This window comes from Haemaphysalis longicornis, unplaced genomic scaffold (genome assembly GCF_048455015.1).
Source record: "Haemaphysalis longicornis isolate Haplotype H1 unplaced genomic scaffold, Haemaphysalis longicornis Haplotype H1 scaffold_3, whole genome shotgun sequence".
NCBI lineage: Eukaryota > Metazoa > Arthropoda > Arachnida > Ixodida > Ixodidae > Haemaphysalis > Haemaphysalis longicornis.
In genome coordinates, this window is record NW_027526335.1 from 159,354,584 (window position 1) to 159,426,672 (window position 72,089).

The following is a 72,089-nucleotide window of genomic DNA, read 5'->3' on the forward strand; positions in this document are numbered from 1 at the left end:
GTACAAACGGGCGTTTTTCTTTCCGCCTTCATCAGAAAAGCGACCGCCGCGGCCGGGAATCGAACCCGCGACTTCGTGCTCAGCAGCGCACGCAACGCCTTAGCCACTGAGCCAGCGCGGCGCGTCACCACAGCTACAATAGGTCAGCGATACTTCGTACACGTGAGTTTAGCAGAGGCTTCTTTTCCAGCAGAACCTAAGATGTTCGAGGTCAGGAGAAGTGTACAGCCTTCACTGTTGCTGATGTGAACAAAACAAGTAACGAAATGCGACATTCATACAAATGTTGGCGACGGGAAAAGCGGTTTGCTAAGAAGAAATTCGTAATCACGCTCCTTTATCGCCGTAATACTGTATGGATCAACAGCGCAATAAAAATACCGCACGACAGAAGGGCAGACAAAGCCTGTCAAACAATGACCATTTAATATCGCTGTCAAATATTATTTCTTGTGAAGAGAAAGTACGTCTCAGTTGTTCGTTAGCCCTGTGTTGCATCATTAGTCAGCCCTGTTTTGTAGCGTAGTTTCTGGCGCCGTTTCGCGTCCAGAAGTGCTGCTCACATTACAAATTTTGGAAAATTTAGCGAATCCTAGCTCTGATGTGGGAAGGAAGCAGCAATCTGTGGCTGAATTGTGGTATTTGCAACAGATTGTAACAAAAGAAAATAAATTTGTTCGTTTGTTAAGCACTTTTTCGTAAACACAGAAGTCAGTCGTATACACGCATGCGTCGAGAAATTTCTTGGTTGATTGTGCGGTGTCATAGAAAAAAATTCCCCCGCATTTCCCTGAGGGGGAGAATGTGAAAATGCGAATGCACGGTTGTCGGCCCGCTTGCGGCGCTTGCGCTCGGCCCCCGCAGCCCACCGCCTCGCCGCCTTCTCTTCCATCTCTTCCATCGGGTTTGTAGTATCACGTGTACACCACGCAGTTATCAAGCCGCTATAACCACTTGTGCCGGGACGCTGTGTTCTTCTGGGACGTTTTGCAGCGGACACTAAAAAAGGACATCGACATCACCCCGTACACCATTCGCTTCCTGCCATTTGAAGATGTTAATCGGGTGCCATATGACGTTTTCGTTCTCCTAGGATTGTTTAGCTTGTGGAAGTGCCGTATGACTGATCGGCATGCGGAACCCCCTAGGCCGACCAAGTGCATTTTTCGGGAACAGGCGGCGTTGGTGCGGAGCGTTTATGCTGCGCAGAGTGATCCACCAGAGTGGCTGCCTCTTTTGGATGCGTGCGTTTGCTTGCCTGAGTTTTGATCTTTGTTCGACTGTCTGTTAGTGCTTAAATTGTGTGTTAAGTGTCTCGTCTTTTGAAGTTTTCTAACATTTCCATGCATTAAAGAAAAAAAAAAAGTCCGTGGCTTAGTCGGTAAAGCGTCGCGCTGCAGCCGCAAAGTCCTCGGATCGAAACCTGGCGCCGGATGCTGTTTTTTTTTATATATAGAGAGGAGGACTGCGGACGCCGCTGCCGCCGCCGGCGGTGGATGGTTTGGGGTCGCTTATAAAGTGCACTCGCACTTGATAAAATGATTGGGGAAGAATTTATTTTTGCATTGGACGCAGGGGCACCAGATATGTGTCAAGCACGGACAAGGTTTACGGTGCGCGTATTAAGTATAGTCTTTAGCGAAAAAAGTAATGCAGGCGAAGGACATCGTTATACGACATTTGTACACAACTTTCCCCGAGTTTATGTAATACGGACTTTTGCACAGTATGCGATAATGGGACACTTCAAAGCTACAAAATCACGCTTCTGTGGCACGTGAGTGTACTAGTAAATATCCCTTTACTATTAGCAGGTAAGCGCAGAAATAAGCAGCTACAGGTATGAAAAAACGGTAAGAAAACTACTGTATAAGAAGAGTGTTGAGGAGTAGGGGTAAAAAATAAAAGAAAGTTTGAAGTGAAGGTTAAGAAAAGGCTCCTACAGACACCGATGAGGGTTCTCCGATGCCTCGTCACAACGCGTGCGGAGTTTGGCAGTTTGGCAGTGTGTCATACTGCGGCGTCCTCCCTGAAGTGGATTCCGCATCAGCGGGCAGTGGTCGGGGACGATGCACTGCGGCTAGCGCCTCGTCGAGATCAACCGCTGGCATGAGCTGTGGTTTCCTCCACAAAACGGGACACACACCAGCGCGCATGTAGCCAAGATCACCGCTAGCATCCACCGATATGCTTGGCGATAAGAGGTCCCACTTGCTCTGAAGTTGCTGATGACAATTATGGCTTTAGACTCTGCGGCTGCTCCGTCTTCGCCCTGATGATGATGTTTGAAAGTTAAAGGCTCAAGGCCAGCTAGAGAAAAGAGCGCCAAGAAAGTGTTTTGTTGAATCCGTGACAGTGAAAATTGGTTAGAGGGAACACGAATAAAATCAATTAAAGACTGTGAGCACGGCTGGCGCAAAGGGCCAGGATGAAGACCAAGAGGAGTGGTTAAAAGAAAAATAAGGATGCTGGTGTATAGCACCAGGGGTAAAACTATGAGTGGTATGAGATGAGCTGTAAGAATGGAACCTCTGCCAGAAACGTAAATGTGTGCTGAACAGAAAATAGGGCATTCTCTCCTAAAAAGTATGACGCATATAATGGAATATGTTGTCACTAGAGTTCTCTGAAGTGTTTGCGTCGTGTAATACCGAGTGCCTTGCATTGAATGAGGATGTGCATCACGGATAGGCCCTCCCCACACCTGCTTCACAGAGGTCTTGGAGATCCCGTTAGCAGGTTCGAGTGCGTCAAATGCAAGGAGGTTGTACAAAAATTCTGGAGTGGAGACGGCTCTCGAAAACTGACGCCGATGGCCGCCATCTTGCCTTGCTCGCTCCGGCGTAGCAGTAGCACCGCATCGGTCGCGTTCTGCTGGCTCCCAGCTGCACGTCTGGCGGTGTTGCGCGCTCGCACGTGTGCATTTATGACTTAGTTTGTCGTGAATATTCTTTGGACGCTACAAAGGTGCCGAAATCAGCAATGGTGTGCTCGTGCGTCGCATTCGGCTGCGACAATCGCGGGAAGAAGACGCCGGGGATCACCTTGGGCTCTGTTCGTTTTGTGTCTCGCGAGTGCTATATGTATACAACGTTATAAGAGAACACTGGCCCACTATTTGTGCAGTATGTTGCCGACCCACCTACTTGTTTACGCAGATATGCAAATGTTTTCCCTCGTAGTTGCTGTGGTCAGAAGTCGTCTGACTACTCGAAATCACTTATTTGTTCAATACTATTGGGCAAACATGTGACGTACTATTAAACAAACTTTAACATTTGTTCATACTATTAAACAATGCCATTATTGTGGAAACAGAAATTGCGGCACACATGATGTGTCCCGCAATTTCTACTTCCGCAGTAATTTATATGCATAGTGTTTGCTCTGATATATCGGGTGATCAAAATTAAGTCGACAGGATTTTTTTTTAATTAGGCGCCTAGATTTACGGGGCGACCACCTCTACAATGAGGTTATGCGCCCTGGGGGACACAGAATTAGGTGTAAATATTTATGATGGTGGCTTACTTACATTTATTAATTAACGTTTTAGTGGCTTCATCAAACAGGCATGTTTGTATTGAAAAGTTAAACGCAATCATGTTTCTACGCAGTTTCATCAGGCAGAATTCTTCTAGCGCATGCGAACTGGGAAGTTTAATCGCCGTTCACATGATTACGCATGCAGCAAGAGAGGGAAGACCGGCTCAAGGCTCCTCCCTTTTGTTCTGTGTTTCATTAGCTGTTCCGCCTACTGCAGATTGCCATAACGCCAGCCAAGACGGAAACGGTGCCTGTTATCACTTTTGCCTACGCCTCCACCCCATTGTCAAACTAAATAAAAACCGTTCACAGCAGGCACGTTAAAAAAGTGGGGAATAGAGGGGGGGGGGGGGGGGGGGGCTTTATACTGGTCCTCACTGGGGCTCTTCGATTTACACTTTCGGACTCACCGCGGATAGCCCGCGGGTAGTCCGAGGATTCCCCGAAGCCGTAGGGATACATGGGAAAATCGAATGCAGGACTGCTTCTCGGGGAGTCCGCGGTGAGTTCGAGACTGTAAATCGAAGAGCCCCACTGTCTTGAATGCGTAATCATGCGAACGGCAATTAAACTTCGCAGTTCGATATCTCGGAGTGCGGATGAGCTGGAATATTTCTGTCAAATGACACTTCGTAGAAACACCATTGCGCCTAACCTTCAAAACAGTGTTTGCTTATTGCAGCCACTAAAAAATATTCAGTTTTAGTTAATTAAACCACTGCCATCAATAGTTCCCACCTCCATCTGTTTCCCCCCGGGCGCATAACTTCACTGTAGAGGTGGTTTTTACGTACATTTAAGAGGGTAATTATATTAAAACCTGTCGAATTAAGTTTAATTACCCTGCATAGTAACTGAGAGAAATCAAGGCAGTGCCATCTAATATTTGGTTTGCGCTCAGCCCGCCTTACGCGAGTACTCGTACGGTTTTGATTGGAGGTTAATGGTAAAGGCGAGGTTAGCCGAACCATTTCGCTTAGCTTTGTACAATTCATTGACGCAATGCTCTCCCGCGGTCTTCGTCTCCGTTTTTTTTTTACCAACATCAAGCGCTACTCGCGTGCAAACGTACGTGGTTAGCGAGGCTGAGAACACCGATAGGAACTTCCTGGGCGCAGTTTTCTTTTCAATAGCGGGTTGATCGCTTGCCAATGTGTGTAATTAACGAAGTTTTAGTAACCTCCTGAAAAAAGGAAAAAGAAGAAACAGCGCGAGGGAGACACGGACAAGAGATGAATATGTCAAATGCAGGAAGTACGTCACGCTTTTGTATCCATACGTAACATATGCGCATTTGCCGTTGTCGCAGGTTTCCTTTTTAAAAATGAAGCGCTTCGTTTTGCGTGAGAGCGTGTCGTAGGTGAGATAAGCCGAGAGAAGGCGAGCCGAGAAGCCGAGAAACGGCGACTGACTGTTTATTTCATTTCCAGGGACATTTTTTAAAATCGTCTCATGCTTTCTGTGAAGTGCGCCTATGATATGGACTGTGTACCCTGAATAAGCTAACAGCTTGAACCAGCTTAAGGGTACTCCTCGTACATTTTGTAAAATACAAGGAAAAGCTAGAAATGGCAGAGATGAACTGAAACAGAAAATTGTAAAGTGTGGGCCGCATAGTAAGGAAGCATGCTCCTTAATTTAGCTTTGTGCATGTGCAACCAATGGGGATTAATTTTGACCACCGTATTAATTTTGACCACCCGGGGATCTTTAACGTGCGCCAAAATCTGGAACACACGGGTGTTTTCGCTTTTTGTCTCCATCAGAAAAGTGGCCGCCGCGGCCGGGAATCGAACCCGCGTCGTTAAGCTCAGCTGCACAATGCCAGAGCCACTGAGCCACCGCGGTGGGTTTTATTGAAACGAAAGCACGAGTAATCTTTTTCGCACAGAACTAGACTCTTCACCATGGCTCTTCAGCACCCAAGTACACGAAAACGCCAATTTGCTGCTCGAATCACGTCATTACTTAATGCGACAGGCGAAATTAAGGCTGCCGTCAAATACCTCATCGAACAATCCAGCTTATTTATCGGTATTTGCCATGTAAACCCAAAGAAACACGCAAGCTCATCAGCGTCCCTGCCAACCCCAGGCCCTTTCTGCCCAAGGCAATATGGCCGCCGACCGGTTTCGCCGGCTTCACCTCCCCGCGTTCCGGGCTATGGGAGGCCTCCACTCCAGAAGTTTTATACAACCTCCTTGGTCAAATGTGTATGGCCGATCCGTAATATACCTAAGGTAACTTCAATGTGCCTGTTGGGCGAGTCAGTAGTGTATTGTCCCAAATGTGGTTTTATTACGTGTAGTTTGTTGTCTATCTGTTCGCTCCAGTCTGCTTTCCAAGTTTTACGGAGTTGCTGTCTAATGTGTGGCTTGAGGTTTGTGTAAGGTAGTGTTGTTATGTTTATTGTGTTTCTGAGTGCAGCACTGGCGGCCATTTCATCCGCCAGTTCATTTCCGCCGATGCCAGAGTGGCCTGGCACCCAACACACAGTCACCCCAAGGTTTTAAGAACACGCCAGCATCATTAATTTCACGACAAGATTTACGACATGGTTTTTGGGTGATTTTCCGGATGACAATGTACGGACAGCGCTCAGCGAATTTGTATAGATGGTGGATTTAGGAATATGATGATCAACTATGTGACTTACAACCAGAAAAATGCCATATGCTTCTGCCATAAAAATACGTGTATTTACATTCATGGTGTTATTTGCTTTAAAATTGGGTCCATGCGCAGCACACGACACCGCAGCGAACGTTTTCGATGCATGACTGAAACACTCTTCAGCCTTGTATTTATCCTGCAGATACATGAAATGCCGCAAAATCCCGCTTCTTGGTGTCCTTTTCTTATTGTATTTTATGAAAGACAAATCACATGACACAGGACGGAGGTGCCATGGTGCTGCAAGGTCAGTGTAAGATGATTTAAATGTGCCTAAAAAGGCGACCTCATAGATAGTCACCTCGTCCCTCACTCTCTGCGAGAAGGGAACAGGAATGGATGGGTGATTTAAAAAGAGCGGTGATGTGGATGTATTATTAAAAACTGGTTTAAAACGATCGTTGTCCATTGATGAAATTTTAAAGGCATATAAGAAGTTAACATAGGTTCCCTGTTGAGGTAAGCACCATTTGTCACACTCTGCGTAAAGACTCTGTACAGGGCTCGTACGGAATGCGCCATAAGAGAGGCGAAGCCCCAAGTGAAGCACTGGGTGCAGCATTTTAAGTGCTGTTTTCGTGGCTGACCAATACACAACACTTCTGTAGTCCAATCGAGACCCCACTGGGGTTGTGAAAATACGTAAGAGGAGTTGCTTGTCCGTTCCTTAGGACTGGTGTGACAAGATTTTAAGAATGTTGAGAGCCTTTAGACATTTATGTTTCAGTTGTTTATTGGGAGGGGTGAACGTAAGTTTTTCATCAAACACCACACCTAAAAACTTGTGTTCCTTCCTCGCAGGAATCGAAAGACCATTAAGGGTACTGTCGGGGTTCGGATGCATCCCACGCTTGCTGGAGAATACAACACAAGTGCTTTTTTCTGGGTTAAGTTTAAAACCGTTCTCGTCTGCCCAGCTGGAAAGTTTTTTGACACCGAGCTAGACTTGACGCTCACAGATGGACATATTGCGTGATTTAAAAGACACCTGGACATCGTCTACATACATTGAATAAGAAATTGTAGGTTGCAATGCCTTACCAAGGGAGTTCATCTTAACTATGAACAGAGCGCAGCTTAGAAATCCACCTTGTGGAACGCCGTTTTCTTGCACATAAACCCTTGAGAGTGCGCTACCAACTTTCACACGAAATGTTCTTTCAGACAAATAACTAGCAAGAGTGTTAATCATGTTGCCTGAGGCACCAAATGACTTCAGGTCAGTGAGGATCTCCTAACGCCAAGCGGTGTCATAGGTCTTCTCAAGGTCAAAAAACACCGTTGCGCAAAACTGTTTGTGAATGAAAGCGTCCTTGATGTATGATTCAAGAGCGACAAGTTGGTCATTCGTGGATCGCCCAGCCCTAAAGCCTGCCTGCCAGCCCTCGAGAATACCATTGTACTCAAGAAAGTACACAAGTCTCCTGTTTATCATCTTCTCGAGGAGCTTGCACAGGCAGCATGTAAGGGCGATGGGCCGATGGCTAGCGGCAAAGGAAGTTTCCTTCCCTCCCTTCAGGAAAGCCACTACTATGGCCTCCCTCCAAGAGCGAAGAATGTGCCTCTAAAGCCATATGTTATTGTATGGATGTAGAAGTGTTTCAAGGTGTCTTTGTGTAGGTGTTGTATCATGGCGTAGGTGGTTTTGTCTGCACCTGGAGCTGAAGACTTACATGTGGTCAGGGCTGCCTTCAGCACATGAATTGAAAAAGGAGAATTGTAGGAAGTGTGCAACTTGTTGCTATCACGCACTGGCTTCTTTTCCACAGATGTTTTGTGTTTTATAAAAGTGTTTGTGTTGTATGCTGAACTGGACACCTGTACAAAGTGTTGTGCGAGTGTATTAGCCTGGTCTTCGAGTGTGTCCCTTGTTATACTAACCAGAGGCAGGCTGTGCGTTTGTTGTCCTTTGAGTTTTCGTATATGTGTCCAGACTTTGTGTGTGTCTCTGTATGAAAAATGGATGCCAAGAAGGTGTGCCAACTCGCTCGTTTTGCCTCACCTAGCACACGTTTACCCAACGCCTTGGCTCGTTTGAATAAAATGAGGTTACCCGACGTGGGATACCGACGGAGGATACCCCACGCCTTGTTCTGGGGCTCTCGCGCCCACCTACAGTCCTCATTCCACCACGGCCTCCTCTGGTTGCGCGGGGCACCAGAGGCGTGGGGAATGGATTTTTCGGCAGCGTCGAGGATGTGCGCCGTGAGGAGTTGAGTAGCTTCTTCAACGTGTAGGTGTCTTATGGTTGCGTACTGTAGTTTGGATGTCTCTGTAAACATATTACAGTTAGCTCCTGCTTCATTGAACATGATCTTGGAAGTTGGACTGCATGGGCCTTTACCTATATATGTTAGTGGGGTGGGGAAGTGGTCACTACCTAATAAGTCAGTGCCCACAGCACACTCGAGAAGGGGAAAGAGAACTGCGAAGCCAATAGCCAAGTCAAGATATGAGTGTGTGTTGTGTCCTATAATAACATATGTGGGCTTATTTTTGTTGAAGTGGCATGCTCCTGAAGATGCAAGGAATTTCTCTATCAGGCGACCTCGGGAATCCATGCGAGAAGAGCCCCAAAGAGAGTTGTGCGCATTAAAGGGACACCGAAGTGATTTGTAAACATTGCGGGATTACTAGCGCAAATTGTAGTCCGGAGTCCATAGGCCATGTTTCGACCACTCTGAGCACGTTTACGCGAATTTATTTACTAGAAAAAGCAATTCGAAAATTCTGTCCTCCTCTATGCACCCTGGCTCATTTTCTGTGGAATTTTCGTGTGCTGTCAGGAGGAGATGACTTGGCAATTGGCTGTGCTACTCCATGGCTCGCCGACCTTTCCGACAGTTAGTTGGCCCAGCATTTAGTCCGCCGGCCGCCGACGGGTAGTCGCGATTCGCTCGCTCAGTTGAAACTAAGCCACAACACGTTTGTGAATGTGAGAATGTGCCTTTCTTAACTTTGTTAGTTTGTACACGGTATCAAGCTCCGAGTCCGGGTCGCTCCACACAAGCGCTGCACACGTGCACATGCGACGCTTTGCTGACTGGTACGCTAGTAGGAAAATCTAGGGCCACTTGAAGGCGGGAGAAGAGTCATCGAAGTCCATATAGGTACTCAGGAAATAAAATCAACTGAAACTTTTTCCATACAGCGCAAGCTAGGGAGCAGGATGCACTTCTTTGCGCTGGGTGAACAAGCACAGCGGTCAGCAGCACGGCCATACATCTGCGAACGCTTTTTCGTCTAAGAAATGCAATTCCTAGACGTGAGATATTGTGGAAGTTTGGGGGGCGCTTACTGCACGGGCGCTATACTACAAATAGTCACCTAAGGTACTTAAAATGCTAAAACTCAATAAAAGTGCAAAGTAGTAATACATTATATACCTTATATATCCGGTCTCGGCAGCGCTGGCTCGGGGCCGAGTGGTCTAAAGCGCTAGCATTATTTTTTGGCAAGTTGCAAGTTCGAATCCCTCATGGTACATACTTTTTTTTGTAAGTTGATTTTTTCGTTGGCGGTCGATGTTTTGTAAACTGAATTCACCATTTTTGGCCCGTAATGTTCACGGCTCCACGAGTGAGTTCGCAGAACGCGCGCAGACTGACAGTGACACGCTAGCGAGTTGTGGTTGGCGTGCTGTTGCCACAAGCACCGACTAATTGCGGGCAGTGGGAACAGGCCACAATCAGCAGACCCTTGGCGTGGTGCGAACACGCTTTTTACGATACAGGTATGAGTGAGGCAAGCTCCGAATATGCCGGAAAAGCGCATGTCATTTGAATGTCTGTGGTGACGCGGGGTGTGTTCATCCACTTTGCAGGCCTCAGCTAGTGATCGCTACGATTCCACGCCGTCCTGGGAGGCTTATCTTAGCGTTTTAGATCCGACAACATGGCAGAAGCGCGGTATGGTGATTTTTGAGATATCGAGAATGCCCATCCAACAATAGCGTCGGATGTCAAGCATGTTGCGTTACAGAACCGAAACCGAAACTTGTTTGAATGCTTGTCTTCGACATCGTTCAATCGCGGTGCATCTCCACCCGACGTCACAGCCTTTAGTTGGTGTGGACGCCGCAAACCGCGCATGGTAGTTTTTCTTGTTTCGGGCGTTATAAAATAAATACTGACGCGTAAAAGCGCAAAAGTAGGGTAAATGTAAATGGAGCATACCGTTATCAACCGATTAAAAATCATTGTACGTATTGCAACAGCCGCAAGGATGGCGTTCAGAGTGACAGGGTGACATGCTAGGGATTTCCGGGCGATTATGGCCACACCGTCAGAAGAAAATTTGTGTGAAATTTTGTATGATTTTAATTCACATGTGTTTCCTGTAAACACATTAAACTTGGCTGATTAGCATGCAGGATCACGTATGCTTCGTCAAGATTATTAAGAAGGCCTCTGCAGTTCCATTGAACAATATTTTCTCTTCTCTTTATGATGTTTTAGAGCTAGTGGAGTGTGACTATTTACGTAAGGTCTTTCGGGGCTTGCACTCTTGGGAGTTTTTTTTTACCTTCTCTGGAGGTTTAGATGGAGGTACCCGCTCCTTCCGCTCCGCACAGACAGGACACGCCCCACATCCATCTCATCATCAGATTTGGAAGGGGTACCCGGCGTACCAGACCCTCCGGACTTGGCATACTTTGCGGTGCCCGTCGTGTTGGCCGCGACCGGCGAGGGCGTCAGGAGCGCCCCGGGTGGCACAGGCGGTGCGGCGGGGGTTGGAACTGCCTCGGTTTCCTCCGTCTCTATCGCCACCGGGCCCTCGCCTGTGCTTCAGGCCTGTGGAGAGGAGGAAACAGTGGGTGCAGCAGCATCCCCAATGGACGTGGATGCCACCACAGCCGCTGCTGGCTGAGCGGGCAATGCAGAGGCGGGTTGGGCTGCCCGGGGCAACCCTGGGGGGGGGGGGGGCGGGACCAAGTCCGATTCGCTGTACTGGGTCCACGCCGAAACCAGACGCTGCGCCGCCCCCCGGCGAGCAACGTCGGCGTACCTGCCCAGAGGGAACGAGACGAACCTCTTTCGCGCGTCTGGGAAGGTGATGTTCTAGGTTACCGTCACATTTATGATCGCCTTCTCCGGCTTAAACTTCTCGCATTTTCGAGAGTAGGCAACATGGGGTCCCTGGCAGTTTGCACAGGTGAGGGTTGATGATGGACAATTATCAGATGGATTTTCATGCTGGGCGCACTTTGCGCAGGTCAGACGGCCATGGCAGGAGTTGGTTCCGCGCCCGAACCGCTAGCACTTAAAGCTGCGGCGCGGGTTTGGAATGCAAGGCCGGGCATTACAATGTACAAAACCTGCATTGACGTATTCTGGGAGTGTGGACCGGTCAAAAGTAACGATAATGTGCTTGGTCGAGACTACTTTGTCATCCCTGCTCATAATTATGCGCCTAACGGCTGTCAAGCCCTGATTTCTCTGGCCCTCCAGCAGGCCAACATCTGTCTCATTCATGACGTCCACTTCGGAAATGACACCTTGAGTACTGTTCAGGCTCTTGTGGGGTGTCACCCTGATTTCAAGATTGGTATGCGAGTTTGTTCAATGAGGATATTGGCGTGCTGTTGGTTGTGTACTTCAACCAGGATTTCTCAAGTTCTTTGTTTTTTTATTTTATATTTGTTACCTATGATGGCCTCAAGAAATTTTGATATCAGGAAGACGGACGGTGGAGCAAGAGGGTTTTCTTGTTCAGTGGATTCCAAGAACAAAAAAACGGGGGTAGGTATCGGGTTTTGCAAAACTGAGGGCTGGGGGTAGTGGAAATGAACCTTCGGTGTGGCCCCTTTTCAGGGGCCGATCATGTTGGGGGGGGGTGGGGGTTTACGATTTACCATATGGCATGTAAAAGAAGCAGCGGACGGCGGTACTTTCTTTGTCAGCCTTACCCTGATAGCTGAAGAGGTCACGGAGCTCCCTGCCTGGGAGACAGACAGGCAGCCCATCGGCCGGATCTTGACCTGGGCTCCGATGGCCACCGTTTGAGGTTTCTACCTTTCACCTTAAAACACATCGTCTCGGTTGATCAGAACTTATGTGTGAGGGCTCGGATTCCGCGGTGTCACCAATACCGTCACCACGATTGCTCAAGGTGCCCCGTGCGGGGCTGTCTTCTCCCTAGCACACGTGCACCCTCCTACACGAATTTCATGTTTAGAGGCACTAGAGAATGTTGTAGGTGTAGTGTCGACAAAGTCTCAATTTTGTACCATAAAAGGGGAATTGTCGAAACTATCAACACGTGTTTGATCCAACTTGCCGTGAAAGAGCGTAATCCTGCACACAGTGAAAATACGCTGTAAATGTGTGAATGCGGAGCACGTTATCCAAGACTTGTTCGCAAAATCCAAAATGAGCAACTTCGTGAGTGCGCTTGGAAAAAGATTACTAATGCAAGAAGTCCATAGCGTTCAACCCCTTTATAAAGTGCGCCAATTGATTGCCGGCCTTTGTGCGAGAACTCTCCGGCAGAAAAAGTGTAAACTTCAAGAGAAAGAGGAAGCAAAAAATTTATCGACACCGAGAAGTCATTTAAGGGGAGAAGACAATGCTGTGGGTGACATGGGAAGCACTTGTAGGTGCATGGGGTATTCTGCAGGTGCTGGGTGCAAATTACGCAGCAAGCATGGAAGTCCGATAAGTTTGCTTTGACGTTGTTCTAATTTTTATAGCACCGCCTAATAAAAGTGTGTTACCTTTATCCCTATGTAATAATAAGCTTTACGATGCGCAATGCTAGATCAAAAGAAAAATGTTGGGTTGGAGTAACTCTTGGACAACTTGGTCGATAAAAATTACGCAGCGAAACACGGTCCCCCCAAAACAGCTGCCGGGTCTGACCGTTTTAGTTGGATCGCTTTTGCGTCATGCATTGTGTTCCCTTAGAAGCGTTAACGCATGTTCGAAGCTGGGTTATTATGCATTGTGGAAGGAAATTTGCGAGCGCAAAAGCACACGTGTCGTTTGCGTACACTTCGCGCGACCTAAGTCAAATTCCAAAAAAAGAAGCGATTCTTTTATAAGAGGCGTTCAGTTTGTGTTTTTGCTATCTATTTTCTGGTCCTTTTTAGAACAAAGTTGACCGGAGAGCTTTCGCCAGGGAGTTTCGAACGCTAAAAAACATTGTTTACAGTCGGGCTACAGCTAGTTGAACGAAAGTCCACAAGGTAGGTATGGGCAGGAAGACAAAGAATATAATATTTCGTATTCGCTTTTTTCTAGATTTTAGTGGTGAAGTCTAATTGGTTGATTGTAGGGTTTATTGTGCCGACGCAACGCAGGTGATGAGGCGCGCCGTAGTTGAGGGCTCCTGGTTAATTTTGACAACCTGGGGTCTTTAACGAGTGCTGAAGTCTCGAGCAAACCAATTCGGTAATTTGCAAGCTGAGATATTTTCTGTAAATGCAAAAGTAATGCGCTTGCAGGAGTCCATGTGACTATCACCTTTCAGGACCACGGTAATCAAAGCGGTCTCTTAACAGGAGGGCCAACAAGGAAAAACTACTCGCGGAATATTGCACGCACTCATTCCAGATGTCTTCGAATTTGAAGTCGCTCCTATAAACTGTGACTTTAGTTCGTTCTCTCATATTAATATGGAGTGCCGAATTCGCGTTTGCCTTTTTACAATATTTTCCAGACAATACTTCTGTAATGTTCTGAACATCCTGTAATTTGTGAATATATACCATAACAAGTGAACGCGCCTTTGATATAAAATTAGATATTTCCTGTTCGCGTTTGTTTATTTATTTATTTATTATTGAAATTATCTTTTGGTTCCCACATACTGCACTCCCCGATGATGTTAGGACAAAAGAGTGGAGGTAAATCCTGAGCACGGAACCCGTATAGAAACGGCACAGGATGACGGAAATAGGAAAAGATGTAAACTATGCTGTTTATTCCTTTTCATTCCTACTCCATTTCCAAAGTAAAAAAAAGAGAAAACTGCTACAAAGTATACAAAATTAATGAAAAAATCATCTAAAAAGTCAATGGGCCAGGGAATAAAGAAACGTCCTTATGAACCATAAGTATCCACAGAAAATTGTTGATGCCTGTTAAGATGCGGAAGTAGCCTACAGGGAAAGACCGATAACAAGAACGGTAGTATCATTAAGTTGGGTCCGGTCTACCACACGCATTGCAAGCATCTGCCTATACAGCAAAAAAGGCTATATAGACCGAAAGATTATATTTGTAAAAGGTTCATACAAAGTTATAATGCTCTGGAGGCAACGACGGGTGCCATTGATGATGCACTGCATCGGTTTTAGTGGCTCAACGCACCAGCGGTCTGGGAGTGGCGCTATATTTAAAAACCGCAGATTGGAGGACGACCAAAGTAAGCAATAATTATACGATCCATAAATCTGGTTACTTTCATGTCAATCCCCTCATTTGGAGTGACTTTCGCTTGCTTCTCATAGTTACTGACTGGACAGGCATACTCTACAACAAGCCGACCAGGGTTGTGGAGTTGTAGTTTATTAGTGTCTTTGGGGGTGCTTTTCAGTGTACAGTCGAGGTGATCTGAAGTTTTGATGGTTTGTTACGGACGTAACCGATGTGTAATGACAAAGCCAAGTTTGAAGTAAATATGACTCCCAGGTACCCATGTTCTCCGATACTTCGCAGAGTCATCTGACAAAAGGTGTAAATAAAATTTAGGAGGTAGGTTACCCTAACCAATAGTTGTATAAGGGTACTGTAAAGGTTACTTTGTGCACCCCAGCCATCAAACTTCTTTCAACAATGAGGAAAGACTCATGCAGGTGCTAGGGATCCAATTAAAGTGATCGTGTCGTAAAATTAAAAATCCTAAGCATACAAGCAAATAATAAAATCGATATTGCACTGCAGGCAATTGTTCGTCGGGCCAATAGTTCATAGATAAAGAAGCCTCTGCATAGAAACGCTTTAAAATTGCCTCCACAATGTGAAGACAAAAATTACACCCCAAAAAAGGCAAACTAACTGTTAAACTCTTATAGGCCATACAAATAAATACTTCTTATCGACGGCAACCACACCTTCGGACATCCATGAAAGCGGAAAAATCATCCGCACCCTCAATGTATCCCACATCCCACCTCCCATCTATCTCCATAACCACCATCAGGAAAACCATACACAGAATAAATGGGCTAGCCACACCAATACACAAGTCCAGCAGCAGATCAAGTACCCATAGCATATCGGACTCACCACCTACCAGAACCTTCCATTAATATTTAGTGCTCGGAAAACCGTTTTGCGGAACATAACACGACCCCGCAAGTTTGCATACGGCATTGCGTCAAGTTCACCTCGCCCACAGCTTCAGAGCCTAAGGCTATCGCTTGCAGCCGGTGCGCTGCTATTTTATTAGCATCTAACTGGCCGTATTGTAGTCGCATGGACAGCTAGGAAGCACTGCGAAGCTTGGCCACCGAGGATATTACAGCATATGTTCACACGGCCATGCAATGCGCTTGCAAGCTGATCCCCACGGACAAGTTGTCCTCAAGTGCATCCGAGACCACCAAGGCATAGTGGTTAATGAACGCTTTCATGCCCAGGCCCACGACTCTCTTACCGTAACAGCTCTCGGCCCTGCTCTGAAGAATACAGCCCAAATGAGGATAAAACGGTAGATCGCAAAAAAAACGCGACGAATATCTCGGCCATGTCCGGGCAAAAAGAATGCTACTTCTGTCTCCTGCAAATATATGTCACGCAGGCGCGATAGATACATCAGACCGGTGCACAGATTGACCCTCCCCTGTATTTGCTTTTTACTTAAATACAAATTATCCAGGCCCTCCGCTAGATCAGGTATGGGGCGAAATACTTGATAATGAGTGTACAGGGTGGATTAAAAGAAATAAGAACAACGGAACACACAGCCTCCGACGCATGCTGCAGCAACTGGCTGCAAAGTCAGTAAACTGCGCGCATGCCCACTTCTTCGAGAGCGTTTGAGGGTGTGGCCAACATTTATGGGAAATGCTTGATCAAGAAGCGACACCGGTTGTTTATTTTGAGGCGCCTTTTCACGCTGAGTTGCCACTGAGCAGGATGATCGTTGAAGGGCATCATGCTAGCTGCAGTTAGCTTGCTGCGCATTTCGCTGCCCCAATGTTATAGGTAACAGACTGCTCAGTGGCGACAGAAAATAAACAGACGCCTCAAAATAAATCGCCGGAGTCTATTCTATATTGAGCAAGATCCGCTAACGCTAGGTGACACTCCCATACTTTCTGAAAGAACTACGCGTGCGCGCAGTTTACTGACAGCGCAGCCTGGCGGTGCGCCATGCGTCGGAGGCTGCGTGCTCTGTTTTTCGTATTTCTTTTAACCCTTTGGTGACCAATGTTGCTCAGAAGCAACAACTCAGTGTTTGCTCTCGCACTTTGTGTTTTTTTTTTCGACATTTAACAACATCTGTTTACAGAAAAAGGTTCCCGGGAATAAAAAACTAAAAAAAGAGAGCGCAGCACGTACTTCTGCATGGTAAAAAAAAATCACGCCATATCCACGGAATGAATGATGATAAGTGGGGCGAAGCTCGAGAGGGGGAGATCATCGGTAACCGTAACTCTCCCGTGAATGTTCTCCCATTACATCATTAAGAAAGACGTAAGACTGTGTGCGTACATTGTACACATCAACTTTTATTTTCGGAGTCAACGCTCCCAGGCCAAGACCTGGTGAAAGACCCCGCGCCATCGAGGACTACCCCGCACCTCCACCACAATTTGTCACGTAGGATGGGACACAACGGTAAAGAAAGAACTTTTATTTAGGGCGAACTTGTGCCCGAACAAGACGAGAGGAAACGAGCAAAGGTCCTTGCGTCTCGTTCGATCTCCGAGAACGACTGCCTGCGTTCGTGGCGTGATCTCTTGCGTGATCTCCCCCTCGCAGTGCACGTGCGCTCGCGCCTCCGTTGGCAAACACAGACAAGCTCGCGCTCCCGGTGCCGAGTTTGCGCTGCCGGTTGCAGCCGGTTCTTGCACGTGCAACGCGGCCCACTTTGCGACATCTCCGAAAGCATGCGGCGGTCACGTACCACGAGACACAAGGGATGGACAGACCCATGGCTTTAGGAGCTTCGCCCCTAAAAGTCTTCTTGATGCGTGTAAAGTCACATCGAGCTTGGCGGCTCCATGGGCTAGTGCCTGGTAAGCGAAATTGTGCAATTACGTTGTTAATACAAATGATAGCAATACAAACCTTCCATTATTATTTTCACTTGAACCATAAATTATGCCGATCAAGGTAGCTCTCATGTCCAGCTGGTATATAAGCAGCCAGTGCCCAGTGGGTCCCAGTGTACGTACTAAGGAACCAAATTTGTTTCTAAATTCATATTTGAAATGCTGGAATCTCTTTTAGATCATAAAAATGTCTTTACAATTCCAAGCACCCAACGTCTTCCCTTTGATAATCTATTTTGTAGTCAAACTTGACGCTCCCACGAGAATCTCCTCCCAAGCTCTTCGGCCCCCGTTGGGTGCCAGCATCAATGCACTCTATGCCACCGTCAAGCCCACCACGTCGTAGAACCGTGACACATCCCTTGCTTTCAAGTCCCAAGCTCTTCGGCCCCCGTTGGGTGCCAGCATCAATGCACTCTATGCCACCGTCAAGCCCACCACGTCGTAGAACCGTGACACATCCCTTGCTTTCAAGGGACCTAAGAGGAAATTATGTATCGTTATTATCGACTGCTTATCTGGCGCTCCTGAAGTTTGATACGATGCCAAAGACGCGACACGCTTGGGCAAAATTTTGTGAGCCGCTAATCTTATATGTGAGGCGGTGGCGAGAGACTCGGGACAGCAATAATAGCCTGCCTGACGGAAGACGTGACTTCTGGTTGAAGAAATTCCAGATGAAGTCGTGGCGCCCGACTTGTGGAAATTTTCTCAAATGCGGGAAACCTCGCTAATGACAGTCGGCAGCGAGCTGAACAATGCTGACGTTACGAACGTGAATGTACTGTCGTTGCGAGGATAAACAGGCGTTGAATGGGTTTGAATTTGGTATAAAGCTACAGCGGGAAAACACTGCCTCTGTTTGACGTTCTGTAACTTCTACACTCACACAGATTCGGCCAGGTTTGGCCGATTAGTTCTCATGCGGCATGGAATATCCTTTGGAAATAAATCGTCGTACGTTACATTGATCGATGCCTAAACAGTTAGAGATGGGTCCCTCTACAGACTTCCCTTCACCATCCCGTGGCTTCTGCGTGATTGCTAGTTTTCGCTGTTCGACAAATGAGCTTAAAGTCCCAATCAGGCATTCGGCAGCCAGAAATTTCTCGCTAAGTGTGTTAGGATCTTGTGGCTACCTGAACTAGTAGCAGCCTTTTTGGGCAACCTCATTTGGGTGTTCAAATGCAGTTGTTACCGCTTCTGACTTTGATTCACCAAGGCAACGGCAGAACTAATAATTGCTAATGAAACAATTCAATATAAAAACGGCAAGATAACTCGCCTCCAACTGCTCACACCGCTCACCTTCACTGCCTCTTTTCAGGAATTTATCTGGTCTCTAGCTACAGCGCAAACAACTCGATACAGAAAGAGAACAGTGCACAAGCACAGCGCTGACTAATAACGGAACTTTTATTGTTTTTGTTAGGGGTTTATGTACAATCCTAGACAACAACCAAAAGGAAAAGAAGGAAACACTATTTTAGCACGTGCACACATGAAAGGGTATGAACGGCGCGTGACAATGACTTCCAGTTTCTTTACACGTCAAGGTAATCTACTTTCGGATCAAGAAATACAATTCGTACCGCGGATAGTCCCTTTCGAAATACACTGGCAAAATAAAAATTCAGTAGATAGTCAGCTCTGTGTTTGCGCCCTCCCATTTTTTCGTCTCGTCTTGTTTGCAATGTTACTAAGGGTAGGCTACCAACTCGCCCAATCGTCCGTTTTAGTTTCTTTGATCAGCCAATCTTTACCTCTAAACACATCGGCAAAGCCAACTATGCCCTTACGCATTCATAAGGTGGCACGACTGTCCACGAACTACCAGCAAAGTTGATATCCTCCGCCTCATCTGTTTGGGCCTCAAATTCATATGTTACCAAACATTTACATCTCCTACAAATTACCCATCAACCCCATATTCTTATAATAATGCCGACATGCTCTCAACACACTGTACTGATTCTCCAAATTTTGAAAAGCAGAGTTCTGCTAGCAGAAACCTACACATGAGAGTCAGCTTCCGAAGCCATCCTAGCCCACCCGTCAGGCCCACCGGAAAAAAAGCCTGGGTTCGGTGAACTATAGCCCCACAGACTGTGCTTTCGGCGGGAACAACGCACTACATGGTGCATCCGTAGCCTGTGTTTCATGTGTAAACCTAGCAGGCAGCTAGTTCTCGCTCAACCTTGAAGGCACTCTCCAGTGCACTGTGAAGATGTGGGGTGCTGACATGTCAAGTAAAAACATTCTTACCAAATTTGAAATGACATTAGGTGCCCGAATAAGCCACACGATACGCAGTACAACGCGATCACCGGCTACTCTTTCCGAGGCCCAGCTGGTAATGCTCGCACGCCGGAAAGTGGTGGCGCCCCGAGGGGGCCGCAAAATTTTGAAGAATGTTACCGTCATTGAGCGAAAAGGGGCTTTCGGGTTTGGAAAAGCACAAGCCAAGATATCGTCGCTGGGACTACAAAATCTGTGGTGCCGAAGTCTGCATGCCGGTATGCTTCTGGCCGGATTATAAGCCTGGAACTCCTGAGTCAACACAGCGAGAATGGTACCGGGGATTCCGTTTCCTTCGGGCCACCTCACATTCATATCTGGGTGCGTAAACATGGCTGAAGTGGGTGCGGCCATGAAATGCCAAGGGCCAGGTGGGTGGTGCTGTTCGTTGTGATCTGAAGCGTAGCAGAGCTGACGCTAGGGGCCACTCGCTCTTCATGATGAGTGTGGCGTACACTTTTGATCCTGATAGTGGAGATGATGGCTGCACTGTCAAGATGATGAACAGATGATGGGTCATCAAAAGAAATATGGACACAAAATACAGCATCGCAGTGTAAAATTGTGGCTTCACTAATGACATAACACAATGGAATAGCGTAGTTTTGTTTTTGATGAACCTGAAGTAGTTGGGGCTGTACAAAAGCATTTTTAAAAGGACGAAAGCATGACAGCAGCCAATGTTTATGGCAAGCTCGTTTAGTATATATCAAATTCAAAAACAATGATACGAACTTGATCATTCCTCTAGAAAAGTTGATTTGCATGCTATCCGTATGGGTGCAATCAAATTGTTTGTAAATTCGATGGCTATTTTTCCATTCTGGGAAAGGCTATGATACTAAAGATAATGCACAGTCTGTAGCGAATACTGAATAAGCGATGCATACCATTATACTCCTATCGGTGGGAATTTCCTGCTACTAAGGCGCAGCGCATTGCAGTCATTTTAATTAAAATGTCGATGCAGTGCAATGTGGCAGCTTCAAGAAACGGTGTTCGTGTTGTAAAAATGACAGTGTTCAGAAGAAACCATCTTCAAAAAGCAGACGAATCGCGCTAGCGGCCGGAGTTCGCAGAAAGGCAGTGAAGAATTAACAATCGGTGATGTTTCTCCCAGTAACCGATATCCGAACAAAGAGCTGTAGCCTCTAGTTAATATGTTCGCAGTTTTGTACACGCCACTGACGCGTCCCCCAACAAAAGCATTTCGCAGCTGACCCGGCAGCAAAAAAAATGTTCGTGAATATAAGCTCCACAATAACAAAACCCACCCCGTTTTGAATACCCTTTGTGAGGTGGTTTTTTTGAGCACTCACCTTTGCGCAAATTATTGCGCACGGTTTAGTACACTCTTTCAATGTATATATCCATACGTTGTGGTGCTTTGAGTGCAGAAGAAGCCCTTGAAGTTCGTAACCGGTATGCCTGAGGCATGCTGCTTGCGGCACACCACTCACCTTTTTATTTTGCTTTGTGTACCATGGCTTGTTTACACTCAGGGTAAGGATTGCCTTTTCAGTTTGTTCCTAGCAACTATTTCAAGCTGAAATTTCTACCTGTTCTCAAACGAGAATTGCGGCATGTTCATTAGAAAAAAAAAAGATTGTTCTGATATTAAACAGAACTGAAAGCGAGTGGGAAACAATTGATTACAGACAAAAGAAACCATCGCCTCCATTACATTCGGCGTTTTGGGGGCAAGGCCTTGAATAATAATAAAGGGACGACTCCAGCTATTACGTAACCCATTTCGCGTAACGAGAGGTTTTATTGCGAGCATTTGATTTTACGACATTTCTTGCGCAGAGTAAGTCTTGAAAGTTAAAAAAACCTTAATTATCCTGTTTCAAGTCTACAAGAGTGCCTCACGTATTTTTCATTTTTCATTCGCGCTAGAGAGCAGAGCCTGGTTTCTGGTCATCGATGTAAGGTTTGTGGGAATATACAAACTGTTTGTATTTGTATTAGTACAAGTCGTATCCTATCGAGGCTCTTCACCGAGGCTGCGAAAAATCGATGTGCACCGCTTCCTCTTTCACGCCCGTAAAGCTGCCTGTAACAGCCAAGTTGTGTTTATCCAAAGTGTTAGGACATTATGGTTAGCTGTTTCTTGCCATGGGCTTAGACCTAGGGAGTAGATGGGCTGCGTGGGGGTTTTTCAAACTGGTACTCTTAACGTCCCCATCCTACGTGGTTGTGAAATAAACACAACTAATGTTTTACAATGGTGGCTGCGGATATATCATCAGCGTATTGTACCACCTTCAATTTTTAAATTGACAATATATTCAAAGTACATTGGGCCTACCGTATGCTACACCAAACTATGCTTTGCATAGAATGTATCTCTCTAATACGCTACAGAGTTTTATCAAAGACAAGTGTAACTATGATAAAGAAATTGGGGCGAAAGGAGGGGGAGCTATTCTCCGCCCTTCGTGAAACCAACTACGTGCTCTACTCCGCCCCCCCCCCTTTTAGCTGTTTCGTAAGGCAGGGCTCACGAACGAAAAACCACAGCGAAGGTATTGTGGTATTGGTTATGTTGCGCATAGTAGTAGCTAGGCTACTCGGCAGAATCAACCTACTACAACAATGTGTCAACAGTCCTAGCGTTAAGGGCCTTGCCATTCTGCTTCAGGAATCCGCTAAGAAGGCCGTCGTCCTCTCTTTGCGATCCTGTCAAGTCGCGTGCTGAGATTCCCGCCATCGCCGGAGTTCGCAATCATGCACTCTCGTCGATACAATTTTATGGCTGCGTGCATTCACACAGATTTCGAAGCGATGCTACGTCATCTAGAAGATCGTGCGGATGCTCATTTATGGCGTGGTCAGTTCGCAACCAGCTCGGTCATCGTACGTGCGAGTTTCAATGGTCTTTAGTATCGACTGGGTGTACACTCACGTAACTTGGAGTACCCGCCTCACGCGGGAGAGAAGAAGGCAGTAGCTTTTTGTTAAATTTGCTTTAAAGTGTAAGCCCAGAACGTCATTAGTAGGCCCACCGCGCTACTTCAATTCATAAAAACGTATATAACCCTTAAAATCTCGCAAAAGTAACGCTGCAACTTTTTCCGGCGCTGGAACAATTTGGCCTTTCACGAAAAATTAGCTCCAGATGTGAGGAAACCGTCACCATAGGCACATAACATACCCGTACAAGCAGTAAGAGCATTCCAGGTAGCAGAAACAACACGTCAGCAAACCGCGTACTAGCTAAGATTGCTTGAATGGAGCTGAGGTTGATTAAAACAACGTGCTAAGGGACTCTTCGGCCTTCAAAGAGTTCTGCCACTGAATCATTCAGAAGAAAAAAAGACTGGGAGGTGATCCAATACGCACCAACATGGGACCTTGAAGGAGGTGTCAGGGAGGGGGCGGGGCACGAGCCCCGTGTTGTGTTGTGGAAAATAAGGGGGTCAGCCTCCGATAGTCTTACGCAAAAGGCACAAAAAGTTTCAGTCATTTTGGTCACTGCAGGCTGGTTACCAGCTAACCTTTTTAGTAGACGACCTAGGAATGACACATAGTTCACTACGAGGAAATATTACTTGTTTTACACGCTGACAGAACTCATCGCTAAGAAGGGCCGATAAACTCTTTCAATACGTTTATTTTAACGCTGCTAATCTTGGAAATGGTGCCTAATAATGACTGTGCGTGTAAAATGAACATAGAACTGACGACAGGTATAAACATGATGCCTAAGTTGTAGGTTGATCCTGTCATGGTGCCTATTAACACGTAACGTACTCTAAATGCATCGAAGTCATGCGACACGTAACCTTGTTCTCCAAGGGATGTTTTGAACGTCGTGCTACTTTTTGACGATAATTTTTAATGCCTTGCGCTGTACCACGATCATGTTTTAAATACATGAAGCTGGAGAGTTTTAACAACACAGCTGTTCAAGCTTGAGGTTTGTCGGGTGGAGTTCGCAAAAAAATACCAAGAAAGAACGCTGAGCGCGCGTGAGCTCGGTATTCTCCTTCGAACTTTGAGAGCACTTTGCCCAGTGCTCGTGCCGTGATATCTCTCATGCTCTTCTATTCGCCAGTACACGTGAGTCGGCGCCTGATGTGTGTCCGCGAGTACACGTACGTCCGAGTCCACGCATACAACAGCTCGGGCTACAAATGCCGAATTCGCGAAGTCGGTTGCGGCACGTTCTACCGCGTGCAAACGCGGTCACTTTGGGAGAGCTGTGAAAGCCTGGGAACAAAACGATCTGGGAAGGATAGTCATGGAGATCTTGCAGCGGCGTGGTCGGAAATCCATGTGAGGTGCAACAGCCGGGTCTCCGACGAAGGGAGAGTGGCCGCCAGCTCTGCTGTTTCTGCAATCTCGCACCGATAGTGCAAGCTGCACCATTTTTTTACCAGGACGCAAAAAATTCATGAAAACAGCCTTATTTGGTTCGGCTAAAACTGAGTAGACCAGTGAGTTAAAACGTGTCACAAGACAGGGCTGTCCGCAAAATCCAACTGTTATTTAAATCTCAATGTTATATGGTTTTGTGTTATTTTCCCTTACCTTTTGCTTCGGATAAAAGATTGCAGTTCCCCAAGGAGGAGTACGTGATTTTCTTCTTGTAATATTACCCCAGATGTCTATTGTATCACGGTTGAAGGCGCTTGCAAGCGTAGCTTGAGTGACACGCAGAGGCTATAACTCTTTGGCCTCAACCAAATGTATTGCAAACTACAAGATTATGTTAGGAGGTTTGAAGTAGATAAAAAGGTCTCATATAGAAAATGCTGTTTGTTTGCAGAGATAGATAAAAAAGGCGCCTACCTTGCGGAAAACTACCCAGATGGAAATCGAAAACGCACTTTTGTGGAACCACAACATGACACCATGAAAGGCAAAATTTTTGTGCGCATAAAGTCGAACCCATACAATAAGAGGAATCTAACAAGAGGTGCCAAACCTCTACAAACATTGATCCGATCGTCTTTTGTGACACAATCATGCGCTTTCTGTAATATTATTGATGTGAATAACATCCAGAGTCAGGAAAAGTACACTTATTTAAACACTCTATTCAAGCAGCGCTGCTTGTGAACAGGCTGGGCGTACTAAAGCCGTGCATGAATGAACTAATTATGCAATATTGAGTGGAGGAAAAAAACTCTGCTGAGTAAGCGCTACTAATACCACAAAAATAAAAGAGTTCTTTAAAGGAATGGTAAGAAACATCTTTAATTCAAGGAAAATGTAGCCAGGACTACGTTCACTTCAAATTATAATACACCACTTAATCTGAAACCGTTAATAAGGACGCATGAGCGTTTTAAATGCCTGAATGTGTAGCTATTTAATTAAGTTTCCGGGTTAGCCACACAAGAGGCGGACGCTCACGGGCACTCGGTATTTTATCTAGATATATTCTGGCGAGCTCCTCACATGACGAAGCCTAAGCGCTAGTCTGGATGACGACGGCGCACCTCGAGGGCACGCCCACGGGCGCTGGGATGGGCTAATTTTTTTTGGTAACGCTATGAGATTAAACAGCTCTGCTGCAAAAAAACTTGACTTACTTAAAGCAATAAAGTGTAGCGTTTACTTCAAGTCTGTTAAAATGGTAAGACACACAATAAGAGTGTTCCGTATTCCAAAAGCAGTCTAAACTCATTGAGAATAACTATTTTGCTATACGACGTAGACAGGATTATTTTTTATTTTGGTCGTACTTTACCTATTAGAAAAATATTGCTTCCAAAAGCATCCAAAATGAACAGCTGAACGGCAGGCGTCATGCAAAACTGACGCGTAATAGGTCTATGTCTTCTCTGCGAATGTGCATTTCGCATGACATGCTGCTACACGTGTTTTATGTGGGGTTTAATAAGTTTTGTCGGTATTGAAAGGCATCACAATCAATTGTTAACCCGTCGGTTACTATTCAGTCTCTCAGCCTTTTTTACATCAGTTTTTCACGACGACATCATGTCTCGTTAAAACTTCAACCTATGTAACGCACACTTTTACAGCGAAGCTGTTAGCCTCTCGGGGGTCGGAAATTTAGTGTGGCAAATAAAAAAACCAAGCAGGACTCAACACTTATCACTTGACACGCCCAGCGCATGCGTCAGGCTAATCAGGCATACATCATAGAGCTGAGTATTCGTGTAAAGAAAAAAAAACGCAACACAAGCATTGAAACAGCGTGATAGATGATAAGGCACTTGTAGACAATGGGATCACCGCCTACAAAGATTGTGTTGGCAGCGGCTCTAAAAAAATTACACCAACTTCCCGTGGGGAACCATGAGGATGCGAAGCATCATGTAGGTTCCGTGTAGGTGCCATTGTGTTGCTGTTATGTTGTTTCATTTATCGGAGCACGAATGGGAGCGTAGTGTGGACCGCCATGTAGAGACAGAGAAATGTAGAGAAATGTAGAGACAGCGAAGGGGAAGACACCGGCGTTTCCTGATCGAACACCTCTTGGTTCTCGTCTTCCTTTATTGCGTTCTCACGCTCCTACCCCGCAGCCCGCCGTTTTCGTCCTCTTCTCTGGTTGAGCTGCAAGGCGCGTGAAGCTTCCCGCCACAGCTTTCCCACGGGAAATTCAACATCCTCTTGTAAAGTTTTCAGTTTGTCGTTTCCGTTGACGTTCAGCTTCGCGTGCCTTCGTTGTATCAGTAGGTTCGTGACGTAGTTTGAATGAGTCAAGGATAGAAGGCGCGTTCGTAGCACTTGCTCCTGTCTCAGTTTAGTAGCGCAGTGGGAAGAACGCCACGTACAGAGGGCAACATCCTTGTATATAACACAGGTTTTGTACTTACAGCCTTATCTTGCCTCGGCCGAAAAACATTTGAAGAAAACTATTGTGTCATTCTGAAGTATTAACCATATATTTTGACTGCAACGTTTTTTGTGACAAGTTTGAGTCCGCAGTTTAGAGAGGTAACCAGTTACAGTTAATCTCAGTGTTATAGACAAGGGTGTTGTGCACTGTACCTCACCTTGCAGCCAGAGAGTCGTGGATCGAAACCGGGCGCCACCAGCTATTATTTCTTTTTTTATAGGGTAAGAGGAGAGGTGCGGATTGACGGACGACGGACGACAGAGCCGAGAGCAAAAGATGCTTCGCATCTAAAAGTGGAGCTGATATCATTGCAGGGCGATTGCACCCGGCAGGCTAGGCTGTACACAGCAGTCCTCTCCAATACCCCGAGCGTATGCGTCAATCTACAGAGGACCCACAATTTGCCGCCAGAGAATCCGAGTGCAAGAAAAATGCCCGACAAGCGACGCGGAACGTTTCGTACCCTGCCCCATCAGGGTTTGTAGTGGTTCACAACAGCTCCGCTGCACATTCACACTCGTATGGCGGGATGGCGGTCATTTTTTACAGCGGCTTAGATTTACGGAAGCGAAGGCGGCAGACGCTGCCTTGTGTAAAGCTATGGATTTATATTACAAAACGTTTCCACTGGCTCTTAAAGCATGTTAGGCTTATTTTTGATTCCTAATGATAATGGAATTTACTAACAACTAATCCAGTAGATGGTACATATTACTTTTCAGTTGTTTCCGGATTCATTTAAAACTTTGTTATAGCACAAAGCCCGTTTTGCCAGTCTACAACCACCTTTTTTATTTTAATGTCAGTAATATTGAGGTTAACCGCTCTCAGCTGACCGTCCCCAATCCGGGAGAAGCATCTGCATGGTTGCAGAGGCAACCGATTATCCATCCCGCCAAATAGCTGCGCTTTCGCATGCTATAAACAAGCGCCGCGGCGCAGCAAGTAATACCTGCGTTGCCGCTTTCCTTAGCGAAAATATGCCGAATTTATGATGTATTTTGAATGTAACTACTATTTAGATTACTTTGTATTTATTCTGCATTATTTTGTCTACATTCCAAATGTATTTTGAATACATTTCAAATGTATTTAAAAATGTACCTCCAAAAATACATAAGTACGTGTATTGAAAATGTAAATTTAATGCATTTTAAATGCATTAAAAATGCTCACAACATGTGTATTTAAATACGTGCAAAATGAATTAGTAATGCATTTAACACGCACAGAAAATACTTCAAATATGCTCAAAATGTGTTACTAGTGTATACTAAATAAAACCCTAAATACATCGAGACATGCCTTGCAATGTGTCTTAGGGGGAATTGTTAACGTTCAACAAGAAAATTTCATTTTGTGGTTTCGAAAAGTTTAATAGGCTCTAGCCTAAAGTTATGCTCCATTGTGAAAATGTAATCCGGCGATGCTCTGAATGCGGGCCAGCAAATGACTGAAAAGAACATCATTTATGACACAGATTGGCTGTTTGAATGTTGTCTATTGTACACCTCAGCCGAGTGGCCAATTTCGCCATTACTAAGCAGCAGGAATGAATTCCTTTCAGACACCTCTGTAGCGAGCGCAGATACAACGTTGTGCATCAGAGTCTTCGTACTTTTGATTCTCCACGCGGGACATTTCGCGATCACCTGATGTGAAAAGAAAACAAGAAAATATTAGTCAAACAGTTGTTTTTTAGAGGCAAATTAATGTCAAATCAATCAGGCCTTTTCTCTAGCCATGCCAACGTTCCTCGTGAGCAAGGATTTTTAAGTGCGAATGCACTTCTTAAGCGACCCTGAACCTGCGTCCACCGGCGATGTCCGCGCACGTGGAGATGGGCGCGCGCAGCCTGGCCGCTGACATGGCACATACCCACGTGGGGGATTGGCCAGGAATCTCCTCGTCTTCCTTGGCAACGGGGGGAGATGGGCGCGCGCTGCCTGGCCGCTGACATGGCACATACCCACGTGGGGGATTGGCCAAGAATCGGGCGTGAGAAGGGCTAATGCACCTGCTTAAAGGAGTAATGACACGAAATTTCAAAGCTGAGATCCGCTCTAGCAATCAAGTACAACGACAACACAAATAGGTGTCTGTGAATAAGTGCATCTTTCTTTCTTTGTAGTTGTGTGTGTGTGTGTGTGATCTCTCTTTCGCGAACATTACCGAACCGCGCAAATTCAACTCGTGCATTCAAACTTTCACATTCTTCCCCTCGGGGAAATGCGGGGAATTTTTTAGTTTCCCCTTTAAAGAAAAAAAAACGTCATAAAAACTATGCCCCTTGGAAGTACGTAAGACAATGTATGTAATGTTAAGCATAGTTTATGTTGTCATGCGGCATTGAATCTTCAATACCATTATAACGAAAGGATGGGGGGGGGGCGGAGGGAGGTTTATGTTCGGACATTGTCTATGAAAAAAATTAGCGAAAATTAGGAAGAAAAGACAGCTAAGATAACGTTACCAAACATGCAACAGAGTTTTTAGCGTTACGCGACTTCTCTTTCTTAGGCGCTTGAGTTAACTTGAAATGGTGGCAATTCGAGTTTTTCAACTAACTTGGACAAAACTGGTCTGTGACCTCAGAGGACGCTAATAAAATAAGATAAGTAGTAGTCTTATTAACTATAATTATTGTTATGTGTTCCGTATTTCGGCATCACCTTTTTCGGAGATTACGTTCTAAAAAAATAGTGCGCAGCGAAACAGTTTAAAAATGCATGGGCTGGGTTGTAGAAGATAGCTTACATAAAAGTCATTAGACTGGCGTAAGCACTCAACAATGCCTTAAAAGGAACGGCGAAGTAAGTTTATTTCAAAAAAAAAAAAGAGAAAAATATCAAGCCGTCCTTAAAATTTGAAGCTCTGATATGGTAGGCACCTAACCGAAGCGATTAAAACAAGCAAAGCAAGAAAAAGTGTATTTTTGCTGACACACATATGTAATTTGCTTGCTCTCCGCCGCACATCAACAGTAGTTTTATACTTTTTGCTGTACACAGAGACGTAATCATTTAATCAGGCAGCAACACAGAAAATAATTTTAAATGCTCGCGTCCTTAGCATACAAAAGACAGATCAACACCTGTTAGCGTCACGGACCATCAAGTAAAACGTAGTCGCTTCATAAATACTCGAGACACTTAAAAGAAACTCGTTTAAGTACACCCTTTGGACACAAATGAGCAATTGCGGCTGCTAAACACAAAGAACTGCCAAGCAGCCCACGCGCACCCGCTCTAGACTTTCTGTTTTGCGGGGCCTTTGGGCACATTTTTGAAATTCTCACTCGACCACAAGCGGCCGAAGGGCCTCTCGGAACGCGCACGCGTGTTCGTGAATGCGCTAGAAAATAAATACAGCAAGGAGGGAAAAAGTTGCTGGGTAACACAAAAGAGGAAGGGTGGAACGTCCTGAAGTTTTACGAAGTTTTGGGGGAGCGATCCAAGGAACAAAAAGAGACGAACCCGGCCGGGGGACCCGTTCCTGGAACCGAGGGGTCTTGTGCAGGGAACTGGGGAACTGGTTACTTCCCTCGCAGTCCCCCTCCCCGCCCCCCTTCCTTCTCTGTCCTTCCTTTGCTGGTTCTTGGTTCTGGGTGGTGGTAGGAACGGCAGCTGATTGTAACTTAGCGGCGACTCTCATACAGTTTGTCTTAGATGGACAAATCATTTCAAGTCCCTGGGCATGAAGCTCTTAGTGTCGCTAAAGACACTTCCACCGAAGATTGAGTGGGTCACTTTTAACATTTTTTCTCACTTCCAAACAGACGGCATAAATTATTTCATGGCTTCAGTTTACAGAATGGCGACATGCGACAGACAAAAATTGCGAAGGCTAGTCGGCTTCTCGCCGTATAGCCCGGCCATGCGCATTAGTCGGATGCATGTAAGCCACAAACTGGGTTCCTTCCCCGTACGGCGGCTGCTGTGAACATGCGCAGCTGTGAGCTGCTGCTGCGAACAGAAAAAAAAGAAAGCTGCGTCCCTGGATACACTTCGCAAATTTCTCAAGCGCGTAAACATGGACGGCGGACTTTCTATGAACAGGCTGTGCTAAAAACGTTCCTGGCTGTTATGTGTTTACTGCAAGTGTTAGTCCTCAATAAGCTCAGAACGAAATAACTCGATCTACAAGGAAACTCGTAACAACAGTCCCCCGGCCACTCAGCAGGACCGGAGCTAAAAATTAGGTTCTAAAAGGAAAGCACTAAAATCTGTTTTTTTACGTCTTCTTGCTGTCGTTGATTTGTGAGTACATTCCCTTGTACGGAGTAGTTACGGCAGGAACTCTTGCTCGCTGGGTGTATGTAAGCTTAACAACCACGTGCGGATTTCTTAAGGGCGCTAACACTCTTCGATTGCAAGGCAAAAGTACGTTGATTAATTGTTGTGCGGGACCGTACGCGCAAATAGCCGGTTAATCGTGCTTACCTTGGCTAGACGGCAATGCTGATACAAACGCCGCTGCAACGCGCCCTCCAAGCAGAGACTGCGTCCGCACGACGACCGCGCGTTGAGGAGTCCGAAAAATTGTAAAACCACAAGACAGGCAAAAGAAACGTAGCGAGGGCAGACAAAACGTGAAGGAGGGGGGCGCCGCTCAACTCGCGCCGCAGGTACCGGGCACAAAAGAGGAGGTAGTGAGCGGCAGTGAGAGGCGCCGAGCTGCTCGCCCTCACAAGCATAACCAGAGTTGTCCATCTAAAGCCAATAGTTTCCAGAAAAAGAAAATTTTCAAAGCCTCCACAACGATACCGTCGTAACAACGCTGTCAAAGTGCAAGTGTTTTCATACATATACATACTCGTTGAATTAGATGTCAGTTTTAAATGCGGAGGATTTCTTAGGTTCGCGATGTCACTCGTCGATGTTGTCGGCGCCGTCCACACGCTCACTGCGCATGCGCGTCGCGTCGAGGCGCAGGTGCGCGTCTCTCCAGCGTACCCTCCTCGCTCTCAACAACAGGTGCGGCGGTGCGGGAAGAGCGCGTGTACCCCGTGCGCTCCGTCGCTCTCAACAGCAGCGGCGGTGCGGGGGGAGCGCGTCTGTGCGCGCATGCGTCGTAGCTACCCGTGCGCTGCGTCGCGCTCACAGTAACGGCGGCAGGGCGTGTACACGTGATAACGGCGTGGTGGGTGCGTGGAAAGTTCGCGCGCTTGTGTACGGAAGTGTGCGCATGCGCGTCTCTCCCCCGTACTCCTCTCCCTCGAACGCGGGCGGTGTGTATATAAGCGGCGGAGCGCGCGTTCGGAATTCAGTCAAGAACGTCTTTGCTTGGCTTTCGCTTGACTTGACGCTTTGGTTGACGGCACCAAGCAATAAAGACAGACTTTAACATTACACTCCTTGCCTTCGCTTCTCCTTCCTTCAATAAATACGAATAATAAAGACGAAATAACAATTAAGCATTCCCAAACCATACCCAATTACGCAACAGATACCCCCACCACTCTGCGACGCATTTACTCGAGTTCCTCCCGTGGCAAGATGCGGGCGGGTTTTCTTCTTTATCATACATAAACATCGACGAGAAATTCTCAGTACGTTTCTTCATTTGAGATGTATTTTATCCGCCACGTAAGATATACTTTACGTGAATCTTACGATTCAGCAACTCAAGTAGCGCCTGTTGTGTACTCGAAATGTATTTCAGCAAAGCTTTTTAATACATTTGAAATGTGTTTTCAATAAATATTTTTCCTGCATTGCGAGTGTATCTCAACCATGTTCGTTTCATAAATGTAAAAGGCATTTGAAATATATTTCGAATATATTCGGAGTATATTTCTATGCTTCAGCACACTCTTAAAGTGTACTCAGAGTGCTGCTCTAAATGTAGTTAGGTAAGTGTATTTTTATAATATTTACAGTGCATTTACACCGTGATCCTTTGGCGGGAAGGAATACATTTTCAGTATATTCCGAATGCCTTAAGCGCACTTTCGTGAGGTTCAGTGCATTCTTAATCTATTTGGAGGGTACTTAAAAACACTGTATTTTCCCGCATGTTTAATAATTTATTTTGAATAGTTACTAAAACTTGAGAAAATGCAATTTCTAATGCACTTGAAATACATGTACATATACAAAGCAAATTTAAAGTGCACTTCAAGCATACTCTTACGTATTTCAAACGTATTACTTTTCGCTAAGGGGTTACAACCACCTTTTTATTTTATTGTCGGTAATGTTGAGGTTAACCGCTCTCAGCTGACCGTCCGCAATCTGAGAGAAGCATCTGCATGGTTGCAGAGGCAACCGATTATCCACCCCGCCAAATAGCTGCGCTTTCGCATGATATAAACAAGCGCCGTGGCGCAGCAAGTAACACCTGCCTTGCCGCTTTCCATCAGGCGTCACCCCAAGATATACCGATCATGGGATTAAAGCACTGAGAAGGATTGAAATTGGGGACGAGTTGAAAGAGTGGCAAAAAGAGGCTTGGTTGGGCGATCGAGTCTGATGCGTTTGGCGTCAAAAAATAAAGTAGGCGATGTGATGACTCAAAGGATTAAGTTTGCTCGTAATGGTTCTCAGGACTGCAAAAAAGTCGCCTCCCTGTTTGCACCCAATACCATAGGTTTCCAAGTTTCCTCCCCTAGTTCACTAACCCCTGCGTACACTTCATGTTTCAGGCTCCAGAAATAATCACCCTGACTCTGGAGGTTGGAATGAAGGTGAGGTTTTCTATTACATGTATATTTTGTTCCATTGTGCGGTCATGTTTATGGGTAAGGGTCATATAAAAAAGAAAGTAAATACAGAGACTTTGCGTGCTCTGTATACTTTGCGTCTGCGTTTTATATTTTGATTCATGGTATTGTGCATAGCTACCTGTATTAAGTGTTTCTTCTCCAAGACTTCCTAACAACGAAGCACAAGATCCAGCTTTGATATTACGTCCAACTTTGAAGCCTTGGTTAAACATTCAGAAGTGGAGCCTGTGTGAGAATTACTACAATCCTGCTTGATGTTTAGTCGAGATTCGCTGCTAACGAAAGCTTTGAAAAAAAAAACGGGATCACTGAAGCACCTCTTCCGGTGAAATGATCTTCAGCGGGGTCGTTGTAATTCAAGAGCACTTACTAGGTTGGTGAGAGTTGTCACATTAACAGTACTTCAGTAGCACACTCTAAGAATTGATTTATTCAGACAGGCTCAGCAGCCACCAAAGGATATCTAGAACAAGAACTATCAAACGTATCAGACACATGGCGTAGAAATGAACCGCTCAAGGGCTATTTCAAGAAGTCTGTCCTGAACAGAGTGAGTGAATGTAGCATCACTAGTGCAGTCCGCCGGACTGCAAGCGCAGACAAGGGAACGTTGGCCTTTAGGCGCTGTCACTCCATAGGGGCCCACGTAGTCAGTTTTGGCCCTCCGATACGAACTCTTGTTTTTCTGCTGAGCCCAACAACGCGGATTTGATTCCCAGCCATGGCGGCGGCTTTTCTGATTGCGACTAAAAACAAAAACGGCCGTGTGTTCGACATTTAGACGCACATTAAAGATACCCAGGTGGTCAAAATTACTCCGGAGCCCTCCAATGCGGCGCACCTAATAACCTGTGCAGTTTCGGCACGTTAAACACCATAATCGCCAATTGATACCAACTCTTGACAGTTGTTGAGCATGTCCCGATGGCAACACAGTGACTTAAGTCCCGGGAGAAAGGGCACGCAATGTGCAAAAAGAGACAGCAAGCTACCACAGCAAACGGCGAACTAAAACATGCGTCATCGCTCTTGTAGTTCGCCTGACTATTGGTTATTCTATCAACTGGCCTCTGAGATAAACTTTGGTGGTAGCAGCACAGTATCACTGCAGATAACAAAACACAATTGGTGTTTTTAGCGCTGGGGGGAAACTTATTTGGCGCTGGAAACGTCCCCTACGTTCGTTTGGAAGAAAGGAAATGACTTAGGACGTTTCATCAGTTAAACCGGACAGTTTGGAGGGGCCAGCACGTATTTAATACAGTAACTACCTGCGTAGCGCAGCAAAAGTTTGTTTATTTTCAATTCAACCTGTCATTTACCCAGTCTTGACCCACTCGTTTATTTTAATCTGCACCGGGCTATTACAAGCCCCGATAAGACAGCATTTCTGTTATTACTCTCCCGTATTATTTATTACACGTGCTCTCATGTTTTCGCGAAATTTGGAGGTCTTTTTAATACATTTCTCTTTAGGTTTCTGCAAGGAAAGTGGTCTATAATGATATCTGTATTTTTGCAACCTGTTTTCAACTTGAATGCCATTGTGACTTGGAGCTTCAGTTTTAACTTTTTTGGCAATATATCTTTAAAATGCAACCAAACCAAGTGCAACCTTCGTTTCACCACGATAAATTTTAAACTTCATTGTCTGCAACGGCATTGCAACTATTTTGTCCACTGCATGTTACAGTAAACTATGGTGGTGGCTCTGGGTCCGAAGTTTGGAATTCAGGTGAGTACCTCAATTACATCGACGTTCTAATCTTTGAGGTTTGACGATTTGAGGAAGTTTTCATTTTGAGAACAAAGCAATCAAGCGACTTTAAGAACCCTTGTCAAGCTTAAGACTGCTTTTTATTTTGCGATTCCTGGTATTTTTCACAGCTACTTGTAAATTATGTGCCGCTCTAACAATTTCAGACGGCTGGGCACAGGATACGGTTAGGACACTTCGTCAAGCTATGAAACCTTGCTTGAAGATTCATAAGTGGCTCCTGCTTGAGAGTTTCCATCATCTTTTTGGAGATTTAGCCTAGTGTGGCTATTAGCGAGAGCAGTACAGCATGGAACTATAGAAGCACGTCTAACGGTAAAATACTTTTCTGCATGGCAGTTCAAATCCTAGAGTAATTTATATGGTGGTGGGCGTTGTCACATCTACTTGATTTGGTTAACTGGCTCTCGGGACTGACACCTTTCGAACAGACCAAGCAACCTCCAAAATACATCTTGAATAAAAGCTATCAAACTCTTCTGGACTCTGAAGTAAAAAAAGAGCAGCTCAGAAGAGTAATTAAAATCCTGTTGCCTACGCAGGCAGAGTAAATAGAGATAGTGTCGCTCGTGGAGTGTGGCGGGCTCCGAGGGTAGAATGGTGGAATTTACCACTGCATGAGTCCACGTGTTCAATTCACTGATAGTGTTCAATTCATTGATAACCGCTCAGCGTGAAAGAAAGGCAAGATGTTCCAATAACGTCACGGCGACGAAATCTCGACAGATGAGGATTGCAGGCTCTCTCCAAAAACACGGAGCAAGGCGGCTAGGCATTCGCCCGTGGAAATTCCTAAGCAGGCAAAGGAAACAGACGTAGTGGTATACCTGTCCTCCGCCTGACTACGGGTGATCCTACCTAGTAGTATATGACATGGTGTGTCATGGTAAAAGCGAAATATCAGGGCAAGTAAGCAACCGAATTGGTGTTGTGAGCACTAGAAACGACGAACATGACTCAGAAAACGTCCACCGCGTACGTGAGAAAGACAGAAATGACTTACAGCGTTTTATAGAACAATGTATTCTTTAGGGGTGCCACATTGCATTTGCCGCAATAACTACCTGCTCAACAAAGGAAGACTAACGACAGTTCCAGGGGGGGGGGAATAGACACAAAATAAACAAAGACCATTAGATAAAGTTTTATGCCATATGGCACTAGACCTACTGACATTTTCGCGGTGTGTGCAAAGTTAAGACACTCCCCAGCAGCTCTCCATATTCTCAAGCAGATGACTGGCATATCCAATCTCTTAACTATCAGGGCACCAAATCACACAAACATAATAGGCAAACGAAAGAGGATATACCCCGGCTTGAGAAGCAGTACACCATCCACTGCAGGCAGCCATAAACCCATCCCAACGCCCCTACCCACCCCATTCCGGAACCCCTCTTAACGTACAATGACATACTTTCCCAGTACCTCTGATCCGCCCACAGTTTTCTCTCCCCATGTGCCACTAACCAAAGGGATGAAGTCGTACTTCGCCAGCAGCTCCAAAACCTTCCCCCTCACAACACTCTGTGAAATAACATATTCCGCACCCGGTCACGTAGTGGTAGAGGCATGAACTGGTAGCGTGGAGGACGCTCGGCCAGCAAAAATTGCGGCCATGGTGATGACGTCAAAAAGCCGAAGCCAAACCATAACTGGTTTAGTGTATGGCGAGACATGAACGGCGGCAATATAGCAACTTCAACCTTCTGGGCGAGCTCAGAGCAATACACATACAGAGCGACAGCGGGATCTGATGCTGTTTATAGGATGAATTGTGCGCTCGGAGGAGCCGTGTATTTATCCCCCGAAGCGATAACGGTCGAACAGCTCCCGTAGTGCTTTTCCACGCAGCATGAAAAGAGTGCAGACACACGGAAACTCTCTCTCCCGAGTTTGTGAGCGGCGTCCGCCCGCAGCTGCAAGCCTTTATATGCCGAACCGTTTGTTTTCGTTTTACTACTGCCGAGGCTTGAGTCATCGCTAGCGGTGCCTGCGCAGTGAGTGCTTGTCTCAACACGTTCGAGGAAGGTGGGCTTTCCGCAAAGCGCCGGGGGACTTGACCACACTACAGCAACTTCTAACACGCGCGAACAGGGTAGCGCGTGCTAATTCGTAACAAGTCACGATCGCAACTTCCATGACCTAGTCTTCCAGAGGCACGGTGTGAGGACCATGGATGAAGGGGTCGCGAGGACTATCTAGACGTTCCTGAAGGTAGCTGCTGTATCGAAAGCTCGCGCAGCAAAGCTTTTTTTATGGTATAGGACCACCAGCCGAGGAGCTGCGTTATGCTTATAAGCAGTTGTCTCGGCTCGGTCTGTGGTCGCCACGCTCTTCGGTGGAGTTTAGCTGTTGCATGCGGTTGCGTTCTGATGCTGCTGCACGCCTAAGAATGGCCTTGAGCTGGTGTTATGTCGCAGCTGGAGGGTTGCGCAAGAAGGAGGCAAAAATGTTCGCAACCTTTTCCGCGGCAGAGCGGGGTACCATTCTCAGGAGTCAGTAAAATTAGTTTCTGATACATTGTTGATGAGAGCGGGAAGTGTGCCTCTGCCAAATAAAACTACGTGGCCGGGTAGGGGTCCAACCGGGGCGGCAAGTGGGAAGCTATGGCTGTCGTCCCACTGCCGGCTCCTTGCAGTGCTCTAAGTCATGGTCGTCATTGGACATGGCTTTCGCCTTGGCTGGGAGGGGATCACGCCCGCTTCTCACCAATTGTGCAACACTTGCCGCGGAGATGTCTTGAGACTTTCAAGCTCTTTCTTGAAGGTCTCAAGACATCTATCAATTTATTTGTAATTTTTTTTTAATTTCTTGTGATTATTAAAAACTTCTCTTTCAAGCGATACGTATATACTTCTCTCTAAAGCTATCAATAGATTGTTGTTCGTAGGGTACTCCCCGTTCGAGGATTTGTGTGTCAGTACACTGTTATTGACACATATACTTGTCTTCATAACAGAGACGGTAAAAGAATAGAGCCATTCTCCCCTAATCCTACCTGGACAATGGTAGGATTAGGAGAAAGTTTGTTTTGTAATAATGCCTGAGAATGTATCAAAATCTGGTGTCCTGGTGCAACTTTTAGTAGAAACTGTAGCATAAACCAGTACCGTGTGAATTTTCAAGTGTAGAATATTCAATCTCATTGTCATGATATGTAACATTTTTTTTCTTTGTGCATAAATGCACCAGTATTGCCAGCATTAATTTCTACAGCTAGGATTACAAGCTTATTTTTGTACTTGCACTTAAATATGGCGAGCTCATGTAGCAAGAGTGGAATATAATTATTTTCTGGCGGGTACACAGCACATTCCAACATTTCACCATGTGGCCTGTAAAGGCCACCACTTCAGCCTCAATAAAGCTCACACACTCGATTGCAGAACAGTCCACAACAACCACCTTTTGTCATCAGTTTCTTGCGTTCTATACCGCATTAGGATGACTTATTTGCCTTCCCGTATTTTTAAAATGCAGTTTTTGTGATGCTAGTCACATGCAAGTTAAGTACATGTAGTTGACAAAGCTGGCATCATAAAAACTCCTTGGGGCACCCTAGTCAGCGTACGTTAATCGAAGGCAAAGCGTCGCGGTTCTTATTGGCACCTTATTCACTGATGTATCGTATCTGCATTTCTTTATACGCTTTTTATCTCGTTAGTTGAGGATTACTGTGACCGGCTACTTTTGTGCTGTATCACTGTACGTCTTTTCACATTGCTCTCTTCGTCATACGGTGTCAACATGGTGCCGACGAGCACACACCACAGTTTCCGTATAATCAAGGTCCGGCGGCATTGGTACGCACCTGTTGGTACGCATTGGTGCGGCATTGGTATGCACGTTCACGTGCCCCTCGGCGCGGACTTTTCGACAACTTTTGTGTCCGCAATTTATTTTGTATTTCCAAAAGCGGGTACATTAGAACCTCAAAGCTCCAACAAAAAAGATAAAAAATGAAAAACTTTTGACTACACAGGAAAGCGTTCCTAAAACTTGTAAGCTACAAGTGTGCTTGCACAGGCTCCTGCCATTCCTGCGTACTTGGTCGAAACCAAGGTTTGTGTGTCCTCTGCGGCCTATTCTTTTTTTTCATGCTACCTGATGTTAACGATGGCGAGCTTACTACCCCAACCTTGTCGTCGTCATAGTTTTAAGCAAGCACCAGGCCGTTGCATGCCCAGATAAACCGGTTTTTCCTATTTTAAGAGCACTATTTCGCTTCGAGAATGAATTTTTCGGGCACTGTCATGTATTCGGTGCGATAAATCTCCTCATCTTTCAGCGTTTCCCTTTTTTGTGCTTGATGAAATTGTCAAAAAGCTAGGAGGATCCCGTGCCCTGTTATTTTGATCCTGTGTATCACTTCGACGTCGTCATGAGAATGAGATTCAAGTTTAACTTTTATTAAAACAAAATTGAGCCTTGCAACCAAGTATCCGCCTTAGTTACAACCTGTACCCTCAATTTTCAAGTTTTCTACTAGTTCCTAATTTGTGTGTCAATTTAAAGTTCCAGGTGGCGAAGACAATAATCATCGGGCACAAGATCGGCCACACGGTCGGCCACAAGGTCAGCCACAAGGTCGGCCACAAGTTCGGCCACAAGTTCGGCCACAAGGTCGGCCACAACGTCGGCCACAAGGTCACCCACAAGGTCGGCCTCAGGGTGAGCTTTGAGTACGGTAGTGTTTTGGGGGCTACTTGAATGCGACAATGTTGGTCTGTTTTCGGGTTTGTACCTCCGTTGATTTGACAGCTGAAGAGTTAAAGGAACTCTTGAACAACAAGTTTGTGCATGCGAAACGTTTCCAAATGGTTCCAAACCTCGCACCCAGCTCCATACTTGTCAACATTGTTCAGTAATAAAAACATGTCACACATTTGCGGCCAAATATAATTTATAATTGATCTTATCAGCATTCCTTTAACTAAAACTAGACATGGTAGTACGTTTTCACTGAGGAAACACTATAAAATGTTGAAACTTTACTTTAGCGTAAATTACTTGGAGGGCTCACACTCCCGACTCGCGTTGCGGCTGCTGGTGCCAAGTACCAGTAGCTAAAAGCCCCAACAGTGGGCGCGCCTGCTCTGCGAACGCTAAATAATTGAAGCAAACCTGCACCCCGTTTATCCAGGGCGGACCATGATATAACGGTAACGGCGTGATGTAGGCGCAGGAGACGGGACAGGCAGCAAGGACAGCAGGTGACCATCGTCACTCGAGATTTCTAGCGAAGCGAACACATGCGGTGGCATTTTGTTGTGCAAATCCCTATTTCCTCGTTGTGTGTTTTCATGTTTTTGAAAATGTGGTCACAGTGAGGCAATTCAAACGACTTTTCTACGCCTTCTGTAATTTCGAGTCGTGGCATGTGCATAGCTACTTGCTCCTCATGTTACTCCTTTAAAACGTCTAAACTACGAACCACAGAATATCATATGGACACCACGTCTAACAATGCTGGCTTACAGAACTTGCACAGGATGCGCCTGCCCAATAGTAAAGTTATCGTGGTTGTAATTCAGGTGAGACTGGCTACTATCATCATTCTAACTAACATTATCATCATCATGATGAGCCGACTCAAGCCCACTCCAGGACAAGTCCCCTGCCATTGACCTCCAACTGCTCCTGGCCTCCGCTGATCGAGTCAATAGTTTACCCCTGAATTTCCTTATTTCTTCCATACATCAGATTAAAACCTTCCTCTCTTCTTGGCCCATCTCTTGGAGTTTACTCTGTTACCCTCATTGTCCACCGGTTCTCGGTTCTCTACAGGGCCAGTTCAAGTACATTTTTTTTGTTATTCGAACTCTGACATCTTCTACTCTAGTTTGTTTCCTGATCCACGCAGCTGATTTTCTGTCCCTGAGTGTTACTCCTTACATTCTTCGTTCCATGGCCGCTTGAGCCGACCTAAGATTGCTTTCTAGCTGTTTAGTAAGGGGCTAAGCTTCAGCTCCATATACCATAAGCGGCAACATGCACTGGTAGTAGATTTTTCTTTTCAGTGACAGCAGTAGCATACTTTTCTCTATCTGGCAGTGCTTGCCGAGTACTGCCGAACCCATACCTACTCTGCGCCGGATTTCTCTACCGCGGTTAGGGCTAGCAATGACCATATTTCCGAAATAGTTATAATCTTTTACTTTTTCCACCGTTTGTGTTTACTAAGGTGAAGAGGACGTTCTTCGTATGCTTATTTCTAATTACTTTGGGTTTATTCATATCAATCTTATCCCCACGGACGTGCTTTCTGATTGTAGTTCCTCAACCATTGTTTGCACATGCTCTGCAGTCTCATTCAGCAAGAGTCTGTCGTGCGCAAAGCTGAAATAGCTCAAGTATTCCTTGTTTATTTTAAATTCTATGTTTTCCCAGTCAGGTTTCCTAAACACCCTCTCCAGACATGCTGTAAATAGTTTTGGCGAGGTGGTATTTCTCTTTCTCACTCCGTTCCGAATCGAGAATTTATTGCTTTGCTTTCGGAGGGTTATTCAGCCCGTACATTCCTTTATATGTCTTCACAGATACCACATTCACAGCATTTTAGGATCGGGCTCTGTGGTTTGACATCTTTCAAACAGGTGATGCGTCCCCATGGCGCATCTCGAGGAAGACTTATCAAATTCTACTGAAGTCCTGCGGAGTAATCAGCTGCAATACGAGTAATTCTAAAAAACGTTTCACCTAAACAGACACTAAACGGTTTAGCATCGATAGTGTATTGTGCTGAACTCCAACCTCGCGCCAGGGAATAGTGGATTTTACGCATTTTCACTTCGCATGGTTGCAAGTGATAGGTTACCCCCCTCCTTCCCCCCGGCCATAGCAGCGCATGATCCCTCAGCATAGGAGCAAGACATAGATGCCTTATGAAGTAAAAAGTGACGAGGTAATGAAATCAGCGAATAAATGGCAATATGAAAACCAGAAAAAATCAGGAGGCCCCGGAAGGATATTCTGTGCCCTATTACGCTCGACCTAGCAAAACCTTCAGGGGAAGGGGGTGGGGTGACCCCGAATGGCGATGTTGCTGCATAATTACTCGCGTGGCAAATTCCCAGTTTACAGTATCAAGCTGCACGTCATGGGCGCAGGACGTTCAATGTAACGCAAAAATGTGAATTGAAGTGAAATGGTTGGCAGAAGAGTGCCTAGAGAGACCGCACAAGACGTTATCTGTTCTATGTCGTTCACGTAAACTCAAGCGCCAATATCACTCTTTGCTGACAGCGACCACCCACATTGAAGCGGCTATTTGCCCGGGAATAAATCAGGGCCACAGCAGTCCTACCAGGCATTGGGTATTTTTGAAGCTCTAGAAGTCTTCAACTGCCTCGTCAGCTTATTCGGAAATATCGTTTATTACTCAACGATTTGGGAAAGTCAGTAATCCACCATGTTGGTTAACATAGCACCGGGCATTGGACAAAGAACATGGACCGCAGCAGCCTGCAAACTCCCAAGCTGCTCATAAGAGCAATATAAATAGAAAAAGACAGCTCATGCAAAAAGGACTGCCATAATACCTGATAAGCAATTTACATCATAGAAAGCGCAAGGAAGTATGCCCACTACAGCACCAATCACACTTAACAAGCAAAACTGGTGTCTCCTTACCTCATCAGTAATGATAAAGTATGTCACAAACTATACCCACAGACGACAAGGGGCCGTCACATCCCCCGCTGTGAATACACATGCCACCTGCATGCGTATAAATGTACCAATCTCCAAAGTAGAGCGCTAATTTTCCCGGCAGATACAGCCTCATATCATAACATCCATGTACTAAACAGGGTTCGAGTGTGGAATATGAATAATAACTTCTTCCCGTGTTATTTTCACATACGCTTAATGCGCTTGAAGAGAACATGACCTGGGCCTACGAAATGAAGACATTTATACAAACGTACTGCGAATACTTTTTTCAGCGTTTCAGTGGTCGAGTGTTTCAAGGAAGGTTTGGCATTTAAAAACTTTCATGAGAAATGACATAGTAAAAAAGCCGCCATTCCACCCTGCGAAAGTGGATGTCAAAAGAAGCTGTTTTATACCACTAATTCTGATTAGTCGGACATGAAGTGTTTCTCGTCATCTCGGCGGGATTGTCTCGGCTTCTCTGGCGGCAAATGCTGGGTTCTCCATAGTGTGAGGCATGCGCTCACCCTCGAATGACATTCACCCCCTTTTTTTTAAAAGCTGCCAACTCAATCTTTCAGCAATATTAAACAATCTTTACCGAGAACGCGTGGGGAGAGGGGCGGGGCCCGTTAGCCGACGCATGGGCTCGGTGTCTTAGGCGATAACTGTTGGCTCCTGCCTGAGTTTTGTTTACGACACAAAATTTTCCGAAGAACGAGAGACTATGAGTTCGCTGTAAAATTGAATGATGGTCAGACGCTAGCACCTAAAGCTTCTACAGCTAGTGGGTTATCAATGGGACTGGGCGGTGGCGATTTGTTTAGAAACGATAAAAGAGAAAACAACTGGGAATATTATTGAACTCAACGGGGAGTTCCCCTCATACAAGAGAGTCCAGGGGACTGCTGCCATCCTGCGGGTCATAGCACGAGATCCCCTCTCCCAGAGCGGCGAGTTCAATGTTGGTGAGTTCAAAGTAGACGACAGCGACCACGTGAATTGCGCGTTTCATTTCTTTAAAGAAAGCGATAGGAGCGCCCTTATTTAGGTGCTGATATTCCTCGGGGAAATTTAGAACCAGAATGGGGGGCATACTTGATTCGCTCAACGCGCCCATTGCCTCTTGCAACGAAGACACCATACTTCAGAAGCAAGCTCTAGTCCCTTTCCAGGATAGCGTCGCGGTTACGAGCAGCATCTCGACCGTAGACAGAGATCATCAGCCTTGCACGAGACGGCAGGGTTACGCGATCGTCAGCAGTCCTAGAGAAGTACGCTGTTTAGCGTTTGGTGTTGACATCATGGCGCAATCGGTAGAGAAACTGATTGACTTGGCCCGCAAATCAATGATAGCACTGTTTTCGGTTCAAACGTGCACGCCCAGAATTCTCGTTCATCTTAAGCGCAGAAAAAAACAGGGACACAGTAGACAAGGACACGCGTTTGTCCTTGTCTACTGTGGCCCGGTTTTTTTCTGCGCTTAAGGTGAACGTTATGGAATACCAACTAGCCCGAACGCAAACCCTTCTTCAGAATTCTCGGGAGCAGCTAGGCAGTATGATGAACGGTGCAGGGTACGCGGAGACGCTGTGGTGACGCGTGGTGTACAGGCACCACTTGGTGTGAAGATATTAGCCTCCTGCTGTGCACACGGTGCGACCGCCCCAACAAGTATTAACTTTTTTGAGCCTCGATGCGAGCTATCCGTATCCGTTAATAGTCGGCTTCCGTGTCTATTTGTGCAAAAACATGAAGACTACTCTTGGATAGCCGTAGGTCCTTCCTGGCGGTATAGAGTTTTGGGTTCATCGGGGCATCGTATCACGGCTGCTTTGTGTTCGGGGTTGATTGCTGGGCGTGTTCGTTTTGGTCATGACTTACAGGGTCAATTCCAGCATTCTTTCCGGCATGCCGTTATCGTCGTGTTTCGACGTCACATTGTGGTTACAAAGCGGAAAGATGTTCCACGAAACAAAGTGCTCGTTGACGTTGATCCGTTGTTCCAATGATTCAGCCGATGCGCTAAAGTGAGGCTCCGCAGTATAAAAACTGGAGAGGCCTTTCCCCCAATCAGCGCATAATTTGTTCAGACGGCACCGCAGGTACAGCACTCCTAGCTGCCGGAAAATGCGATTTCAGGCACTCTCAAGCGCGCAACACGTGCTGAGCGCTCAGTGTTCACAGAGAACTGTTCATGAGTACGCCCGGCCAGAAATCGACCGTCCACTTTCTACTCTGTGCACCTCTTACAGGAAAACGCATGCTGGACACTTTGCTGGACTACATTAGGGAAGCAGGCATTCACTTTTTTTTTGTAATTCCCATTCACCCAGTTACCCTCCCAGCATTAAATACCACCTGCTTTCCTATTGCTCGGGCCACGTAATTGGGGCGTCACAGGTGCTTTTTGTACATAAACGTGTGACCGTTCCATTCTATTGACATTAAAACTGGTGGTATCCTTTTACGAGATTGCAAATCATTATATCTAAAATTAAATTTGGCACGAACGGGAATGCTAACGCCATTATTGTTTTTCAGGATTACATCCTCCATTAAAATCGGAATTTAAAATTGCTAAAATAAAGGCCAGCGAAAATGCACCCATACCATGTACTATTTTACGGCCATGCCATTTTCAGATCAAATGTACGGGTCACGCCGTTGTCTCCTGCCACCCAAAAGAGGGCCTTGCAGAGCACGGATTCCTATGTGGTATTATGACCAGAGAAGTCGCACGTGTAAACAATTTACCTACGGTGGTTGTGGTGGAAATCGTAACAGATTTCTTACCTGCGTTGGTTGTCGCTACATATGCCATGGTGAGTATGACTTGGGCAAAGGTAACCACGCGCGGAAATGGGAGCGAAACTTTCTATTGCGGTACCATAGCATTTGTAGTTCAATCGTATTCGCCACGCTTTATTTTGAGGGGTCCTAACAGAGCTGACCGCGTGTGTGCGGCTTGATAAAGCTGAAAGCAGTTTTAGCCCATGTTTATGTTTTTTTTTGTTGTGTTCGAGGCGCTCGTGACAATGCTTGACAGAACGTTTTTGTTTATATTTTATGCGTTTGTTCAGCCTTTCGTCATGGTTTCTAACTTCTCACAACAGGATTTCCTCAGATGCTTTTTCAGTTACTGGAGGGAAATGCCATGTCGCATAAGTATGTGCTATACACCCGCCGCTCTTATTTAATACTTCAATGCACTACCCAAACACACTGCCGGAATTCTAACAATACAGAGTTCTGATTTGCTTCTAAAGAAGACTGCACTGAAAAGCGCAAAACATTTTGGGAAATACCTAACAGACGAAATCATTGTGCAACGAGTTGAACTGCTATACACCGAGCACCTCCAAAACGGCCTTCACCAATGTACAGACGTGCAGCACTGGGAATACATTTTTGCACGGGGGATATCAGAAGTCATACAAACGATAATGTCCGTAGAGATTCTTTACTGTTTTATTTTTGAAAGTTAGGCGATGTTCACTGCTTTTAGCCACAGGTACTATGCACAGAAATCATGATGTTTTTGGTAGAGGATGCTCCGCGCAGACGACAGTTCACCGTTACCTAGGAACTGGATAGGGTGTACGAACCACGAGAAAGAAATTTTATAGGTTTCGCGTTCCAGGAAGCCATCACGCCAGCAAACGGGTAGCATCCATTGTACCTGGCATGGAGATTCTATTTTTGCATACCACCATGTGTCCCAGGAATTAGTGCGAAGGGGGGTATTTTCTGTGTAAATAGCAATTCGGATCGATTTACGAAGGGATGGGCCTGGGCCATATCTGGCTACTTCCCCGCATGGGCATGCATACTATTATGAGTGCGTGGGACCCCGGCAACACTCAAGTTTTGTGCAAGCCCTTGTTTACAGTTGGGGCGAAATCTCGTAGCTGCAATGGGGGTTTATTTCAGCCTCTGGATCGCTAAACAAGCCATAAACTGCCTTTAGAAAATCACGCATATATACATCCCTGTAAACAGGAGTTATTTTTATTGCTTTGGAAGCATCAAGTCCTGGGTTCCCAGGTTATTGGCCCCCACACGTCTTTTCGTTTGATGATGCGGTGGTAGGGAGAGGGGGCAGATACGAAGACGAACTCCGAAGGCATCTACTATGAAGGTCGGTAACTATCAGATTCCCGGTTTTCGAAAGTCGACGCTGAGCTACCCGAAGAAACCCAATGGTGCCATCTTGTCGCAGCTGCTACCATTAACAGGAGGAAAAGGAAAAAAACTTTATTGCAGTTCATAATTAGGGTGGGCAGAGACCCGTAGTTTCAGCTTGCCAGTGACCAAGGCAGCCCGTTTTGTCAGGCATTTATGCCTCCGCAGGTCTTGGCTACCCAGCGCCGCCCTCCATTGCTCGGTCGCACGGATTAACGGGAAAAGATCTCTGTCACGTGCCCACATGGTGTAAATGAGGGTTATCCTTCCAGCAACACGCAGGGCATTCGGGAGAATGATACCGGGTGGGGTGAATTAGGTACAGTCTTGCGTGACAGGACAACGTGTTTTGTTAGTATGAGGCGCTATAAGCGTCCTTCAGAGTGAGAGGGTCGGATGAGCCGGCGAAACTACGTGGCGGGCGATGCGGTGATGTACAGTTATATCCTAATAGCTGAGCAATCTGTCTTGAGCCGATCTGCATCACTGTAACCGCGCAAGGCGTGGGCTGCTCATGCAGTCAGTTCTCGAGCTGCTTTGTTGGCTGCCTCGGTTTTCCCCCAAGCCCGGTATGGGCAGGTGTGCAGATCAGCTCAACGGGATCCGTACGACGATTTTGAACAATAATTTGGAGCGTCTGAAAAGAAATGGTACCTCCATCAAAATTTTGAATGGCCCTTTTCGAATCAGAGATGATGATTGGGGGAGTTGGCCACTACGTTGGGGCTAGGGAGATTGCTGCTTCCTCCTCGTTGCCGGAACGGAGTGTGTTTTGCGATGCAACTGAGGGGTAGATAATGAGGGCTGGATATTGCCATCACAGTGTTAGCGTCGGGATGTCTGTAGTCGGCGGTCGCATCTACCTAAAGCGTGCTCGGCTGAATTGGGTATATATCGGTCAAAGCCGGAGCATGGTGTCCCCTGATATCGGCTTCCGGTCTTCCTGTGTTTCGAAGGTAAACGTTAAGGTACCCGGAGAAAAACAATGGTCCCTTCTTGTCACGGCTGCTACCGCAACCCCGCTTTCCAGGGTTTCGAAGGTTGACGTTGGGGTACAGAGAGAACCCTGATGGTGCCATCTTGTTGTGGCTGCTACCGTAACCAGGAAATTAATGCGTTCGAAACGAGGGTGAAAGTGAGAAAATCGCTAATTTACGTTTGTGGTGCTGTCGGATTGATGTAAAGGGCAGCCAAAGCGGCGTGCACGTCGACACACTTGACTCGCACACGCCTGCGTCTCGCACATCGTAAGCGAGAATGGGGTCGGCCTTTCTGAGGCTGGCTGTGGCAATTTAATCCGGCCATTTATTACGTGGTTGGTAGACTCTTTAAATACCGCTGCGTTGAGGCGAGATGCCACTAAACGCGGAGGTGAATGCCCTGCGGTTGTGTTATAAATTAGAAAAAAAAAGTGTACTGCAAAAAAATCACGCCATATCCACGGAATGAATGATGATAAGTGGGGCGAAGCTCGAGAGGGGGAGATCATCGGTAACCGTAACTCTCCCGTGAAAGTTTGCCCATTGCATCATTAAGAAAGACGTAAGACTGTGTGCGTACATTGTACAAATCAACTTTTATTTTCGGAGTCAATGCTCTCAGGCCCAGACCTGGTGAAAGACCCCGCGCCATCGAGGACTACCCCGCACCTTCACCACAATTTGTCACGTAGGATGGGACACAACGGTAAAGAAAGAACTTTTATTTAGGGCGAACTTGTGCCCGAACAAGACGAGAGGAAACGAGCAAAGGTCCTTGCGTCTCGTTCGATCTCCAAGAACGACTGCCTGCGTTCGTGGCGTGATCTCTTGCGTGATCTCCCCCTCGCAGTGCACGTGCGCTCGCGCCTCCGTTGGCGAACACAGACAAGCTCGCGCTCCCGGTGCCGAGTTTGCGCTACCGGTTGCAGCCGGTTCTTGCGCGTGCAACGCGGCCCACTTTGCGACATCTCCGAAAGCATGCGGAGGTCACGTACCACGAGACACAAGGCATAAACAGACCCATGACTTAAGGAGCTTCGCCCCTAAAAACTGCTTTCGCGTTGCTTGCGCATTCAGTTGCTGTGTCTCAGTGTTCGTTGGATGGCTCACGAGACAGGGTTTCTACCTATTGAAATTGTGTAATGAATCTTTTCGTTACCCGGTTTGCGGAGAAGGTAAAGCATACAAACTAGACGAGTGGGGTAGCGATGAAGAAATAATTGAGAGGAGGAAAGCACGTCACGATGTGGAAGCCGATCTGTTCGAGCAGCGGTGCCTAATGTCACGGCACAAATAAGACTGCCGAGTCAAGTCTGTACGGAAAGCAGAATGAATCTATGGCGATAGAGGTTTGACAAAGAAGTGAAGAAGCGATACCACGTGAGTCACCGCAGCTGCAGCGGCGCGTCGCCGCGGCTGCAACGACCGCCGCCTCGTCACCTATGTCCACGTGACCAGAGTCCTTCAATGCTTTACATTGAAACACTCTGACGTGACTAACGACGTGACTCTCTCATCGCTTAAAAGGGAGACGACGACGCTATCTTTGCTGCCTCGCAGTTTCTGGCTACAGCCGGACAAGTGCTTCAGTTCAGCGGTTGTGCGAAGGACGCTGGTCCATCTGTGCCGAAGTCGTCTGCGCGGCCCCAGTGGCGATAGCGGCAACGTGCTTCGAACCATCGTGCTGACGTTGCAAGTTTGCTAATCAGTTAAGACGGAAACGTTACACGAGCGTGCAAAGCAGCATACGCAAACCAATAAAAAGCGGGAACTTCGGAGAGCTAAGCGGCGACTGACGAGCTTCAGAGGCGGTAACAGACGAGGCTTCGACTCGACGGCGTTTTCTAAAACAGACGATACTACGGTAGTAAGTGCTCCGAAGCTTTCGGTTCCTTAACCGAGCTTTCTCGAGCTAAGTCGCAGCCGGTTTTGTTTGCATTAAGTTAATCGTGGATGCCACACCTTCCACGAGTAGCACGAGGGCTACTGCATGAAAGCATCGACGGACCACTGTCGTAGCTATGCGATGAAGCCGCCCAGCCAAAAACGACGAGCGAAGGCAACGCAGTTTGGTGATGCGTTTGCGCAGATTCACTTTAAACCTTTCAACAGTGTTCGTTCAATGCTTATGCACAAAACTGGAGACCTAGCGAAGGAAGTGCACGGCTGATTAACTGACGTTGGAAGAATCTCGTCAATATTATTTATAACTGAAAGCTTGCTATTCGAAACTAAATAATGGTAATTTGTGGGCAATTCGAACGGTACGATTGTCACACCACCAGAGAGAAGCACCCGCTGCCTACCTACACGGGTGCATCATTTCCGGAGCGGAGAGAAGAACAGAAAAACAATGTGACACCCAAAACCACCCATGTCGGATGTGTTGGCAGAAGCACCTTTTCCGGACTACGTCGCGTTGACGCTGGGCCAGGGGTGAGAGTTGCACTGTGAGATGAAGATATCATTTCTCAGGTCAGAATGGCAGAATGTGTTGCTGCTAGTGGAAAGGAGGTGTACAAGGAGGACGAAGAACGAGTGCGGCTGTATGCGAGGAAGTCATTACCGGATTGAATGGCGCACGTTTCTTCGGTTTTGAATGAGGTGAAGCAAAAACTTTCTGGTGCATTCGCTTGTTCGAGCAAAAAGTGCTGGCTGCCGCATTGAATGATACACGCAAGACTGTAATCACGGATGTTTTCACGCATCAAATTGTTTAAATAGCCGACTTCTCCCCCTATCGTTGCGCACTGTTGGTATGCTTTACTTTCATTAGTTCGAGCTTTCAATATTTCCAACTGAGACGTTTCCTCCTGCTGCTGGAATTACGAGCGCTTACTGTATGATATTATCACACTAACAATGTTTTTATGGCGTTAGATCTCTTGTTTCTAAAAAGCGTGATGTACAAAAAATGGTTGCGAGGCACACAGAATTGTAAAAAAAAAGTTGAAGTTACGTGAGCCGGGAAAAAGGTAGGCCTACGTCCCGCGCCAGGAAAGCGAAACAGCACTGAGGAAGGATGGTCGGACGAGGGATCTGAGGAAGAACGATGCAGTGCACGCCCGGACAGAGCAAAGAGTTGCGCGAAAGGAGGGTAGGGCATTGTCGCACGTGCAGTACAAGCCGCCCTGAGAGGTGAACCTGAGGGAGACGAATATGAGGCCCTTGGCGATGGCGCGTAGCGGAATGAGGGTAGGCTTCTCCTGGCTATAACTAACGAGGGAGCCAGCTTCACAGGGTACTCTGCAGGGTGCTGGCGAAGTGATGACTCGTGCGGCTGTGATGTTCAACACAAAGTTCAAAAAAGTTCCAACTAGAATTTCACGTTAACATTCTTGGAAAGTTCCAAGCTTCCTCCGTAATTTTCTTCTTATTTAAGTCGTGAAAACCGTTTTGCCCTTTACGGAGCTTATTGACAACCTGTGCAATGCAAACCACTGTAAACCGTTTTGGGTTTACACTGTAAACACTGCAAAGACTGTTTTGGCTCCAGCAATGATAGCAAGAGGGGGAGCAGTGTACGCTTTTACATGTTGTTGCAGCTAAATATACCAAGGTTAGAAATAATTAATGGGGCCATTCCCTTTCACTGTACTGTGCTTTTCTTTCATTTCTCTTTTCTAGGGAAGCTGGGCAGCTGCATCCGCCCCCTTTTTCTTCGGCTGGTTGGAGTAATGGAGCTTAGAGGATAGCCTTTTTTGTGTTATGGTTGAAATAGACCACATTTCATTTAATAAAGTATCACCCATTTGACGCCATACTCATGTGTAGTTGTTATTTGCTTCAAAAGTGCCATAAAAAAAATGCGGCAATACAGAGTCGCGGTACTTGTGAGAAGCGGAATAGTCCCACGGCATTGAAATTCGGTAGCAGAAGCAAACTAAACACAACTTTCAAACTTGGTAGAGGTCGTGGCGGGAAAACAAGGAGGATACAAGCTCTACGTAGTAATGCCAGTCCGACTCCGAATGTGGAAGTCAGATGAAGAGCAATCCACTTGCGCTATTCAACGAGCCGCCTTCACTACGATACACAAACGAATCTCTGGGAAGATAATTTTTCAACAAAAATAAGACCAAGTTTGTTTATATCAGTTTACGAAGGCCAATGGTATTTTAATAAATACCTCTGCAGCACCCCATGTACCCTTCTGAAGCGCTGTATACACGAAGTCCCCTCAGAGTGGGCTTCATGACTATATAACGTGTGCATTAATGGGAACATATGTTTGGTGTGGAAATGGGTATTCTGCCTACAAAAAATATTGACCCTAGCGGTTTTTTCTTGAATACCTGTTCAAGTCCCGTTATATTCAAAGCGTTTAGTTGAAAAACAAGACTACTTTTTTGAGCTTTTTTGTAATCAAAAACATTGACCATCTGGGCCCTATGTGTCTGTCTAGAAAGTGGGCCCATGCAAGACAGATTTAAGGTACATTTGGTTAGAGAAGCATGAAAGCACAAATAGTAACACGTATGCAAAAAAAGGTGAACGAAGTAATCTCTCAATGACTGCAGTGGTGATACTGAATGATCGTGGTGGTTTACACACACACACACACATACATACACACGCACACACAAACACCACACACACACACGCAAAAGTATCTGAAATACATTCTTAGAGAAAAATACAAATAATACGATATACGCAACGGAGGTATAACCATGTAATTGCTCCAAGATGCTGGAGTACACATTAAGCTCCACGAGGCAGGAGTATAGTAGTCAGCTCCAAATTGCTGGAGTACACATTCAAAAATTAAGAGGTGATAACAATTTCCTCAGGTTACCAGTGTCATGGCGATTCATCATCCGCATTCAGCGACACCATCATCATGCGCGAACGCCACCACCATCATCGGCGATACGTGGACTAGCGCGTCAGCTTTGCCATGCTTTAGATGGAACACGACCGCGCGCCTGGGCGGTCGCTCGTCATTGCCGCTCCGTATTCTGGCCGGGCCTACCCATCACTAAGTGCAGGAAGACACATCCGCTCTACAGAGCCCACGCCACCTTCCTACAATGGGTGACCGGAAAGGCGTTGGGATCTGGGACCGATCGATACCGGAGTGCCAGCCGGCTGAACCCAGAGGCATTGTTCCCAGATCCTCGGAAAGAAATGTCGCCAGGAAATTGCCAAACGTAGACTAAAATATCGCTTGCATAAAGTGAATGTGTGAAACTAAGAAAGAGAGTGGCCATTTTGAGCAAGGCATTGCTGGTAAGTATTTTTACCTTCAAGGGAAATATACTAAAATTCTGAGAAGTGGGAAACCGTATCCGAGATTTTATTTGTTTTCGGTGTAGCCGGAAAGCTACAGCGGTTGACTACTGACAACGAAAGAGCTAGAAAATTGTTATTGAGATAAACAAACGAAGAAAGGCCGGTATGGTAGTATTAGTTATGGCCAGCTATCTTTTTTGTGGGAAGGGGAGGGAGAAGAAAGAGCATATATAGAGGATGCGAGAGATGAAGATGGAGGAGAAATTAACGATGAAAGAATGGTATATGCCAAGGTTGTCTATACTTATACAGTTCATGCGTTCTAGTTCATCAAAATGGCCTTTACGACAATATCGCTGGCAGGCCACTGCTTATCAGAAATGTCAGCCCTGCTTTGAATGCCTTGTGGAAATGGTGCCTATCTGGACAACGACCCAGCACTATTTTTTTAGGCACAAGCCGACAGTCCAAACTGGTCAACAATCTGGCAAAAGCTAAATTATGCAGGCTTCGGGAAAGCCTACAAAGCAGATGAAAGACTTGGAACATGCGTTCACTGCACACCATGTTTTACCACTTTCGCGACCTCTTTACATCCCCGTGCCTATTATACATCGTCAGGCACTACTCCCTACAGTCTGGATGCAATCTCAAGCTCCCGCAAACTACTGAGCGTTACCACTAATACCATTGGTGTTGCTTGAAAGCTTTGACGCTATTATCGGCATCAGGTGCCGGATATCACAAGATAAATTTCGATTTGGGTCGGTAAGTAGCGACGTATGGTGGTGTGTTTGAGTGACTAATTTATTGGGACCTATTCTAGACTTTGCCAGATCCCGCCATTTGCCGAAAAGTTTGTTCTGTTCTGTTTGTTCAGGATGTCTAGACGCCTGAAATGCACTGAAAGGTACAATAAGATTCTTTTTGTGGTAAGTGGAGCGTCGAAACTGCCCTGGAATATGTAAAATCATCCGTGCTCAAATAGTCAGAAAGTAGCAAAGTCACCACACTAACATCTTCGTAGCCCCGAGTCTCAAACAGTCGCCAGTGTGGCGTCAAAATGCCCGACCTGGTAACCCTTCCCAGAGGTTGGTTTCACCATATTAAATGCATCTTTTGGCTCAACGGTATCACAATACACCCGTTGAAACATTCTATCCTATGGGAAACGCTCCCGATTGAGCTCCGCTGTGACATCGCTGTACCACCATACACTGCCCGGCGCAGCCCCTTACGATGACCACCGTGTTGCCGTGCTCACACACTACAGTCAAAGAACAAACTCCCCATCTTACCGTGGGGGGATCCCTGAGGAGGATGCAAAGCAGCAGTGGGGGTTGGTTGGTGTGTAAGTAGACTTGAATTAAGTAGTGTGAGTAGAGTTGGTGTGTGGTGTTAGAGTAAGGAGACGCGTGGGTAGGGTGAGGAGGAGAATGGAGGAGAGACGCGCAAGGGCAGTGGAGGTGTGGAGAGAGAGAGTAGACTTTATTGGGTTCCAGCATGCCCACGTCCACGTAGACGGCGCCCTCGTCGTTGTGATGTTGCAGCAGCAGCGCCCTGGCTCGCGCCGCTCGTCGTCCCTCGCTTTCGCCGGGACCCATGTTCTTTGGCAGCGGATACACCACCAGTCTTCGCATGGTTGACTCCGTGAGTGGAGACGTTTCGTGGTCTTGTTCCTCGGGGGAGGACAGGCCCACTCGTTCCAGCAGCCGCCTGCCGACCGCGGTGCGGCCCAGGCGCGTCAATTGAGCAGTACGTTGGGCCTCGCCGATCTCCGAGAGCGTGTTGTGCGCTCCCAGAGATAGCAAGGCCGTCGTCTTGGTGCCATTGAGCAGGCCCATGGCACCCGCATACGCCTTGCGGATGGCCGCATCGATTCGCTTCCTCTCCGCTTCCGTCCACTTGTGAAATGCCCCCGCGTATGCTGCGTGGCTAACTGCAAATGCCTGCAGCAGTCGCAGGAGGCTCGCTTCTCGGATTCCTCGGGACCTCGACGTGACCCTCTTGACGAGTCTCGTCGCTATCCCGATCTTCGTTACTATGTGGTTGGCTGCCGTCCCGTTCGTGCGGTGGGCGTCCACGTACATGCCCAGTACTCGGAGGCTCTGGACGTGCGGGACCGGCGTGCCGTCGCTGGCTCGGACGACTATGTTGCATTCCGCTTCTTCCGCGGCCCGCTTTCTCCATCTTCCCGGTGGTGGGAGCACCAATAACTGGGACTTCTGTGGCGAGCACTTCAGCCCCGTGTCTCTCAGCGTGGTCTCCACGGCGTCGATCGCTGCCTGCAGTCCGGCCTCGATGTCGCCGTCGCTGCCGCCCGTCGCCCATATCGTGACGTCGTCGGCATAGATGCAGTACCGGATCTTCGGCCCAAGCGCGTCAAGGCTCTTGGCGACGTCGATCATCACGATGTTGAATAGAAGCGGGGATATCACGGACCCTTGCGGGGTTCCGACGCTTCCTAGCTCCCTCTCTTCGAGTCGTTCGCCTCCCACCTCTAGCCTCGCCGTGCGACGAGTGAGGAAGGATCTTACGTAGTCGTACGTGCGCTTGCCCATGTTGAGCTTCGCCACGCAGGCAAGGATGGCCGAGTGCTCCACCTTATCGAAGGCGCTCTGCAGGTCCAGGCCGAGAATGGCCCGGTTGTCTTTCTGCGGAACGCCTCCGGCTGGTTCTAGTACCTCGCGATGCAGCAGCAACATCGCGTCTTGCGTCCCCAGGCGAGACCGGAATCCCAGCATGGAGTCGTTGTAGTGACCGTTCTCCTCCAAGTACCGCTGCCACCGGTTGTTGAGGACGTGCTCCAACACCTTGCCCACGCAGGACGTGAGCGAGATGGGGCGCAGGCCCTCTATTCCCGGCGGCTTGTTGGGCTTGGGCAGTAGTATCGTCTTGGCCGTCTTCCACTGCTTGGGAAGGCTTCCGCTCGTCCAGCAGGCGTTGAAGTACTTCGTCAGGGCCGAGACTGCAGCGTCGCTGATGTTACGTAGAGCCTTGTTTGTCACTTTGTCCGGTTCCGCGGCTGAGCGACAGTTCAGGGCGTTCGTTGCCTGGCGCACCTCCAACTCCTCGATCTCGCGGTCGAGCAGTGGGTTGGGCGCGCCGTCGTATTCCGGATGCTCTACGTGGTTTGTGGCCGGGAGGTACTTGTCGTTTAGCCGCTTATGCATCTCCGCCTCGCCTAGCTGGTTGGCCGCGGCGTGGAGGATCTGCGACATGCGGTGTCGTTGATGTTCCTTACTCTTGGTCTCGTCCATGAGGTGGCGCAGGAGGGCCCACGTGCCTCCCCTATGGAGTTGGCCGTCCGCTTCGCTACACATGGCATACCATTGCTGGGCACACAGTTGGCGGCTGTAGCGCTCGATTTCTTTCCCGAGTGCCGCGACGCGTTTGCGCAGCGTTCGGTTGTGCCTTTGTCTTTTCCATCTTCGTTGTAGCGATCTCCTCGCCTCCACGAGATGGGCGAGGCGCGGGTCCACCCGATCGGCTTCCTCCGGTACCTCGACTTCGGTCGTGGCGTCCTTGGCGGCGGAGACAAGGCTCGCCGACCATCTCTCCACGTCGTCCACCTCGCCCAGATCGGCTTCCCTGAACTTGTGCCAATCGGTGAGGAGCTGACGTCGTTTGGTCGTTCCGTCGACCACGCGAGCGTGGGCGAGCGGTATCGTGACTTCGACGATGTGGTGGTCGCTTCCGAGATTCCAGCCCGTGTTCTTCCATCGCGCAGTCCCGCCTCGCGGCAGGTGCACGAACGAAAGATCGGGCGTGGTGTCTCTGGCTGTCGACGTTCCGATTCGCGTTGGTTGTGCCGGGTCGGTGAGCAGCTCGAAGTTCGCTTCCTCGGCGTCTTCCAGTAATCTCCTTCCCTTCACCGTTGTGCGGGTGTACCCCAGTTCCTCGTGCGGTGCGTTGAAGTCCCCGCAGACGACCGCCGCGGCCCCAGAGCCGTGGGCGGCGTCGCGGATCTTGTGCAACAGGGTCTTGAATCTTTGGTTTCCGTGCTGTGGGTTGCTATATACATTTGCTATGTACACCGTGGTCGAAGCCTTGTTCTTGCCTCTTCCCTTCTTGCCCGCAATGATGATTTCCGTCACGTTGGCTTCGATGGCGGAGTCTTTGTAGTTTAGGATTTCGTCCTTGCCTACGCTCGTGATGCCTTTTCTCACAAACGTGCACACGCCCTGCGCGGCGCCTTTCCCACAGGTGCGGGCGCTCGGCGGGCGGGCGTACGCTCGGTAACCCGGTAGCGAGGTGATCTTGGGGTCTTCAGCGTGTGTTTCCTGGATCGCTATCACGTCGGGAAGCTCCTTCTGATCAAGTGACCGCAGGTGCTGTTGAAGTACTGCCTTGCGGCACCGGTAGCCGTTAGCGTTCCAGTGCCACACCACTATCCGATCTCCTTGGGGCCGTCTATCCATGTTTGGGTAGGGTTTCCATCTGAATTTGGGCTCCTTTACCAATCATGTTGAATTGGGTCACTATGAAGTTCTTGAGGTCCTCGATGGATTGCTTCACCTCGGCGAATTCTTTCTTTACCTCAGCAAATCCTCTCTCGACTTTGATCTCCAGGGCGCCCACCCGTGCGGTGAGGGAGCCAATCTCCCTGTCGTGTATCACCAGGCGCGCGTTCATCTGCCTGATTCTCGTTTCGTAGTCGAACCCGCCGCTAGATGGCGGCGCCGGGTTGGTGATGTCCTCTTCTTGCTGGAAGCTTTCGTCCTCGCTGTCGTTGAGGGGAGCCGGGGCCCGCTTCTGAAGCTTGGGTGGTGTTGGTTTGAACGTCGGCGTTCGCGGCGGCGACGGCATTTTCGGTGATGCCGGTGGCGATGATGCTGCCGTTGGTAGTGTGATCTTCTCGACCGGTGGCTTGGCGCCCAGCGCCGTAAAGCTGGCCGGCTTCGGTGCCGATCCTAGCGACCACGTGGGAGTCGCCTTCTGCCGTTCTTGTGCAGCCAGGAGCTTGTCGATAGTCTCCTGCTGTTTCTTGATAGTTTCCTGAAGTACTTGGATAGTGCTCTCCAATTGCTTCATCCTTTCTCCTTGCGGGGAAGCTTGCTTGGCCGCTGGCATGGCCGGTCTGCCGTTCGTTTCGCGCGCCCCGCTCGCCCGCGCGCCGCCGCTAGGGGCGCCCCCGACATTCCCGCCAGGGGCGTCACCGTTGCCGCCGCGCGCGGTCGCCACGGTCGCCCACGACCTTGAGCTGCGTGACGTACTTCTCTTCCGTTCACTGCTCTTCCCTCTCTCCTTGCTCTTTCCCCGGCTTGCGCTGCGGCTCTTGTGACGTGTTGTTTGTGCGCCAAGTTCGGGGAACTCCTCTTCTTCGGGAAACCGGACTTTGATCGCCTGGCCGGAAGATTTTGCCGCCTTTTCGGCCGCCATCTTGCGCTCTTGCTCGCGCTGGCGGACTAGGAATGGAGTCTTGAACCTATTCTTACAGTTACCGGTGCCCGAAGCGTGCGGGCCTCCACACAACTTGCAGCGCGGTCTGCACTCTTTCTCGTGGTTTGGACCCGGGTTGGATCTTCCACATGCGAAGCACACTTTCGCGTTAGGGTTAGGGCAGACATCCTTTCGGTGGCCGACTTTGCCGCACGTGCGACACACTTCTTTATGTTGCCTGTACAGTCTGCACCGTACTATCATGCCCCCGAATATAACGTGCGAGGGGACTTTGTTACCCTCGAACAGGATAATTACCGATTTGGAATTTCCTATTCTCTGCGCTGCCAGTGCCGTTGGGTTGCGTTCGTTCACCACAGCGTTGTGGATCACCTCCGCAGAGTGTGCCTGCGAGATGTAGTCAACCACTCCTTTGGCCTTGTTCTCCGGCGCCACGCGGTACGCAAAGATCTCGAAGTTGCGTCCGCCTATTGCGATCTCCCGCACGCGGTCGTACAGCCCAGCGCGTTCTTCGCTGGCCGTGCCGACCACGAAAATGTTCTGCACTACGTTCGGACACACGATGTCCGCAAGAAAGGCGTTCGACTCCATCCTAGCCGCGACGGCCATAGCCCGAAGTAGCTCGAGCGGATCGGTCTTCCCTACCAGCAAGCCGCCACGTGGCCGCACAACCACTTTGTGCTCTCCGATAGGCATGTTGGGCATGCGAGCCGCTTTCGAAAAGGCGACGTTCAATTTCTGGGCAAACTGCGCTCTCGTAGGTTGAGACGACGAAGAACGCTTACCGGTTTGCTTGGCCTGCTGCGAAGGCGCTTGCAAAATCTTCTTAGTCGACCGGCCGCGCCGAGTGGCGACGACCCAACCGTTGTGGCTCTCCGACAACGATTCCTCGCCGAGCGGCGTTCCACTCATAGTTATAACCGTGCGGCCGGAACCGCGGTCCAAAAGTCCTTCACAATCCACCGCTGGAGTAGTATCCATGTCCGGTAGAGGCTCCGATGACGACATCTCTTCGCGGATGAAGTCCGAAACAGTCGCCGATGCGGCCGAGGCCGCTCCCGTACCACGCCGGCCCGTTAGGCTTAGTGCGGTCGCCACCTCGGTTTTCGGAACTGTGGGCGTAAAATGCCCAAAAGTCCACCGATTTTCAAAATTCTTTCAGCAGGTCGTAGCGGAGATCAAACTGAATCTTTACACACCTTTCCGGTCAAGATGGGGCAAGTAGAACCGCAGATTTTCTTCATCCCGTGTGGAGCCGATGCGAAGCACGTCCGATCGCCTCTGACGCTCGCAGCGCCCCCCTGGAGGTGTGGACGGCGCAACAACAAGGGAGGGAGCAGGCTCGACCCCTAAGCATCCTACGGGAAGATGGTGTAATTTTATTGGAAGGGGGGGTGTTAGAGTGGAGAGACATTAAAGAGAGAGAGAGACGTTGTACGTGGTATGAGTTTGTCTTTATTTAGGCATTACGATCATCATGTTCAACATGGGTGACGTCGACCTGTGGTTGGCGTTCCGCTTTATGACCGTCTTATGGTCTGTGTAATGTAAAGTGAAGGGCTGTTGTAGTGGATGAACCCTAAAGTTGCGGAAGATGAGGTCGATGCACTTTACCCGGAATGTTGTGGGCTGTCTGTAATCACGGCCCGCCGAGATTCGCCGACGCACGCCGCCGAATTCCTTTTTTGCAATACCTTTTTGCAATTTGCGAATACCTTTTTCTTTTGCCATTGAAGTCTGCGATGTTAGGGTGGGTAATACTGAAAAATATGTGAAGGAATCTTCAAACAAATAATTCTACAAATAAGACTTCTTACATAAACCAGTACGTACTGAACACTCAGTATTAAGGGTAGATTAGCAAGAAGCCCAATGAACCAACGCTTTCCTTCCAGTAGGATGCCTCGCATTTTAAATGGTACAAATTTTGAGCACTCGCACTTTATGATTTAGCTTAGCAGCCCCTTTGTGTGTATCCACAAGGCGTGTAAATGCTCCCGAATGGTTTGAAATGTAGAAGTGTGAAGAAGGAGGAGGAGGAGAAGAAGCAGGAGGAAGAGATAGAGGAGGAGGAGTACAACTTTTATTGTTTCGAAAAGTCTTGTGGGTGGAGCCCTCAGTCCAGGGTGCCATTGGAGCAACCCCGCCGTCTTCGCCCGTTCGATCAGGTGCAGCTGTCTGCTGGGGCAAGAGATAGCGAGTTCTCTCTCCCACTGCTCTCGGGAGGGGTTTGGGATGGTTTCAATGTGAGGGTTAACTTGGAATTCTCATACCATGTGGTAAAGCATGGCAGGGACGCCACAGTGTCTGCACAGGGGATCGTAGAGGGCGGGGTGTATAGCGTGCAGCCCCGTAGGGTGTGGGTACGTGTTCGTCTGGAGTTGACGAAGAGCAGTCTGTCGGGCCTGGTTAGTTGCTCAGAAAGTGGAGGGTATAGCTTTCGGCCAAGCCGGTAATGCTGTGTGATGTGCTTGTACGTGAGAAGGGGGTATACTGTCCTTCCCTCTCCTTCTCAAACTTTTGCAAAAAATCTGAACTCAGCCGTTAACGCTGCAGATTAAAAAAAACGAAATTGTTATCTCAACGGACACGTGTTTAAATCGTGAAAGTCTTGCAGCTTGACTGTCGCCAGAAGCCTTTTTGGTCAGGGCTTTGTTTTTCATTCTACACAATTCTAGTGTTTTCACTGTGTTTATTCTGCTTGCTAAGCAGATTTTACTAACACTGCCAACAGCAATGAACATTCCTGTAGCTAAACAGCGATTGCCTTGTTTTTTTTCCTCAGTCACACCCTTGCATTGTTTGTTGACATACCAGTTCGTAACCCACCGGCCCAGGCACAAGCTTCTGTAAAATAATTTTACAAAATTAGTTTTCAAAGGCTGTTGCTTCGTAAAGGAGTGACACTATGCCTTCAAGTATGAGGTAATATTGTTTAATTACGGCATTGAAAGAAACATTCAGCTTTAAAAATGTTCGTGCTTCAATAAGTTATTTTCCTTACACTCTGCTCCGCTGTGCATGCAGGGAATCGGTGACTGCACTTCGCCGCAGCTGGGCCGAAAAGCGGGGCCTGGACTCCACTAGCACCACAAGGCAATAGTCGTAGAGTGCGATATAATTTTGTGAGTATGCTTACGTATAGCTGGACATTGTTGGCCCGCAGATTGCCTTACCTGCTTAACATGTGCCCGATAAACACTTCTACGCTTTTTACTCGCAAATGCGGCCTTGTACGAGCCTTAGCACCACGTTGCAGGTTTCCTATAAACTAAACCCTCAAGCATAACGAAGATTTTACACTCAGAGCACTTCATTTTGTCCATTGCCTAAATTTTTTCGGAATAGTTAACTCAAGAAAGTTCATGTTTCGGCAACCTTCAAGTTTCGCAACAAAACCTTCAACGCGAGGCTGAGGTGCGCAAGGCCGCAATTACAAGCAAAACAAAGAAATGGTCTTATAACGAGCACGGCTTCTACGCAGCGATCAGCCGCAGCAAAGGATTAAAAGAGCTCTGGGCTCAAGCTGCCTCCATCACCTGCTACCGCAAGCTTACCGACGCGATATTCAGACACGATGACCATCAATTCGCAACGCTGGAGGCATTTATGTTACGTATGTGCACCACTGTACAGTTCGTAACCTGCCGAACATCTCACGCAATGTACATAACTATTTTGTATTTTGATTATCAATCACAGCTCTCATAGAATTCGCATGACCTTAAGTTATTTTGGAGAAACTTCTTGTAGTATACACGGTCCACATTGTAAAAAAGGCATGAAACGACATATTGCACAAAGAACGGGAAACAAACACTCCAATAACATTTTTATACAATGTCTGGCTTTATTGTTAGCTAGGAGAACACAATTGAAAAATTCAATTTCTGGGGGTGTACGCGCTGCAGCTGCATCTGCTTCATGAAGTGCAGAGCAGGGTGGTGCTCCGGATTATTTGACACAAAAATTTGTAAAAATGACAACATTCAAATTATACGAACTTATGGGTGCCGTAGGTGCAAATGTGATGAGTTCTACCATAATAGGTGAGTACACGTTAATTTAAACTCCCTGTGTATCTTCTACGGGGTAAAACGAACGAAAGAACCTCCCACTAACGCGGAAGACTTGAAGGTAGTGAAGCTGTACGCAACCTTCCCGACGATCACGCCGTTTTAAGTCCACGAATGAAGCCGATTTGTTTCTTCTGCACTGCCGCAACGACCTTCACTTGTGTTGCTAATTTGTGTTGCTATAACGACTAAAATGAAGCAAATCGAACAAGTATAACGAACTAACGAAACGCGCACATTTAACAGGGGTTCACCTGATCACAATCCTGCCGGACTTAGCAATTCATGACCCACAGGCTTAAAAAGCGTCGTGTACCTATACGAAATGTTCTACAGATTCATAAAAATGTCCCTCACGTCCTAGTTCAGCTTCGTTTGGAAATATATCACTTCTTTACGGCGATAAATAACAAGCTGGAAATGCATTTTGGTTTATCTAGTTTTCAGTAGATGGCGCTAGCTGTCTAGAGAGCAAGAGCTTAATTTTTTATTTCTATACAGAATAAATGCAAACCAGACTGTTCTGGACAATGATGTGTATTTTAAAATTTTTCGTATTTGTGCACAATGGTTTTCAAGTCCGTGGGTCATGTAAGCAAGTCGTAATTGATAAGGCCCATTGAAATGTTAACAGGTGAGACCCCATTAATCTAGGCGCCCGCAGGTGCAACCGATCCCTATCACGTGTTCTGCGTCGAGCAGGTGGCGTGATTCCACTACCAACCGTCAAAACCGAGTGATTCAGCCGCTTGACTTTCGGGTACTAACTCGCGGTCGTAGCTGAGTAGGTAAGGCGATTGACTGAGTAGTTAAGGCGATTGATAGGTCAACTCCGTTGATCAATCAGACGCAGGTTGGAATCCTGTCGGTGATTTATTTTATTTATGCTGTTATACTGAGTTTTGTAAAACGCCGGAATGAACAAATTGACAAACAGCTTCCCCGTTAAAACATCGAGAGACGGTAATTTTCGTTCTTCCCGTTCATCAGAAGTTTCAAAACGCTCCATGGCTGGGATGCAACATGCACCTCGCTGCACAACGCCTTAGCCGCTAAGCTACACCGAACGATCTAGTAGCACTGCCACGGACTTTGTTCCCAGCCAAACCTTACCAGTTCATTTTTTTTATGTTTCGAGATGGGCTGATTTGCAACCAAACACCAGTTCCCCCCTGAATATGAACCGACAGAAACCTGAGACAGTGACTGAATTAAAGCAATGCGCAGAGTACTGATTTGAAAATTCCACTTAGGGGAAGTTTTACTTCAAATAGGGAAAGCATTTCTGAGGATGAGTGCTTGTATTATTACAGGCATTATTCTTAAGCATTTCTTCATTTTAAGAGACAGACGTGGGAACATTACGTGCTTCTAGCAAGAACCTTATTAACTAAAAGTGTGTTCAACTTTTCTTTCAGCGCGGTCGTACTTGCGAAACATGCTCACAATGCTAAAGGTTACCAAGTGGAAATCCTCGCCGACTTTATGAAATGACTAAGGACGGGGGACGATAGGAAGGGGCTGTTAACTGACCTTTGTGGTAAATGAATACAAATCATCTGAAAGAAGTCGAACATGGCCTACATGTTCTGGAACTCGCTTAGTCATACCTGTAGGCTTTCCCGCCACCTTTTTAACCATATGCGCGCAATGGTAACAGTAGAGACTCGACATGCAAAGTTGAAGTGCTTTATGGGGGCTCAGCATCAGAGGCATGACGTCAATGCCCTCCTCTTGCCTTGAATTTACCGATGTGCATGGAAAAATGATAATGACAATAAATTCCCCTACGATGACCTGGTTTTATACAACTAGTGAGCTGGTTTTGTATAAGTAACTCCAAAATTTAGAGCACTGCACTTGCTCTGGGGAGGAAGCATACTCAACTGCTCACTGCTTAAATTGAATAAAAAATTTGGTTAACTTTGCACATTGGTAAAAACCCTTGGCCCAGAACCTTTGGTGATACACTAGTCAAATCTTCCCGTGCCAGTGACTACAGTTCAAGCAACTGCGACTACACTACGAGCTTGTCAATTCGAATTTCGCAGGTATATCTTCTTTTGTAATTTAGTAGTCGGTTAAAATGGCTCACACAGGAAAGGGTCAGAGAAACGAATGAAAAATATCGGACATTATTGAGAGCTTTACGATGCTAGACAAGCTTTTCCAGAATACTTCGCAAAAGTAAAATGTGACAGTTTTTGTATACGTAAAATGTGCATAGAACCGATACGCAAATATATTAAAAATTACAACCCCATTTTACTATGCCTCTTCATACCGTTACCAAAGAACTACACACGCTGCCTCGGGGTACTGGCCATTTTGCTTTAGTAAATAACCACTGCGATGAAACAGTTAATAAATTTCGAACCCTTATTGAAGGGAACGGATTCCACACTTGTTTACCTTTCCCAACTCTATATGGACCAGGCAGCTGGACGGGTGGCGCCACAACTTGGCGCTTCCTTCGTTTGTGGAATGTACCGGTGCATTCGACTACACAGCCTCCCGTTATTTCTGCCGTGTTGGTTTCCGTGCTTTCAATGTGTTGGTGATGTCGGAAGCGGATATGTGCGGTGAAATGAAGTCTAGACATATGGGCGGGGTCGGTCTTAACATCGGCTTTATCAACCTTAACAATTGGAATTACTCATTTCTCAAAAAACCTAACAGGCATAACTTAAACCTCGCCAGTTGAGGAAGCCTAGCAGATTCCGCCCGCCTGATAATTTAGGCTTATTGTTACATCTAGCATTTTTGCGACACACAGAAAGATATCAACGCTCTTTCCAAACACCATGTTAAAACTTCGACTTCCTTCAATAGTAATTGGTTGAAACAGTCACAATAGAACACCGCGTTTTGTACCGCGCCTATAAATCAGAGAGAGCATTCCTGCTATTTCCTGAGAGTTTGAAGAAGGCGCTACATTTCCTTAAACAACTATATTACAGGCAGTGAGCCGGCAAAGTTTCTGCGTGTTTCGTATAACGCCTCTGCAGCGGGTGAAAACTGGAATGCGTAATAATTTTCGGTGAAAAATCTAATTAACCCTCTCGTTTGGCACTTTTCTTAGAATTCAACCTTCGTATGCCCGATATCGCTTCGAAATTTGAGCAGTGTGCAGTGTTTTTTTATCTTAACGCAGCAAAAAACATGCTTACCTTGCTCTGTAGTTATTACAGTGGCATTTTCTACTTGCATTCGTATGATTGATAGTTTTAATTGTAGCCTATTACCAATTATCGATCAATTATGACCGCGAAATAAAGTTTAGTAAAGCATCTTGCCGACGATCCAAACTCAAAGCGATGTGATGTAAATGTTGTGGCGCCACGCGTGGCATAAATGACTAGAACTCGAATAATTACGTGAACAAAAACACTAAAGTCACGAATTAAACCATTACTCCCGGAGTTTCCAGATACCTGCGAATACCAACATCGGGAATAAAACATGAATTTGTGTGTACGTTGTCAAGTTCGGTTCGCTTCGGTAGGTTATGCCGGGATTTAGACGGGTTGCAGTTTGTTATGTTACGCTGAATGAGTGTTTGCTGAATGTGCTGAAAGAACTAAATGTAGCACCGAGTTCAAGTGTTCAATGTATAAGCGAGGGATATTATGGGATACTTTAGTGCAAAGGTCTCAGAACGCCAGATATTTAAAGGTTTGGATAAGATACAAATGAACCCTTCAAAACCTATAGCGTACGCTTTTTGCCGTTCCACTAGAACTAAGCGCTGCGCAAGGCTTCAGTTTAGAAATAACTCGGGGCATGTCAAGTTTTAGTAGAGGGGAAAGACTAAGGGTTGTGGGTTAACTGTGCTTTTTAGCAAAACTTACTGTACACGTTTGTTTTCTCGTAGTTTAGGGGCCATGATAAGAAGCGCGCTAAGTGTTTCGGTAACTGCCATAAAAACCAAACGGAGCACGTAGTTCGAATGGTTGGAAATATAGGCAATGCAACCCTGAAGTGTAGTAGAAGTAAAAATATTGTACCTAAATATGACCTTCGAAACAAGTTACTATATGAAGAAATGGAAGTAGTTAGCAGGAATGTTTTGAGAAAACGTTTAGTATTTATCATGTTTAGGAGATTAGACGGCGCAGTAGCAATTAAAATTTGCAGGCCGGGTGGGCTGATTTGCCTGATGCGTGCACGAGGTTCAATGGTGTGATATTTAACTATGGTATTTAACAATATTTGTAATGAAAGTGCTTTAAGTCCATATTTAACCAATGTACACACGTTCTTCTGACGCTATAAAATGCTGCAATGTGGCCTTGAATGTCATCACAGTCCAACGGTCAGCTAGAAACTCATGCGTCAGTGGGCAGTGTGTGAGCAGGTAAAGCTGGCTTTCAGCTTAGAGGGGAGGGGGGTGGAGAGCAGGACAACGTAGGTAGAATAACGGAGACACTCAGTAAAACTAAACAAAAAAGAGCGTAAATGAGGAAAGGTTTAAGATAAGAATAAACTTTTTTTACAAAGTAAACGAAATACAGCGTCCTAGATTTTTCAGATGGTAGTCCTGCAGTGCATTTCACTACGAGTGTGCAGTTCGGCGGGATGTCCCGGCGCGGGGGGCTCCCTGAAGTTGACTCCGCCACGCCGAATCCAGCCATGGACTAGCAGGCAGTTTTTGGGGCCAAGGCCCCTGAGGGGATGGGGCTGTTGTCGTCGTCGTCAACATGATCGTCGTCGTCATCAACATGATCGTCGTCGTCGTCATCAACATGATCGTCGTCGTCGTTGTCGTCGTCGTCTCCTGTCGTCGTCGTCAACATGATCGTCGTCTCACGTAGTCACAATACTAAAACACCGAAAAACTTGTTTACGCGTTTTGCTAGAACGTGACACATACTAAAACAAAACACCGGAACACTCGTTTACGCCTCGCGCTGGAGCGCTTCATAACGCGTACTAAATAAAATCACTGGGACACTCATTTACGCCCCACGCTAGAGAACTTCGTGCTTCAAAAAAAGAGACCTTTTCAGGAAAGCTGTATGCCTGTACCCCCAATGGTTTCATCTCCGTGGGCAAAAATTCTAAGGCGCCAAGAATCCGCTTTGCACTGAATTTTTTGCCTCTGTCCCGGTTGCACGTTACTGAAGATGACTCGGGATTTTCCAGGGGCAAAGCCCCTTAGGGGCTGGGGCTGTAGGCGTCTCCTGTCGATGTCTTCGCCGTCGTCGTAATCGTCATCACATGTAGTAACGGTGCTAAAACACCCAGACACTCGTTCACGCCTCCTGCTAGCACGCTTCGTAACGCGCACTACAAAAAAAAACACCAGGACACTCGTTTACGCCACGCGCTGAATGACTTCGTAATCCGTGCTAAAATAAAACGGGACACTCATTTACGCCTCGCGCCAGAACGCCTGGTGCTTCGAAGACCCGAAACTTTTACAGTAAAGCTGTATACCTCCACCCTCGAACGGTTTCATCTCTGTTGCCGAAAACGCCAAGGTGCCAAGAATGCACTTACACACTGCATACTTCGCCCCTCCCCAGGTTTCACGTTATTGGAGATTGCACGGGAATTTTTCGGGGAGATTGCACAGCGTATGACGGTGTGTTAGTAACAGCAGCGAGTGTGAGCCGGTGTTTCCACCAGAAATGGGGTCACAGAAGAGCACCCCACCGCCAAGGGGCCACTAACACCCACCGATGTTTTTGACCATTCGAGTTCCCACATGCTGTGCTGATGCTGATGCTGATGACGATGATTACGGCCGTTGGCTCCACGCGGTCTTCCGCTGTATTCCTTGATCACAGGCCTCACGCGACACAAAAAGTATCTTTGAAAGTACTGGAGAAGGCGGTAGGTGCAGCTGCGGCGAATACTCAATTTTGCACCTTATTTAGAGGCAGAAAACAATTACTATATTAGCGTTTCGGCCTACTTGAAGGCGGTCTATGCAGCCATAAATTGTTTGCTTCGTCTCGTGAAAGAACTCAAATCTGCACATCCTGCCAATGCGCTGTGAATGTGGACCCTATTACAAGTGACTCATTTGAAAAGCTTGAAATGCAGCGCTCAGAAACTGTTATTGGTCAGGAAGTAGCAATGCATGGCTGCCTAAGCGTGTAACGCCTGCTCTATAAACCTATCTAATTGATTGCTTGCCTTTGTGCGAAAAGTCTACGCGGCCACATCTGTCACTTTGAACAGAGAGAGAGAGAGAGAGAGAGAGAGAGAGAGAGAGAGAGAGAGAGAGAGAGAGAGAGAGAGAGAGAGAGACTGTATTAACACTGAGAAGTAATTGAAGTGTGTGTGTGTGTGGGGGGGGGGGGGGGTGACCACGCCGTGGGTTATGTGTAGCAAGCTTGCGGGCGCCCGGGGTACGTTGCATTGTCGCACTAACAGCTTCGCTACGAATTAGTGACCATGGAAGGCCACAGAAGTATTCTTTGGCATTTATTCGGTACCCATGAATAAATGCGTGTCATGCTAAACAGTGTACCAGAAAAGGTTTGCGTGTGCAACGAAACAGTGAACGTAAATTTTACGTCGTCAGCAGTCTTTGGAGAACTTGAGCCATAACAATACCGCAGCAAAAACACGATATCTTCAAAACAGATTGCGGGTCTGAAAGGTTGAGTTGCATCGTTTTTTTTTCACGCATTGTGTTCTGTTATACGTGTCAACGCTTGTTTAGAGGTCGGCTATTATGCATTGTGAAAGGAAATGCATGTGAGCAAAAGTGCGCGCTCCGTTTGCGTTCACCGTGTGCTACATAAATCGAATGCCGAAAACAGGTGATTCGTTATAGGCGGCATTCGGGTTTAATTTTGGTATACATTTCACTTGCTTTTGAAACACTGAGTTGGCTGCTAAGAGTTGGCCTGGAAGTTCCGAACGCTAACAAAACTTTGTTTAGAGTCAGTCCACAGCTGGCTGCAAGCGAAACCACGACATTTTATGGGCAGGAGGAACACCAACAGCGATTCGATAATGTGCCAGCAAGCCTGTTTTCTCTGAATGCAGAAAGTAGTGCGCTACCAATAGTCCGTCTGCTTACAGCACTTTAGGCACGAAGGGGTGAAAGTGGTCTGTGAACAAAAAGGCCACAAGGCGACCACCACCGTACGTTTTGCACACAAACAAAGCCGCAGAGCTACTGTGCGCGTTCGCTCCGCATCTTATGGTATTTGGTGACGCATATATAAATTGCGATTGTGCCTTGCTCTCTGAAAGTACTACCAAACGCCAAATTCGCGTTTGCCTTTCTTGCGAGTTTGCGCGTTAATAATGCCGGAATGTTAATCAAGAAGTAATCTGTGACTTCTCAATTCAAACACAATGTTCTCTATGCGCGCTTTTATATAAAAACACATATTTCTTGTTAAATGTATTTTTTATTAATAATTAATCATAATTAATTATTTGTATATTTATAAAAAATATAATTACTTTATTTATTTATTTATTTATTTATTGATTTATTTATTTATTTATTCATTTATTTGTTTGTTTGTTTATTTATTTATTTATTTATATGCAATCCCGATGGGGTTATGGAGGCGAAAGGAGGTAAATGGTGAGCACAGAAGTCCCCTACAGAAATAACAGAAGGGCATGAAAAAAATATTAGGAAGAAGAAAAAACAAATAAAAGGTAAAAAGACCGCTACATATAACACCAAAATAAATGAAAACCACGTGAAAATCAAAAAGGCAACACACCAAGACACATAATATTGCTACGACACACAAGTATTGACATAATTATTTTGATGGTTATTAAGACGTTGAAGTAGGAGTTATGAAGGCAGTAAAAGACGCTTGCCATCAGAAAGTAGGTGGCACTCTCCTCTGGACCTTCTACAGGATGGCGCCCCTGGCACGCGTGCGTGTTGGATGACGTGATGTCATTCGGAATGGGTGGCCTTTTAGAACGTGCTTCTTGCCATGGATTCTACTGCTTCCGGGTGCATCGGCGAGTGACCGCGCGGCTTGAAGAGCCAATTTGACAATATATTTTGGTGCTTCCATAAATGCGGATTTTGCGTCCAGCTTGCTAGCGTGTGCAAACGTGCCAAAAAGTTTTAGTCACAAAAAATTGCATATAAACGTATTTGAAACACCGTTTTGATTGGGCCCCATTACGAATGTTCGTGTTCACGCGTTTTGTCAACATGAAACAGTCCGGCGGCTCTTGTTTTTTTCTGTTTCTTCGTATGTCTTCTACAGCAGAAAACCGTAAGAGCTGTAACGTTTTTGCCGTATGCAGGTGTACTATAGGCGTCAAATGAAACGCGAACACGAACATATGAACCAGACCGTGCAAAATTGAAAAATAGTGTGCGCAGAGTTCCCATAATGGCACGCCATTGATATCAGTCGAGCCCGCATATAACGGCCCCACTTAAAACGAACTTTCGCTTATAACGTACATAACCAGCGTGACCGTCAAAATATAAGTTATTTCAATGGCATAAAATCCCACGTACAACGAACGTCTTTGAGCTCTACCGATCGGTTACAGCAAACGGCTGGCGCCACGAAGTGGGTTGAAATGACAACCTCTGCCCAGCTCTGCCGCCGCCGGAACCTCTTCGCAAGGAAAACGAGAAAATCGGGATTTTCCCTACGTCTGCCCAGGCAGTGGCTGGCTACATCACTTCAATGTGCGGCACGACATTGTTTTTAAGTTGATTGTCGGCGAGGCGTCGTCCAGAATTGACGAAGATGTTGCAGCGTGGCTTGAAAAAAACGGGGATGTTAGTTCAAGCCTTGCGGAGCGCTGTGTCTACAACGCAGATGAAACTGCGTTATTTTACCAGATGTTGCCGAGTAAAACGCATGCTATGAAAGGCGACATATGCACTGGCGGGAACCATAGTAAAGTGCGCGTCACAGTTTTCTGTTCACTAGCACGGATGGCAGTGACCGCCGCGTGCCTTTCGTCTACGGAAAATCGAAGAAGCCGCGTTGCTTTAGGAGATATGTTACCGTGCACTACAGGCCCAACGGTTTGTGTGATCTTCCTATCGTCTCGTTCCTGCGCTGCTTGTCACTCACCAACGGTAAGGCGTAGATGACGCTCGATTTATTCGTGTAGTGGCTGAGCAAATTCTACCGTGACATGCAGAGGCGCTACTCGGTATGGATAACTGTTCTGCTCACCACGCGCAAACTTTCCTGACGGCAGTGACCCTGCCCTTTTTGCCACCCAATACCACTTCAAAAGCGCAGCCGCACGATTTTGGAATAATACCTGCCTTCAAGGCATTGTATATGTGCCGCGTTGTGGAGCGCTTGGTCAGAGCTGTTGACCGCGCGGCCACCAACTTGCCGCTTCGAGATTCGCTGTATTCAGCTGTAGAGATGGTGAAAGCTGCCTGGTCGGAGGTGGCAGGCACTTGCGTGCGGAATTGTTTCCGCAACGCCGGCTTCGTTGACACACAACCTGAAGCCAAGCCTGATGCTTCCGATGGGCAGTCCGGCGGCAATTTGTGGCAGAGAGTTATCG

The 72,089-nt window shown here is 46.9% G+C and overlaps 1 protein-coding gene across 1 annotated transcript; it reads left to right on the plus strand.

Annotated features, from left to right (window-relative positions):
* Positions 1 to 21,070: 21,070 nt before the first annotated feature.
* LOC144175222 (uncharacterized) lies at positions 21,071 to 51,646 on the plus strand. Its single transcript, XM_077704329.1, has 6 exons — positions 21,071 to 21,244; positions 33,205 to 33,246; positions 34,979 to 35,020; positions 39,581 to 39,736; positions 45,364 to 45,543; positions 51,511 to 51,646. The coding sequence occupies exons 3-6, from the start codon at positions 34,985 to 34,987 to the stop codon at positions 51,559 to 51,561; spliced, it is 423 nt and encodes a 140-aa protein (XP_077560455.1). The 5' UTR covers positions 21,071 to 21,244; positions 33,205 to 33,246; positions 34,979 to 34,984; the 3' UTR covers positions 51,562 to 51,646.
* Positions 51,647 to 72,089: the final 20,443 nt, after the last annotated feature.

Coding starts and splice junctions, on each gene's coding strand:
- LOC144175222 (XM_077704329.1), top strand. CDS start 34,985: ATGGTGGTGGCTCTGGGTCCGAAGTTTGGAATTCAG. Junction 35,021..39,580: donor GTCCGAAGTTTGGAATTCAG/GTGAGTACCTCA, acceptor GTCAATTTAAAG/TTCCAGGTGGCGAAGACAAT. Junction 45,544..51,510: donor TTGTCGCTACATATGCCATG/GTGAGTATGACT, acceptor TCTCTTTTCTAG/GGAAGCTGGGCAGCTGCATC.